The sequence below is a fragment of the Sinocyclocheilus rhinocerous genome, unplaced genomic scaffold, assembly GCF_001515625.1.
Source record: "Sinocyclocheilus rhinocerous isolate Xijiao unplaced genomic scaffold, SAMN03320098_v1.1 scaffold502, whole genome shotgun sequence".
NCBI lineage: Eukaryota > Metazoa > Chordata > Actinopteri > Cypriniformes > Cyprinidae > Sinocyclocheilus > Sinocyclocheilus rhinocerous.
In genome coordinates, this window is record NW_015641028.1 from 128,790 (window position 1) to 186,356 (window position 57,567).

The 57,567-nt window shown below is 38.0% G+C and overlaps 4 protein-coding genes across 5 annotated transcripts in view; 1 reads left to right on the forward strand and 3 right to left on the reverse strand.

The window, feature by feature from the left end:
• bms1 (BMS1 ribosome biogenesis factor) overlaps positions 1–10,224 on the reverse strand; it is a 15,760-nt gene extending 5,536 nt beyond the window's left edge. Inside the window, exons 1-17 of one of the 2 annotated variants that reach the window (XM_016570392.1) lie at positions 10,030–10,224; positions 9,321–9,500; positions 7,519–7,709; positions 7,172–7,251; positions 6,690–6,878; positions 6,470–6,612; positions 6,241–6,362; positions 5,145–5,338; positions 4,773–4,912; positions 3,829–4,364; positions 2,957–3,058; positions 2,380–2,525; positions 2,179–2,260; positions 1,972–2,051; positions 1,660–1,869; positions 1,020–1,208; positions 640–820 (exon numbers count right to left, since the gene is read on the reverse strand). In XM_016570392.1, the coding sequence (XP_016425878.1) occupies positions 640–820; positions 1,020–1,208; positions 1,660–1,869; positions 1,972–2,051; positions 2,179–2,260; positions 2,380–2,525; positions 2,957–3,058; positions 3,829–4,364; positions 4,773–4,912; positions 5,145–5,338; positions 6,241–6,362; positions 6,470–6,612; positions 6,690–6,878; positions 7,172–7,251; positions 7,519–7,709; positions 9,321–9,490 (2,755 nt within the window). In that variant the 5' untranslated portion in view covers positions 9,491–9,500; positions 10,030–10,224. Of the gene's footprint in view, positions 1–639; positions 821–1,019; positions 1,209–1,659; positions 1,870–1,971; positions 2,052–2,178; positions 2,261–2,379; positions 2,532–2,956; positions 3,059–3,828; positions 4,365–4,772; positions 4,913–5,144; positions 5,339–6,240; positions 6,363–6,469; positions 6,613–6,689; positions 6,879–7,171; positions 7,252–7,518; positions 7,710–9,320; positions 9,501–10,029 lie in introns of both variants that reach the window. The other variant, XM_016570391.1, reaches the window with a different exon arrangement.
• A 1,023-nt stretch (positions 10,225–11,247) lies between these two features.
• On the reverse strand, positions 11,248–14,239 carry mxtx2 (mix-type homeobox gene 2). Its single transcript, XM_016570424.1, has 4 exons — positions 14,204–14,239; positions 12,414–12,480; positions 12,052–12,224; positions 11,248–11,946 (listed from the first exon to the last, which is right to left on the reverse strand). The coding sequence occupies exons 1-4, from the start codon at positions 14,237–14,239 to the stop codon at positions 11,248–11,250; spliced, it is 975 nt and encodes a 324-aa protein (XP_016425910.1).
• Positions 14,240–15,618: 1,379 nt separating this feature from the next.
• LOC107754079 (zinc finger protein 518A-like) lies at positions 15,619–26,826 on the forward strand. Its single transcript, XM_016570393.1, has 2 exons — positions 15,619–15,836; positions 20,145–26,826. The coding sequence occupies exon 2, from the start codon at positions 20,163–20,165 to the stop codon at positions 24,645–24,647; it is 4,485 nt and encodes a 1,494-aa protein (XP_016425879.1). The 5' UTR covers positions 15,619–15,836; positions 20,145–20,162; the 3' UTR covers positions 24,648–26,826.
• An 8,060-nt stretch (positions 26,827–34,886) lies between these two features.
• On the reverse strand, positions 34,887–51,234 carry adgra1a (adhesion G protein-coupled receptor A1a). Its single transcript, XM_016570394.1, has 7 exons — positions 50,945–51,234; positions 50,281–50,436; positions 44,108–44,235; positions 42,569–42,692; positions 39,302–39,453; positions 37,438–37,533; positions 34,887–37,231 (listed from the first exon to the last, which is right to left on the reverse strand). The coding sequence occupies exons 2-7, from the start codon at positions 50,281–50,283 to the stop codon at positions 35,761–35,763; spliced, it is 1,974 nt and encodes a 657-aa protein (XP_016425880.1). The 5' UTR covers positions 50,284–50,436; positions 50,945–51,234; the 3' UTR covers positions 34,887–35,760.
• Positions 51,235–57,567: the final 6,333 nt, after the last annotated feature.

The window sequence follows — 57,567 nt, forward strand, 5'->3', positions numbered from 1 at the left end:
GAGTTGGGCAGGTCATTCCACCAGGAGGGAACATTTAATGTAAAAGTCTGTGAAAGTGATTTTGTGCCTCTTTGGGATGGCACAATAAAGCGACGTTCACTTGCAGAACGCAAGCTTCTAGAGGGCACATAAGTCTGAAGTAATTAAGTTAGGTAAAGGGCTGCAGAGCCAGTGGTGGAGCCAGAGCCAGTGGTGGCATGTTCTCCAAGAGTTACCCAAGATGAAAAAATAATTCTTATTACGGATACACCAGTACTGAAATGCTCATAAGTCAATAATTATTTTCATGGCCAATAATCCATATGTGAACAATATTAAAATTCTATACAATTTAGAATTAATTTTAAAATAAATGTATGGCAATAAAAAAAAAATTTAACCACTGATGGAAGATGGAATATTTTGACAATGTCTTTCATACTTTTCTGGGCCTTGGCAGTGTTAATTACTTGGCAGTCAATGAGACAGTCACAAGCCTCCCGGTTTTCATCCAAAATATCTTAAATTGTGTTCCCGAAGACGAACGAAGCTTTTACGGGTTTGGAACGACATGGGGGTAAGTGATTAATGATAACATTTTCATTTTGGGGTGGAGCAACCCTTTAAATACTAGAGAGGTGTGTAAGGTTTGTCTCTCACCCCAGATGGTGGCACCACAGTGCATGTGTTCAGGTGTGTATTTGAGCAGGCGGTGACGTCCGTTATGGTCCTCGATGTAGTAGAGGGGAATGGTCTGAAAGCGCCTCCAGCCCAAAGACAGGATGAGAGGATCACGGGTTTTCAAGATACGACTGTGCCAGCGGTGTTTCTTCAGACGCATCTGTGTGGAGGAGATAAAGAATGGACCTGAATGTTTCTCCCCAGTCCAGCCTTGTAATGACATTTAAGCTTGGAGTTAAAGCAAGTGCCCTTCACTTTATTCACAAGGTTATCAACTACACAAGAAGTTGTAAAATATGCGATTAAGATGTTGTAAAATATGCACTATGAGAAAGTAAAATAATTCCCTTCAGACTTACCTGCAAGTAGCCAACATTGCCCTCACTGGGGCCCAATCCACCAAGAACGATGGGATAGTGGGGGTCAAAGTTGGTGACGAACTCACAAGGTAAAGCAGGGATCTCCACACGAACATACATGCCTGGCCTGAAGCCCTCGTACTGAACACGGACTTCATCATCCACGTCTTCAAACTCTTGCCTGTTCAACTACACAGAAACAAATAAATAAAAATGATAAATATAATTTTTCAATAAAATAAAATGCTCGCTTAAAGGGAGAATTCACCTAAAAATGGAAATTTTGTTATTATATTGTACCCTCATGTCATTCCAAACCTGTATGGCTTGCTGTCTTCTGTTAAATGAGTAAAGGAAGATATTTTGAAAAACATTTCAGCTGTTTTTGACAACAAAAAAAATCATTATATGGACAAAACACTGGGACATTTTGCAAAATATCTTCTTTTGTATTCCAGAGAAACAAAGAAATGCATCCAGGTTTGTAACATTGCTTAAATCTAATAAGACAAATGAAAATAAATAAGTGAATCTAAAATTGAAATGCTTTAGGCTAATTTAGGTTATAAAAGGAACAAAAAACACTTTTCTTGCTCTCCTCTACAAGGAGGCTGATCGTGTCTCAACTTTGACCTCTGACCTCAGCCTGTTTCTGCATCTCATCCTTCAGGTCATCAAAGTATGTGGCGTCGCCATCATCATATTGTGCATCGAACCTCTCCTTCAGTCGCCTCTTCTTCTCCAAACGCTTGTTCTTTTGAACTTCATCATCGTCAAGTTTCACTTGAGGAGCCTCCTCCTCTTCATCATCATCATCACCACCACCATTTATTTCATCATCATTCCCTCCCTGTGTTTAAATAACAAATAAGCAATAAATAAAAAGCTCCACAAGAATTTGTCAGATGCAAATCACATGATAATGCTTTAAAAACTAGTTTGATTTTTAAACCTCAGCTTTGTCTTTATTCCCAGTCTTTGCTTTGTGAACTTCTCCTGTTTCCAAATCTTCAAAATCTCCATAGAGTTCGTCTAATAAAACAAAAGGGAGGAAATACATTATATAATATATTGTCATAGTACCACAATTTCGGTGGTCAATATCCAGCCAGTGAAATTTCATGTGTCTTGATACCGAGTCTGTATTTAGTGTTCTTACCATTTTCCTTAAGCAGTGTTGCAGCATCTTTATCCTCTTCCCATTTTCCAGTCACAAAACAGTCCCTGATAGAGGCTAGCATCTGAAAATACACAGTTCTTAAGAAAATGCAAAGGACATAGACAACAAATGGCGTATTTGCATACATTATGCAAATAAATTTACATGTATATGCAAGTGTGATTTTATACTGCATCTCACCTCCTCCTGATCCCAGTCATGGCTGCTGTCTGGGTGAAAGCGAGAGCAGTCCATTGCATCTGCTCGTACTTTCTTACTTCTCTCTGGTCGACTGACTTTAAATAAACCGCCCAACTCTTCTTCATCATTAGAATCCTCTTCTTCTTCTGCCACTGACAAACATATGTATAGCAGATTCATTATAGCCCAGAGATTTATTTGCTTTATGTAAATTAATGCTGATCCTTATGTTGTGCCTTATCCCCCCCCCAATGAATGAATTTAATATGTCAGTTCTTATATATAGCATCAACCTTTCCTTCCCTGTGTAAATAATAAATAAGTATTAAATAAAAAATTGAGTTAATAAATAAAATATAGCTTCAGCTTCAGAAAAGACTCTATATACAGCACACAGGTCATGTGTATTTAACCCTTTTTTGCAGCTATGAGTATTCATTATATGGATAAGAGTCTTCAAATTTTCTAGTTTTGTTTTCACTAAAGAAATAACAGCATACAGGTTGGAATGACATGAGGGTGAGTACATAATTTCAAGATTTTAATTTGGTAGTGAACTAGAAGTTCAGAAACGTACCTGTGCCGTACACTAGTTTGCGTAGGTTTGGCGCCGCAAGCTGATGTCTTAAATATGCCTCTGATGCTTTCTGGGCTAAATCCTCCTTCCACCGTAGTGCTCCTTCAACATAAACATCCACAAAAAAAAAAAACATATTCAGAAGGGGCTTTCAGAGCAGTAAAATTCACTAATAATAATAATAATAATAATAAAACAGCACAAAGGTTCAGTATGAATAAACATAGCTTAGGGGATCATTTAAGGAAAGGAAACACAAAGAATGATTTACTTTATAATTGCCAAAACTGGATTAAATTAAATTACAAAACATTATTTCAAAACAAATAAAATCTGATAATGTTGGGAGTATTTGGGAGAATATAACAGTTTACAGTTTCTGAGCAATTTACATTCTTCATATTAATATTTTTTTTAATTGGTAATTGATATTTTTTAGTGCTGTCAAACGATTAATCGCGATTAATCACATCCAAAATAAAAGTTTTTGTTTACATGACATGTGTGTGTAGTGTACTGTGTATATTTGTTATGTATATATAAATACACACACATACAGCATATATTTTGAAAATATTTACATGTATATATTTATATTCATAAAAATTATATTATATATAAATATATTTAATATATAAACGTAACATATGTTTCTTAAATATATACATGCATGTGTATTTATATATACTTGATAAATATACACAGTACATACACATATACTATGTAAACAAAACTAATTAATCGTTTGACAGCACTAATATTTTTTTCATTAATTGAAAGTATTAATGAAATTAGACACTAAATTATGTCTGTTTTGAACTTATTGTTATCTGAGCTGAAAATTCAGAAATTGCAAATCAAAGACAAAGTACCTGCAGTTTCATAAGCCATCTCTGCATCCTCTGTGTCTATCTTTTCTTCCTCTGGATGCTTGAAGGACATCTTCGATTTTACAATCCCATCTCCGTCTTCGTCCATATCAGAATCTTCTTCTTCATCCTCATCATCTTCCTCTGAGCAGAGACCAGAGTCTGGACCTGAGCGCCTTTTTGCAGGTTCCCCTTCTTCCATTTCCTCATTTTCTTCATCACCCTCCTCCTCTTCACTTTCCTCTCCTTCACTCTTTTCCAGCTCATCATCACTATCAGCAAATGCAGGCATCTCCATGGGTTCCTCAATCTTCTGTTTCTTCACAGGAGGTGCTGCTGTCTCAACTGCTTTCTCATCTACCTTTTTTGTCAGCCCCTCTTCATCCTCATCTTCTTCGTCCTCTTCTTCCTCCTCCTCCTCTTCATCACTCTCTTCTTCCTCATCATCATCTTTTTCATCTTCATCAGCAAAAACAGCTCTCCTCCTCTCTCTCTGTGCATTCTCATCCCATTCTCGGCTTTCCATAGGGTTCTGTTTCCTGACGATTAATTCAGAGAACGTCAAACAAGTGCATAAGAAAAAAGGTAACACTTTAGTATAGGGACCGATTCTCACTATTAACTAATTGCTTATTAGCATGCCCATTATTAAAATACTGGCTGTTTATTATAAAGCACTTATTCAGCATGACTATATTCTACATCCCTAATCCTACCCAATACCTAAACTTAACAACTAACTATTAATAAGCAGCAAATTAGGAGTTTATTGAGGCAAAAGTCGTAGTTAATAGCGAGAATTGGACCTTAAAATAAAGTGTGACCAGAAAAAAAGCCAACATTTGTTTTCATTATCAATCATTGCCGTCACTTCTGGGTGCTCAGGTACTGGGGCCATCCTTGCATACATTACAAGAATATAATCAGGGTTGTTTAGCAAAACTTACTCATTTTCCTGCACCTCCTCTGGTGTCAGTGCAGCAGTTCCTGTGAACAGTGAGACTTTGCTGGCAGCCATTTTTGCATCCAAAGTGGCTTGTGTGCCAATAAGAGACTGAACGAGTTCAGTGGTGGGCCTCACCTCCTCCTGGAACAGACATTTCTCACACCATTAAAACACTTAACATCCATCAGATCACAAATCGTCTTTAAACCTCAAGGTCGTATTCACTGATGGAACAAAATTGAGTGTAAAAAGTGTTATTAGTTGGTGTAATAAACTGTGACTGCCCTGTAAACTGCAGACATTATTGCGTTTGGTATTAAATCTACTGTAGGTAATGCTGTCATGGCGGGACGTGCTGCGACTGAAATCTGACCTGCTGCCGCCTGGCATGTCCACTGGGCATATCGATGTAGACTGCGTCCTTATCATACACCAATCCCCCTACGCCAGCCAGGGGGGCGTACAATAACCGTTCCTTTACATTCAACGCTCTCTTCTTAATCACCTCCGGAAGAGGGCAGGGGTCCGGGAGGAAGCTAACATCCGCCACAGAGAAGTCACCCACACCTATAAAGGGAATTACATCACAATTATCAGTAGTTCTAGACCATTTAATCATGTACAATTAGCACAGCAAAATAAATACAATAATGTTTAAACGTTTTTGAAGTCTCATGTTCACCAAAGCTGCATTTGGTTGATCAAAAATCAGTAAAATCAGTAATATTCTGAAATATTATTACAATTTAAACCATTTTCTATTTTAATGTATGTTAAAACAATTTATTCATGTGATGGAATAGCTGATTCTTTTAGCAGCCATTACTCCAGTCTTCAGTGTCACATGATTCTTCAGAAACCATTTTAATATGCTGATTTGGTTCTCCAAAAAACATTTGTTATTATTATCAATGTTTAAAACAGTTGTGCTGCTTAATACTTTTGTGGAAATTGTGGTGTACAAAATAACAGAATTTGAAACAGAAATCTTAAAATTGGTCTCCATAGTCAATATTTTGCTGCTGACAACAAAGGCCAAGTATTTAAGTATTTTTACTTAAGTATTTAGTAAAATTAAGTACATAGTATATATAAATATACTAAGTATTTAGTATTTTTGGGTGCATATTCATCTGTCAATACTAGATACCAACATGGACAGGTTATGTGACGTGCCCTAATCCTTAAAAAACATGAAAAAACTAAGCAACGTAAAATAAAAAAATAACAGATTAAATTTAAATTTCGGTTCTCTTGCAGCAATTACTTTTTGCACTTACCATAGTGTGTTTTGTGCAGCAAATTATTAGCTGACAAGATAATTAAAATTGTCCAAATGCAGTTTTGTAAAACTGAAAATATTGGATTGCCACATGTACAATGTAAAATCTGGTTCCTGAAGCAAAATCTGTCAGCAAAAAAGCCCTGAATATCTACAAAGAATCTGGCAGACATAAATTATATTTTACCAGGAATGTGGACCTGGCATTTATTCTTCAAGAATGTCCCACGTAGGTAGCCGTACAGAGAGACGGTTCTGTCACATTTGGGATTTAACCTAATAGCCTCAGGATCAGTAAGATCTTCCATACTGTCCAGGAAAAAGAAAAAAAAGCAATCAAATAATTGTTGGTAATAATAAAAGGCAACATACGCTTAGAAAAATCATAAATAAAAGAAACACTTAAGTTCACTCACCGGTCAGCCACCACATATGGGTGAGAGGTCCGCCAAACAAGAGGTCTGAACTTCATGACTGAGATGAACCGCCCAAGATTCTTAACTTCCTGTGTCTGGTACTCTCCATACACCATTCCAGACAGGTAAAAGAGCTTGGCACCCTGTAAGACTTTTATGTTTAGACACTAGACAGTCCTCTTTAGTGATATGTCAGTTATAGATCAGGTTGTTGACATACCTGGTAAACTTCAGTCCAGAAGCGGTGTTTGAGGCGTTTTTTTGTTTTGCTGAGTGTCTTGTTGTTCTTAAAAGTGTCCAGATGTGTGAGGACCCCCATGACTCGAGGGAAGCCATGAACTTGGCAAATGTTCAGGAACTCAAATGTCTCCATTTCAAAGCCAAAACTTGCATCTATCAGCATCAGAACCTAATAAAGTCAAAATGTCAATACTGCCTTACTGGAAAACATAACATTAAAACATAAGTAATAACACGGCGATGAATCGCCTGCGATTATGAACGCGATATTGCGTAGCTTGTCAGTGAACTACGGCTATGTGTAGTAAATGTTGCTCCATTTGAAAGCAGGTGATGGAGATTTACTACTAATCACAGATGAGATGTGCATAACAATCGCATTCGATTTTTTGCACAGCCCTATGAACTGCTGCATGAGTTTAATCCTGGTCGGGTTTGCAGATGATGCAGGCCTGCACTCACCAAATCAGCAACCTTTGCCAAATCAATCATGCTGTTGATGTCATTGTTGCACTCAATCAAGGTCAGGCGGCGTTTCTTTCCTACAAACATTAACAAGAAAGAAGTCACCTCACAGCATACCGATTCTATATACATCAGTATATAATCAGTTTTAATCTCACCATAAATGTGACATTCGATTTTTGATATGTGACACCTAAGTAATAACAGGTGTAAATGGGAACTATGAGTCATAAATTGAATTAAATTCAAGTTTATTTGTATAGCGCTTTTCACGATACAAATCATTGCAAAGCAACTTTACAGCAAAAATACATAAATCTTGTATTATGTATTACAAAACTAACCAGAAACTATGGTCACAGGTCCACAGATGTCAGAAAGCTTCTGCCTTGTATAGTTTTTGATCAGGCATCGAATGAGGGTGCTTTTGCCCACTTTTGGAGGTCCTATCACCACTACAACAACAGGTGGAGGCTCCAGAGGGGTCCGGTCTACCAGAGGAATGTGATGTTTCTTTGTTTTAATATCCTGAGTCCTACAAAACAATATTAAAAGAGATTAAAAAGCAATGAAATAACACCTAATTCTCCTAGCAAAAGTGCAAAGTGAAAGTGCATGACAACAGAGATAAACACAGGACTTCTTGTGTTAAATTAACATAAGAAAGAACAGTGGATAATGGGTAATGTTAAAGGGGTCATATGATGCTATTTTAAAGATCATTATTTGGTGTATTTGGCGTAACAGAATATGTTGACATGCTTTAATGTTCAAAAAACACATTATTTTTCAAATACTGTACATTATTGTAGGTCCTCTATGCCCCGCCTCTCTCAAACGCTTCGTTTTCAACAAAGCCCCTTCCTTTGACAAGCGCAGTCTGCTCTGATTGGCCAGCTGACCCAGTTGACTCATGCAGCTGTAAGGTTTTTTTTTTCTTTTGTTTTTATTCGCGAACTTTACAACACGCATTACATTACGTATTACATGGCACACTCGTTTAAGCGTATTTGGCGCCACCTAGTGTTGTGGGTGTATTATTGACATGTCAAAGTCTAGACCCTGAATATAAGACTACCGCGTTTTTTCAGATGTATTTCCAAGAAAAAAACATCGTCTTATATTCGGGTCAATACGGTACTACCCTATAAGTTCATTTGTCTGGGCATTGATTCTTAGTGCTAAATGTTATGTTCATAGACATGACTGGTGCCTCACAGTCACGACTCATGCAGCTGTAAGGTTTTCTTATTCTTTTGTTTTTATTCGCGAACTTTACAACACGCATCACATTACGTATTTCATGGCACACTCGTTTTATACGTATTTGGCGCCGCCTAGTGTTGTGGGTGTATTATTGACATGTCAAAGTCTAGACCCTGAATATAAGACGACCGCGTTTTTTCAGATGTATTTCCAAGAAAAAAACATCGTCTTATATTCGGGACAATATGGTAAATTAAATGTATGTTTTTTGTTCGGCAGCCATTTCTGCTAGTCATTTGATTGTGTGTGTGTGTGTGTGCAAGAGTGTGATTATAAACTGTGGAAGTGGGGTATTGAGTAGATGAGTTTTGCTGTTCAGTGTGATATGTTTAATATCCTAAAGAACCTCTGTTGTCCATTTGTTAGCAATTGTTTTTTTCAAGACGAGTAAAACCTTTTTAAAAAAATCAGAATGCTGATATTTTATGCTGTAGAATAAAACGGGACAATAGCTTAAGCTTGTGTTAACCACAGACCTTTTTCAGGTATTTTATCAAAAGCCTATTCAAAAAAACCTATTGACTTCAGGACGATGGAAACGGAAGTGCAAAAAAGCTTTCTTGTTTCTGGGTTTTGACCTACAAAAATCATCATCATCATCATCCCTGTAACGCATGGGTTGCATCAGACTGTCCATGAACTCTTTCATTAGTCCAGCTGTAAATGATTCCTCTCTTTTCCACTTTTCTGCAGGATCCCAGAAGCAAGCACAAGTTCAAGATCCACAGCTACGGCAGTCCCACCTTCTGCGACCACTGCGGATCGCTGCTGTACGGCCTCATCCACCAGGGGATGAAATGCGACAGTGAGTGTGAACCTCTCATCATGCCTTGAAATCGCATCATATGACCCCTTTAAATGAAGCTGCCTGAGCACTGACCTATGGAAGGTTTTTGCCATGCGCACAGCTGACTGGACGCTAAACGCTCGTGGGTTCCTCTTGCGCTCATCCTGCACTTGTTCAGTGCCCTGCTCCTTCTTTCTGTTCTTCTTCTGTGCTTTGGGTCCACTGTGCTTGTGCTGGTGCCGCTTCTGTTCTTTCTTCTCCATCTTTGCTTTTCTGGGTCCAGAGATTAAGACAGATTATCAACAATAATCTTTGACTTCACAGAGTGATGTAGGTGTCTCCTATTCAGTTATCTAACAGACTCAACCCTGCTTAACTTTAGTAGAAAACCAGGCAAGAGCCACAAAGTGACAGCTACTGTTTTTACATTGTATATTCTTTGGAATCAAAGTCTGAAACAATAGCCACTGAACATTCAGGATCAGAATGACATTACTTCTTACGCTTTTCCAATAACACAACAGTGTGAATATTAAACTAACTGAACTGAATAAATCACACGTTTGTATCATGTGTATCTACAGTCAAACTCACTGGTAACCTTTAAACATCTATCAATTATAAGGAAACATGCATGAACAACGAACAAAATACTTACAACGTTCAACTGTTAAACTTAATGGTTATTTAATATAATATCATCCGTTTTGCGTTGGAATAATTCAGTAATAAATACGTCTTTGTCTTTAAATGACCATCAATGCAGTCGCTGTGCATTTTAGGCATGAAAATAGAGGCTCACCTTTTGTGGTTACAGTTTATTTAAATCCGATGCATATATGATCTCAGAATTCAAGATGTTAATTCATGTTATCATTTCACGGGCGTACAACGTGACTCTATCCACTGTTTTACACGTGTGTTACACTTCCGGTTAGGGTCGGAAGTGGTTACGTTCGACAAAGTGTGTCGTGTCAAACAGAACCCTAGAATGAACGATCCGTGTCACACGTTCCGCATACATGAGCCTAATCTGTTTTCAACCCTGGATTGTGATAGCCTACCTTGATATTTGTTTTATCGTGCTAGTAAAACCGAAAGATAAAGCGAGTTGTTTAGCAACAGAAAACCAATCATAAACTCGTTATGCATGCATGCGTTCTTTGAGGTAAAATGGCAATGTCGAATAGTGGCAGGAAATGTTTTAAATGGAGTCAAGAGTTTTGAATAATTTCAATCTTTTCAGTGAATGACCGATTTTTTTAATGAATTGATCTTTTGAGCGAATCAAAGGCTCACTTGTGTAATTTTTTTAACCTACAGAGAGAGAATCAGTGAATAAATCCGACTCACTGAAAATGATTCTCTCTTTTTTTTTTTTGGTGAAGAGAGTCACTGATTTGAATCAAAATCCTCACTATAAACTGTTAAGGGCATAGTAATCACCCTGTATGTTGTCAATGTTATATGTCTGGGCATGTTAGGCAACTGTTAATGTTATTCAACTCTAGAGTTGACTTTCAACTCTCAATGCCTCAGATTCAATTCTTATTTTATGTAATATCTGAAAATAATAAATACATAATTAAAATTAAATGTATAAGCAATTCAGACCACACAAATTCACACATTTTAACATTTTATTTAAAATAAATATGCATTATAATACAAAGTGACAGTATAGGTTGTGTGAGCATAATTTAATGTAGAATAAATATCCCAACTGCACTGTAATACCTTAAAAGAGCATAAAGAATAAATAAGTTCTAAATTACTTTCTGGTGCAACCATAGGCTACTGTTTCCAATCTACTCCTTGGTAGAAAATATAAATAAATAAAGTCCATTAAATAAATAAAAAGTCTGATCATCTAATGGACATCTGATATTGCTCTGTAACCGGCACTTGCACAATACCATGCTTCCTATATAATACAGTCCAAAAGAAAGAATCCTACCACTCAAGTTAAACCCAATGTTAAAACAGTATTTGTCTCCTTAGGTTATGGATGTTTGCAAGATTACTGTAGATCCATCTGGCCATTGAAGTTCCACCAGGCTGGCTCCATTTCCCCAAGGACATCCTCCAGAGAGGACAGATCTGGAAGCGGGGCCACAGGCTGCTCCTCAGCGAGCCTGTCCCATGGGCTTCCACAGTCGGTGTATGGCACAGAGGGAGAGCAGTTCTCCAGTCCCATGTCCCAAAATGCAGAATCAGAAGAGGCAGGAGAGGTGGGAAGTGACTCCAGGCCACTAACACACCCAACTTTGGCACTTCCATGAGGGTAAGGAGGTGGTGGGTAGAGAAAGAAATGGCTCTCATCCTTGTAGGAATTCCCAAAACTCTGTGCTGGTCGATTCCATGTAGACTCAGGAGAGGACTGTGTGCTTCCTCCAGAGCTCCAGCTGTCTGCCACAGCTTGCAGATCAGAGGGAAGGGAGGGTAAACAAGAGCTGGTTCCCATCAGCCTGTTTTGCCGTGGCTTAATGGCAGGTGTGCTGTGGTCAGTTGGAGGAAAGGTAAAGTGCTGTGGAGATGTTTGAGCCATCTGAATGTTGAAGGAAGCCTCTTGAATGCCTCTCTGTTGGCCATTGGACCCAACACTAGCCATGTGAGAGGGTAGAAAAGGGCTGGTCAGAGGAGAGGTACTATCCAGCTGTGGTGAGGTCCAAGTGGCTCTGTTCTTTAGGGTTCTGGCCCTCTTGTTCTGAAACCACACCTGGAAAAACAAAACACAGTTATGTTAGCATGTTGATGGATTAACATTTTTATACTTTTTGAAATGTATGAAAACAGTTTGTTTTCTATATTGATGTTGACATACCTGAATACGTGACTCTGGAAGGCCTGTGGCTTGAGATAGACTTTCCCTGACACTAATACCAGGGTAAGGATCCACGCTGAAAGCCATTTTTAGAAGTTCCAAGTGCTCTTTGGTGAAACTGGTTCTCTTCCTGCGGCCTGCAATCTTACTGGCCTGTGAGTTTCCATCTTGAGCTGTAAGAGTAAAAATATATGTCATTATTAATTGTCTTGACATGTCTGCAAATGCATCAAGTGGATATAAATAATATAAATATTCCAGAAAATAAATTCTTAAAATATCTTGAAAATATCTAAATATTTATTATAATATTTCACAAAAGTTACTTAAAATAAATACTTTTTAAAAAAAGGAATTCTTACCAATGCAGTCAGTCCACATGTCTTTCAAGGATTTTTGATTGTAGAATGTAAGAATTAATAGGTCAAGCTGAATCCTTTGTTACTTGCTCCTTGTGCTCTGACCAACAACTGAAGGTTGCCACTATTTATACCTGCCCACCTAAAGGTCCAGAGAGGGGCTGTCCTAACACTTGTACACCTAAAAGCTTAAGTGGGCTCTGTGATCTCTAATGGGCAAGTCACACCTTCATTCCTGCCACACCTTAATTTACACTTCATTCATCCATCATCTTTTATTGTTCATCACAAAGACTTGATCAATTTGCAAACATGTCAAGACAATTTGTAAGATTGTTTATAGAAATATGGCTTATGATTTAAGTAGCCTATTACGGCTTACTAATTTTGAAAAAGAAATACATTTGCAGGTACATGACCATATCTTTATTAGGATATTACATAGCCTACATTACTTTACATTACATTTATGTATGTATGTATGTATGTATGTATTTATTTATGCATGTATTTATTTATTTTTTAATTTAAATTAATTTAAAGTCTGTAAATACATTTTACATTCAGCTTGCAAAGTTTATGATGAATTTTATTTAATTTAAAATATAAAAAATGTAATTATATTTAAACAATAATAAAATATGTACATAGCAAATATTTTACTCTCTCTACCTATATTATTATGTGTATGTATTATTATCAATAACAATATACATTATAATTATGTATTGTTACAGGATATATATTTAAAGAAAAAATAATATACAAATCCTATGTATTTTTTTATTTTATGTGTATATACTAATTTCAAGTATTGAAGTTTTGTATAACCACAATGTTGTTTTAATAAAAACGTTTTAAAACTGTATTTCAAAAGAGGAATTGTTACAATACTTAATATTAGTATAGATATTTATGATCATGCCACACTGTTTCTCATCACGGCTTGTATTAAACGGTGTGATCCTAAAAGTAGCTAGTTTAGGACTAAAACGTTGTTTTGTGTTGGAACATTCTCTCAACCATAAAAAGGTACATATACTGTATATTCTTAATATCATACAAGAAATAGAAAGATTTAAATTTCTACATTTTGTGATAATCAAAGTAAAAGATTGTTTTTGTTGTAGGTGTGAATAGGTTTGATGAATGTGTTTACACCTCTTTGATTGATATGCCCCAATCAATTTATACAATTGTTCCTTTGGAGCCAACTCATACACTTTCACAGCTGTAAATACTCCTTTATTAATATGAATAGGCCCCAGTCACAGATGCCTATAGGTCTATATGATTTTTACCCTGACAATTATAATAATATTAATGTGATTATATTTCCCCATACCATATTTCCCAAGTTATTAGAACATGAAAACACTTTTTTAAAAAAAAATTTTTTTTTTAAAAAGCAGCACTGGAATGCTCTTATTTAAAGAATTAATACAACAATAAAGCTTAACTCTTCTATTAAATCTTTTAAATTATGGCTAATGTACAGATAAATCTGCTGCTCTAAGGCCAAAGTCAGTATTGTTGGTACAGAATGGGCTAAGCTAACTTAGGGGCAATATTTGTCTTTTGGAATTGATTTTCATTTCTACCTTAATATGGACATATGATTTCTAACAAATAACACATAATGTGTTCCATATACTTGAATTGAGTTAACTGTACTAAACATAACATGCATTTAGTAGTGACAAATGAATATTATGAACAAAATATTATGAAATATATCAAATCCCTAACATTTTCAGTAGGCGTGTCATTTTTGTCACATTTGGTCACCTTACTGCCCCAAGGCCTGGTGAATTTCTGATCTTGGTCATCTTTCCTCATTCTGGATCTTAGCGTAATTATGGCCTACAATGACAAATAATAGTAATATCTCAAATGTGAAATTTGAAGTCAGTGGGCTCTATGATCTCTAATGGGCAAGTCACACATGCCACACCTTAATTTACACTTCATTCATTCATCCTCTTTTGTTGTTCATAACAAACACTTGATCAATTTGCAAACACGTCAAGACAATTTGCAAGACTGTTGACAGTAATATTATTTACTTACTACTTTTACAATAAATATATTTGGAGGTATGTTCCCATATTTTTCAGTATATTACATACATTTTAAATGTCTTTTTTGTAAATAAATCACTCTAATTATACATACCTTACAAAGTTTATGATAACTTTTATTGAATTTAGAATATTAAAAATACAATAATACAGCAACAATACAGTTATAGCAAGCAGGCACTTCACTCTATTTCTGAAATATATCAAAATAGCATTTTAAATATTTAAGGCAGTTTTGCCATTTTGGTGACCTTCTGGGCTGGTGAATTTCTGACTCTGGTCATCATTTATTCTAGATCTGATGTTAATAAATATGCATTTTGGAGTTGTAAGTTGAAATGCAAGGACAATGTTTGTCTGATTTGTGAACTCACATCATTGTGATAGTTATTTAGCTACTTACATTAAAAAATATATATATATATTGCGGAACAAAATATAAAAGTCTTATGAATAGATATATTTGCATTAACATTCATTGTAGTAGCCTATTCATTTATTTATTTCGGAAATAATTACCCTGAGTTGTGAGCATTTGTTACATAAATCTTTTAGATAACTATCATGGAAAAGTATCTAATAAAATGTGATAAAGCCTTAAGTTGCAATAATGAAAATGTTTGTCAGATTTTTACGGTTCTCGTCATTGCAAATTCATGTTTGTTTGTGTAAAATTGTATATTAGTGTGTAAATTAGTCATGTTATGGAATAAAATGTAAAGGCATTTAAATGTAATTGTTTTAACATTTATTGTAATAATATGTAATTTTTAGTCACTTATTTGTTCTGGAAATTAGAGTTGTGTGCATTTGTTACATAAATCTGCTAGAAATATAGAAGAGTATTATTGTCATCATCATCACCATCACAATAGTACAAAAATCCATTCATCTATTTGCAGCAGGTCAGTGCGCCGGTATTTATAACCCAGTAAACATTAGTTTAACTATCCATCGTTAGAGTAATGATATTGTAGGTCAAGATGGCGCGCCATGATCTAGAGTGAGTCATGGCGTCCCTAGAGTCCACAAAACAGCAGTATGCATGGCCACTTTTAAGAATGGGTTTAACTGCTTCTAATACAGAGCGAGAACTGCATGGACTTTAATTTAAACAAGGCGTTCAATTCATGAATTAATCAAAGGAGTATTGTATTCCATTTAAACACTCTGTTTCGAGGTTTAAAGCGAAATATTTGTTGGTAAAGACGACCTAATGAGTCTTTCAGGTAATCCATATTCATCCGCTCTGAGTTCCTGCCTCACGCGCAGTGAAGGGAGCGGAACCCGGATGGAACTGTCATGGCTGCCGTCAACGACCTGCCAGTCTAAAGAGAAAAAAGAGGTAAATTTCTCCAAACTGCGCTTATTTAAAACAACAGTATTAATTAAGACATAATGGCATTTAATTCAACTATAACGGTCACTTTTTTGAGTAGTGTGCTCCTGCGTTGAGTTCTTTGTTTTTTAATCGTTTGATTACATCCAGCGTGGGTGGGGGCGACTTGCTTTATTTTTGTTGATGTGGATAAATAACATGGCTTATGAGTGAATGACATTTGTAGACGTGATCGCTAGCGGGATAGTCGGAGTGCATCCAGAAATGCACGGCCATAATTATCGTGTTGAGTCGATTGACAAGGCACTTCCTTTAGTTGAATGTGCATTGTGTCCGCGTTGCACAAAGTTGGTGAATGTCAACTTCATTTAAATAACCGACTTTAATCATTGGCAGATGGACGACTTAGTTGTTGAGTGTTGCTAGTTTGTTTGATGTTTTTAAAAAGTTTGTTCATCTGTGATTGTGAAGTAATGAATTCCTGGTAAAAAGTTTGGCTAATATAGCAGTTGAGGAAAATGAGTAGAGAGAAATCAACGCTGTCTGTGACAAAAATGTGCTTGAGATTACGGTAATACTGATGAAGTTCACACTTCAACATATAAAATGATGTGCCATGCATCACTTCACATCTTAGTTGTTACATCCACTTTCTAACTGCACTGAAAATCGAAGTGTTTTCCTTCATTCTAAATTATAAAACGGTTTATGGAAATCATTATACAAATATTAATCCATTTAACCCCAGTATTTCCACAGCTCCTTAGAATAGATAGACCAGTTAAATAAATGTATCTTCTAAAGTTTTAAATAAGTTAGTGATACTGGTCACAGTTCATCAAACTTCTTGGTTGGTTAATGAGCCCTAAGAAAAATAACAGAAAATAACGATTTTTTTTTGTTTGTTTAATTTGATGTAAAAGTACTTTTAAATCTAAATTGATACTGTGAATCAATAAGTTGTTATTAATAAATACTGAATGTTATTACAATTTTAAACAGTTTCTGGGCTTCCCCGCTGTCCACAAATTTGACTAATGGCATGTTTATAGGTTTATATGTGCAATCTTAAACTACATTAATAATAGACCCTTTGAATATTTTGTTTCAAAAATTCTCTGTGTATTAGGGCTGCACGATTAATTGAATGCGATTGTCATGCGCATTTTGATAGTAATGCCGGTTCTGTAATCAGCAGTTCAGCGCGAGAGCGCCCTCTGGCCTTTGGATGAAGATTTACTGCTGATCACAGAACCCTGCTTCACTGAAAGATACGCATGACAATCGCAGCTTCTGTCGAATCGCGATCTCGATTCCATTTCGATTTATCGTGCAGCCCTACTGTGTATTATGACATGTTTCACATGCTTGCTTGCAAACTTAAATTAAACTGTTGTAGTAATTAGAATTTACACCAGCCATGTAAAAAAAAAATCACATGAAATCAAGACAATCTGCACTTTCATATACAGTTGACAACTATGTGTAAAGTATATCAACAACTAATTTTTTACCTTTGACTCAAAATAAAATTTTGATCACAACCAGTGGGATTAAATTAGTTAATCGCAAATTGTACTGATTGTTGTGGAATTTTTTGAATCACAACATATTTGTCAAATCTTTAAAAAAAGGATATAGCCTATTTGATAGATATTGACATATTTAGACATTGTTACATTTCAACAGGCTACCAGTGTAAAGACTGAGTTAGAATTTCTCATAGTGAGATACTAGGCATTTTTCCCACAGTAAACATTTAATTTATTAAACAATATTAGAGCTGTTGTTAGGTGACCCAAATACATTTGTGACATGGCATCATTACATCACATCCATTTATCATCTAAAATAAAAAAATGTCCTAACATTTGGCAGTTCAATAATGAGTCCAGACAAGACACAAATATGTTAAAAAATTGCAGTTGGAATTTCTTCTTCTGGTTCATTCTTTACATTGGAGTGCTTTATTCTGCACTGTAAACAGTGTACTGCTCATTTTGGAAAATGTAGGAAATCATCCATGTATTTTATGTATACAGAACATTGGCATAATATACACAGTATACAAGCTATAAACTGCAGCAGTAATATATGGAAGTCTGCAGAATGCTCCACAAATTTTCACAGAATTTGTAGAATATTCAGAAAATTGATGTATAAATCCATATGGACTCATAACAATTGAATTTTTCACAGAAATGCTTTTATGACTAAGAGCTTTTTATACTTATCCTGTAGTATACAACTTAAAGGGGTCATATGATGCGATTTCAAGTTTTCCTTTCTCTTTGGAGTGTTACAAGCTGATTGTGCATAGATAAGATCCCTGAAGTTGCAAAGACTAAAGTCTCAAATCAAAAGAGATATTCTTTATCAAAGTTAAGACTCTGCCACGCCCCCCTAAAACGGCTCATTCTAACACGCCCCCACATATCTACCCCACTATGTGGAAATATTTGCATAATCCCGCCGCAAATGTGCACGCAAAGAAAGAAGGCGCGGTTTCAGTAACCGCAGTTAGTGTTGAAGCAGCATGTCAGGGAGACGCTGTGTGTTTCTAGGCGAAAGCAAAAGCACTTTATTTGGCCTTCCGGAAGTAGATGCATTTAGGAATCTTTAAGATTACTTACAACAGAACAGCAATGCATTTTATGGACGACCGTTTCGTGAACCTAGGAGAGGAGGTAATTCTGACTTTGCTATGACAATCTGGCGCTTCTGAATCAGCTACTGTTTTGTTATTAGTTTAAGTATTTGCTATTGACTGTTCAAATGCGGAGTTTTGCGCATCGTGTGTGTGTGTGTGTGTGTGTGTGGGGAACAGGGTCACATCACAGGAGAGTGAACTGTCTGTCAGAAATCATAGCACGTCAGCTGTCTTAACCGCGGCTTGTGTACTGCATCATTACTGTGTCTGTCACGCGACTCTGTTCCCCTTTCGTGCTCTGTCTTTACATTTATTTTGAAAGATGAAGCTCGCGTTTATGGTAAGGGGCGTTACATTTCCGACGCGTGCTTGTGGTGTTTGGCCAATCACAATGCACTGGGTCAGTTGGCCAATCAGAGCAGACTGCGCTTGTCAAAGGAGGGGGCTTTGTAGAAAACGAAGCGTTTGAGAGAGGCAGGGCATAGAGGACCTACAATAATGTACAGTATTTGAAAAATAATGTGTTTTTTGAACATTAAAGCATGTCAGCATATTCTGTTACACCAAATACACCAAATAATGATCTTTAAAAAAGCATCATATGACCCCTTTAAAGGCTGCTTATAGGCTATAGTTGTTTAGGATGTAAGGAATTGAGGTAAATGGCGTTGAAATATTTCTGTCCTTCTTTCTTGATGGAAATGCCAAGACAACAAGCGTTAAAGGCAAAAAGATGTAGCTTGTCATTTTTAAAGGGGTCATATGATGTTGCTAAAAATAACATTATTTTGTGTATTTGGTGTAATGAAATGTGCGGTTTAAGGTTCAAAAAACACATTATTTTCCATTATTTTTCAAAGCTCATTGGTCTGAAAAAGCGAGGTGAATACCTCAAGTGTGTGATGGAAATGTTACGCCCCTTACCATACTGTGATGCCCTGTCCGGACGAGACAAAAACATTAAAATCCATTATAAACGAGCCATTTGTTGCTTCCAGTGAGGACATAATTAAATATAATGACTTATACTGTCTTTTTACGCGTTGCGTTGCATCACGCCGTGTAAACATAAAACCATGTCTGCATTTGTGATTGGACCTTTAAATATGAAAAACGTACTTACAGTCTGTGAGTCAGAACAGCCGGCATTGTAGTCTACTCTCCCAGGATCAGGAAACAGTTCTCCATAAAATGCGCTGCACACATCTGAATATTTGGGTTGAACTGTTCTGGAACAGTGTTATAAATACAACTTAACCAATGATTTCTAGTTGTGTTCTCTTTTGGAAGGCCAAACAAAGTAGTTTCGCTTTCACAACGAAACACACAGCGTCACTCACACACGGCGGGCTTGAGTGAGCGGAATCGACGAAGGAGTGGCCGGCGGGCTTGCAGCAACCACATGTGATGACCCCGGGCTGGACTCCGCTTCGTCCACGGTGAAAGCCGATCCAGCAAGGAAAAATTGAAATCGCATCATATGACCCCTTTAAACAAATACTAGTATTGCAAAGCTTATACATTCAACATGGTGCATTAAAAGCATAGTAGCTTTTACTAAAGGGGTAATTTTCCTTAAATGCTGTAAACATTAATTGTGCAGTGCAGTGGTATTATTCCTATGTTACAATATAATAATGCTTGTTTGTTTTTTAATATTGCAGGAGCCTTTACTCTAAAGCATGGAGGTTGACCTGACGACATCAGATGATCCCCCTGAAAGCCATGACCTGAGCCAGGATGATGACACCTCACTGGACCACACTTTGCCTCTAGAATTGGCACATCAGCTTCCAGAGACAGCCTCTTGCAATGAACATTGTGACCAAGAAACACCCCCTGAGGAGTCAGCCACTGATAATCTTCACACAGACGGCAAAGCTTCTGGAAAGACTCCATGTAAGATGCAGCAGGGTGCAATCTTCTCTGGAAAAATACTGAGTTTTTGTTGCTCTGAATGCAAAGACAACACCACTTACAGCCCTAATGACTTGCTGAAACATTTTCAAGGAACACACAAGGGGACTCTTCCAACTTATCCTTGTGATCTGTGCTTGTTTGTCACCAATGAATTCTCATCTCTTCAGCGACATCGCATCGGACATCGAAACACTTTGGTCACGTGTGAGATTTGCAACGATGGGGTGCAGTATTCGCTTCTTTTGCTCACCAGGCACTTTACCAACTGCCACAGCTGTAATGGACAGTTTCTCTGTAAAAAGTGTGAGTTCTCCACCCGAGATGCAGGAACCTTTGTTCAACACATCCATCATCACAACGAACGTAATCACAAATGTGTGAAATGTCCACATGGTAGCCCCACACAAGGGGAGCATCAGAGGCATAACATGGTGCATTCTGGGACTTTTCCTTTCTCTTGTCAGATTTGTGGCTATAGTGCAGCTCGCAGAGATTATCTGAACAAACATCTTACTGTGGCACACGGTGAGGAAATGAACAAGTGGAGAACAAATGAGGACAGTTCTGGAGTTAGTTCACCTGGATTAAAACGGTTGCTTAAAAAGTCTCCTCCAGTTGGAGGATCCAGAGAATCGCAGTGGATGTCAAAACGTAACTCAATCCCCGGTGTAGGTCTGCTTGATCATAACGGCAGGTTGTTTAATCCTGAAAAAACCTTGGAGGAGACCCAGCAGTTCCTTGAAAGAGCTGTTGGGGTTAAAAAAGAGAGTGTTAAATGGACAAAGTCTCCCCTAAAAAGTGAGCCGCAAACTTTGCACCTCATTCCATCAATAAAGCCACAACCAAAGTTACAAGAGCATGAGATTAGTCCAGGAAGTCCAGGACTTCTGAATTCAACCAACAGCAATGGACTGACTGTCCTTATGGTGAAAAATCACATTTCTATTCCACCGAACTGCACCACTAAAGTCATGGGCTTTCAGATGGTAGATGGTAAAAAACATTTAGTTCTAAAAGTCATACCGACAAAACAAGAGGACTCCACTGAAAATGAGATTTCTGATTCACACATTGGTGACGATGAAGATAAAATAACCAGCAGCCCCTGCTCTTCATCCTCACCAAGCATAGGATCTCTCCTCAGTTTAGAGTCTGGCGAATCAAATGAGATATCTTCAATAAAAGAAGAGTCACAGGAAGTTGAAAATCACATTGGCAACCATCTCCCCCCGACAGATGAATACAAAGCTAGCTTTGAGAGTGCAAGTAAAGCAGGGCAGGTTAATAATGAGGATACTGAAGTCTCACATAGTGTTAAAGTACTGTCTACGTCATCAAAAGATGCTGCACTTTCCCTGTGTCAGAGCCGTCAATCCAATGGAAGGTCATCGCCTCATCTGCATGAGGTATCTTTCCTCTGTTCAAGTGAGAAATGCTCCACTGATGATATCCAGACAGCCAGCGCACTTCCTGTTTCAACTAAAGAGCTTTCCTCCACTGATTCTGAGACCACACTTTCTGATTTGCAGATGGCTCAAGTAGATTCATCTAAATATGAGGCTAAAGCGTTAGCTTCAGTTATGGATGAACCCTCAGGATCACAGTCATCTGCTGATGAAACCACATGTCCTGATGCAGTTTCTGATTTAGAATCAAACCCTGAAATGTCTGTAGAAGGCAAGTCTACAAACACTGATATCCTGAAATCTAAACTTCCATCAAAAACAACTGTAGATGCAACATTTTCGGTGATGTCGGAAGAATCTCTTATCCAGGAACCATGTGAGAATAGCACTGAACCAGACTCCCCTATTAAAAGTCCTGTCGAAAAGAGCATCCTTGATTTAGTGGCTAAAGAAGAGCAGGATTCTGATTCTGACAAAGTTGAGACCTTATGCAAGATGACTGACATTAAGACCTCTACCGCAGAAGTTGGAGAGTGCTTTCAGTTTTACCCAAATGCTCATTCTGACTCGAGTGAGACTCCAGCCTCAGACAGTATTGTTGTAAAGTCCTCTGAAGTAACTAAAAACAAAACCACAGAGGCAAACGCACAAAATGAAACTAGTAAAAGTGCATCAACTGAAGCCAAAGATAGTAACACAGAAGTTGAAAATAACTTTCTCCATTCCCCAAGTCAAGAGGTCTTTAGTTTCCACAATTATTCTAAAGACACTTCTGGGAGCTCTCCTGATTCATTGCTGCCTGAGGAAGACTCACCGCAGGGCTTGGAGGAAGAAGAGTGTGAGGAGGATTTTGGTGATTGGAGCTTAACTCTGCCAGCATCACCTCCTCTTCCAACTGAAGAAGATAGCAAGGGAGGGGCCAGTGAGAGTGATCTGGTCTCCGAAAGTGGAGAAAAAGCATTAGAGAGAGTGTCAGATAGTGATATTGAGGTCGATGAGTGCATAGCTACTGTCGATGATTCACTCATGCCTGTGCTTCCAGAAAAAGAAGGAGAAGAAGCTTGTTCATCAGCACCAGAGAAGAAACAGGAGGGTATCACCTTTGCGAGCGAGAACACAACAGCAAGTGTGAATAGTGCGGCTGTTTTGGGCAAGATACTTGAAAAGCACTCAGACGCCATAATCAGCCAACAACTTGAGAAAGAAAGAATGAGGTCTTCAGCGACAGTACAAGAAACTGTTAGGCCGACCAAAACCACACTTCGGATCTTGCAGACACCTGAAGGAAAACAGCAGATGTTCCTTCAAACTACAGACACTCCATATGCCGTGCCAGTTCAGCTGAAAAGTGGAGCTGGGTTCAAGCTAATTACTAAGTCCTGTTCTCCCAAAATTAACGTGTCTTATGTGAAACCTGGGATTGAGATGGCCTGCAAGACTACGGGAGTAGCTCTCACTTTAAATGGAGGGAGAATTGGCATGTCTGCACAGAGTTCAAATCTTGAAACAAAAGGTCAACCGTCTGCCCAGATGGCACCAAGTGGCAGTGGAAACCGCTACTTCGTCAATGCTTCTGCTATTCTCTTATCAGGTGCTGTCAAGTCCTCATCCGGAGAACAGGCGACCAACGTGCCACAGACTTGCTATTTGGTTCAGAGACCACTCCCTGTTACCCCGGTTAGTAGTGAGTCAAGTGGTTCAAGTTCTAAGACTGTGCTTGCAACCCGTCCTGTATTGGCCATGCCTGTGAATGCTGCAGATAAAACCAGTCCTTTGCAGGCTGGGAGACAAGCTTACTTGGTTAGATACATTTCTCCTGCCAAGTCAGGTATACTTTTGAAAAATTCAGACGGGAAAACTTTGAACCAGGGCAACCAAGTGAACGAGGCTGGCAAAAACAGGGTTTTCCTTAAGATAGTTCGAGGTCCCAACGGCACCAGATTTCTCTCCACTGCTCCATACACCACAACCAAAAAGTCAGTATACCTTGCCACAAGCTCTCTGCAGTCACCTTGTTTGTTAATGTCCTCAAATAAATCTTTAACCAATGTGTCGGCAGGATTTAAAACCTCTACTAATTCACAAGGTCTCATTCATAAACTCATCCCCGCATCCCAGCTTAAACATATTCTACCCCAGTCCAATGTTCAGATCAAAAGCAGGGCTGATCACGATGTAGCATTACAGAAGTCGCCACTTGTTCCCTGTTCCATCCATGCACGAAGCCAAAGGAAACGGAGGCGAAGGGCTTTGTTTGAGGAAATGCTGGAGAGCTCCTCCAAAATGAGGAGAATCTCCAGCAAGTCGTCGGCCGAGAAAGACGCTACCTCAATTTGGGAGCCTGTTGCGAAAGATGTTGTGAGAACGCTGAGGCTCTGTCCCTTTAGTCCACTTCAAGAAATCAAATGTCCCCGGCGAAACCAGCCTGTGGTTGTGCTGAACCATCCGGATGCAGACATTCCTGAAGTTGCTAGCATCATGAGGTCTGTGAACAAATACAAAGGTGAAGTTCTCAAGGTGGCACTGTCCCAAAATACACTTAAAGCCCTGTCGGAGTCTCCAAGAACACTTTCAAAGCAGAATGCTTCCAATGGCAGTGGGGGTGAAAGATCAAGGCCAGAAGGAGGTGCTGTTCAAGAGAGATTCATACTGAAACTGAAGTTAAAAAAGACTAGCAGAAATAAATATGAGGTGGTGAGGTCCACATCTGCTGGTTCAGAGCAGCAGTCAACATTTTGTTGCTGGTTTTGCGGCCGAGTTTTCAACAACCAAGAGGACTGGATTGGCCATGGTCAACGGCATCTAATGGAGGCAACAAGAGACTGGAATAAGCTGTTCTAATGCAACTACAGAGCCCCTGGATTGGGCCAAATGCCATCCTTCATTGTAAAAAAATGATTTTTTGTAATATTTTCTTTTTTTTTTTAAATAGTACAGTAAGATAACCGTTAACCTGTTGATATTATTTTTCCATAGATTTTTCTTCAGAAGCTTTTAAAGGGTATAGTGTAATAGAGAAGAGTTTGGTACCTGAAACAAGTTTGTATGTAAATAATTTTCACCCTTGTATATTTAAATCTCAACGCTTGAGTATGTATAGAACGGAACTGTGAAAACTGGACACACTGTATGTTTATGGTGCAAGCAGAAAGATCACTGGTATAAGATGGTGCTGTCTCTTATAGACCTCTTTTAATGCAGACAATTGAACTGAATTCTCAGGTAATTCCATAATTTTTGAATGAATGAGTGAATGGTCCAGTTTATAAAAAAAAAGTCATCTGTGTTTGATTGTAGATTCTTATGTACCATTTAAGTACAGTTTAAGTTGGCTACATTATCATACCTACATCACTGAACCAATTTTAATTTCCAATGAACCTCCTTTGGGGCTTAGATATTGTGAAAATGTTCAAAGAAATTGAATTTGATATGCAAATTTTAAAGGGATAGTTAACCCAGAAATAAAAATGGTCATTTTCTCACCCTCGTGTCATTCCAAACCTGCACAACGTTTTCTTATGTGAAACACGAAAAACATTCTGAAGAATGTATCGGCAGTTTTATCCATGCAATTAAAGTCAATGGGGTCTAAAACATCAGACCCCACTGAATTTCATTCTATGGTCATTTTTCAAAATATCTTCATAAAGGTTTGATGTGACATGAGGGTGAGTAAATGATTGTTGAATTTTAAGGGTGAACTATCCATTGAAATATTATTTAGGAATTGTGGCACACATGATATTGCCTAAAACATGCCCAACTGGTTCCTGTGGAAACCATCCTGTTAAAATGTTGTGAGGTGGTTTGCCATTAATACGCAGTATTTGTTCTCATGTTGTTTCTTTGGGTCAGTTTCGTGTTTCGCTGGTGCCATGCATCTCCCTTAATTATGTCAGTTCAGACCCGGTGTCATTTCAGTAGCAATAATGGACTTTATAATACTGTAGTTGGAATTTTTTTCTGTAAAGATATTCTGTACCTACATCTGTCAGTTATGTCTTTGGTGCTTTTTGTTGTCCTTTTCCTTATTTGAAATGAAGTAATGCACCTGTAAATGTACTATTATGCTTTACTAAAAAAAAGATAAAACAGGATGTATTGAGATGCAAGCCAACAAACCTCAAATAGCCAACCAAACACTAACTGTATTTTCGTTTTCTGCGATACTCGAGTGCCTCATTCTGCCTCAAAGTTTTAACAAGAGGGTCTGTTTTTCCATGGTAAAGTCCAGATTTGTAAGATTCTTGTGTGTTTAGCAGAGTTCAAAGATTGAAAGTTGTGACCATTTATCCTTGCTACATTGATTTTTGTTTTCAACTAATTTATAAACCACAAAATTAGGAGTTGAGGCTTTTTTTCAGACTGTATTCTCATTGATAGCCCTAATATCAAGTCTTTTCAATATGGGTTTGTTCCATAGAAACAATTGGTTGACAGTTTAAAACTTAACAAAACACAGCTGAGATGGTCATTTGAATAATAAAATTCAATATATCCTTTGCATTAAAAGTAGAGTTTTCTAGAAATTGGATACAACTATTGTTTTAAACGTCAACACTGTCTAGAGCTGATGGTGTACTCAATGGTGCTTTTAAATCTTTGTGAGTCTGCACATTTTTGAGTGTTTTTAAAAATATATATAATTTCTTGTTAAATATAGATAAACACCCCACAAGTGCTCCGATCTGCCACACTTAAGTCGCCCTGAGTTAGGACAGATGTCTTCATTTGTCTGTGTACATTAATTGGTCTTTGTCCATTGTGCTTGAAAGAAACTTTGATGGCAGAGTGGTAATAATCCATCCTTGATTTAAGTAGCTGGTGTTCAGTGTTTTATAGTTGTCCGAATAAATCAGTGGATTTTCTGAAGCTTTACTTTCCCATGTTCAGTCGGTTAACTTTGTTTCTAACGTGAGAACTGTTGTTGGCCTATAAAGTTTTATTTTCAATATTCACTCAGTATGTTTGTCACCCTCTTTGTGACATGACAATCACTGTTATACATGTGAAGTAGTGGAACTGTTTATGCAAACCATAACAGTCAACTAATCTTCAGCTCAAATGGCCCAGCTTGAAAAAAGTAATGTCACGCCATGAATGAGCAAAAATATAGTCCTCACTCAGACACCTGTCAAACAAATAATGTTCGTCCTCAAGCAAAAACGTCCTTCCTCCTTGTTGTAATGCCCATGTCACACAGGTTTTATTGGGATCTGAGAGACAAGTTTATTTTTTTATGCTAAGTGCCTAAAAAGTGATGCACCAGGTTGACACTATATTGTACTGTATTTACCTCCTTGCAGTTCCTTCTTTAATAAATGTAAATACCTTTGAAGAAGATGGTTATTTTTTATGACTGCAAAAATGCTTGACACTTTCATCGCATATGGGATTTGCACTATATATCTACTGTATACGTCGCTTTAAATGTGATCTGGCAGGCAGATGTTGCAAGGGAGCACTCACCTCTAGATGGCAGTATTGCATTAGGTTGGTAAAATAGCATTGTCTTTATAATGTCATGCAGAGGGTGTTTTACTGGCACATTGGCGTAATATTGACTTCATTGGTATTCAACAGTATGATGCAAACACGGGCATTTTTCCTCTGGCAAGAAATGTATTCTCAACATTTTTGTGGAGTCAGCTACACTTCTAAGGAATTCACAATAGAGCAAATATGTTTATCAATGCCTTTTTTTGCTGTTTGGGCTGAGATTATTAATCCAGTAGTATAAATCATTCACTTCATTTGCAAATAGTGTACAACAGATGAACCCTTTCAGAGATCTTTATGCCAGTCTGTGAGCTACTGTATGGCAATACAATTCATACATCTCTCACAAAATCACTCCCTAAGGATAGCAGATTCTAACTGCAAAGTTTACTTTTATTGCGTCATTTAGTGTTGTAGATTCACTAATCACTTTAACATTCTCATATCTGTTAGCCACAGTTTAGTAACCCTAAACTAAAAAATGTGTATGTCAGTTTGTTGAAAAATATCAAACCATTGTTTTGGCCAACATGTAATAATACTTTTTTATTATTATTAATTTAAAATGTAAAATTTTCCTTCAGTATATAGTTGTCACTTGTCAGGATGTATGCAAGTATAGTGTTTTTTTAATGAACATACACTGAACAAAATTATAAACGCAACACTTTTGTTTTTGCCCCCATTTTTCATGAGCTGAACTCAAAGATCTAAGACTTTTTCTAGGCCTATTTCTCTCAAATATTGTTCACAAATCTGTCTAAATCTGTGTTAGTGAGCACTTCTCCTTTGCCGAGAATACATATAGAATGGCATTGATAAATAGAAATATACAAGTTTTTAAGCAAGGCATGTATATGTAGTTAAATATGTAATGATAGTAGAAAAAAGGGGTATAAGAAGGGGTCTCTTCATCCCTCTTCTAATAAAATGGGGTTTCTTATTATTCCAACAAATTTCTGGGCCTTTTCATTTTCATATATTCCAATAAAACTGGCCTATTTTGTGCAGAGAGTCATGCTAGTGTGGATGCTATGTATCAAATAAAACGTGAATATATATATGTATAGAGTTAAATAGTACATGACACTCAAAATGAATGTATGTATTATCCTATTTTAGATGCTGTCCCATACACGCTCTAATTTACCAGACCTTGGTTCGGCGTTCACCTTCATTCTCGTGAGGGGTCTGTCATGATAATGAGGGCAAAATCTCTACCCAGGCTATGGTTTGCCGTGAGTCATTATCCTTTGTCACTATGAGGATATTTGTGATGCATAAATGGGGCGTTGAAGCAGGGGAGACTTACAGCCTCTTGAGTGGATCGCATGACACCCACTATCAAACAGATCCCAGATCTGTGATTGACTGATTAGTTTGGGATCAACTGATTGATAGAAAATCCGTGGACCCTCACTGAACAGGAATGTGAGAGACATGTCCGCCTGCTTTGACAGGATTTAAATAGGTCAGGCTTGTATCAGAGCTGTCTGCAGACTGCCTCTGACTTCCTGCCATTGAAGTGGTTCAGGCCATGAAGTGGCCTGCGGAAAGGAGGGATGGCAGCCCATTCCATGAGAAATGAAACATTAACACACAAAGATGAGAAAAGGAAGGAAAAAGAAGAGGACAGCACTTTTAGACAGATTAAGCTATTGTTAAACAGTCACCGTTTTATTGCGTTGTTTAATAAAATATGTAATTTTATTATATATATATATATATATATATATATGATGTTTGAAATGTAATTATTATTAAATACCAGTAAAAATACCAGCAACAAGCCACTCTGGGTTTTCTGCCCAAACTTATGGGGGTAAATTTTCAATTTAAAATATATACGTCTTTCTCTCTCTCTACATATATATACCCAACACATATATAGATATATATCTTACCCGACATTTGACATCATATGGCCAAGAATCGCTTAAAAAAAGAACCATCCTTGAATTTTAAGCAAAGGAAGCTATTTAAGACACCTGTCCACATATCCAGCTCACCACGCTGTTCTATTCCTGTCCTGTGCCTTCCCCCGTCTATGGATTTCTTCGGTACCTCGTTTTCACTGCTTCCTCCACCTCCCACTCTCTCTGATAGTATGTCATCTGACTTGAGTTGTTGTGCGTTCTGTCCATTACCACTCAAACCATACCAGAACATCAGGGAGTAAGCGTTCGCCTGCCTCTATATAAGGCACAAAATAAATAGGTCACACCGTCCTGTGAAACTAAATAAGTAATGTCAAAGGGTGAAGTAATTGTAATTTTGTAGTAGTGCTCAAATACTGAGAACTATCTGAATGCTGTGGACTGACTGACATATAACAACTAAGCAATGTTTGGTTGAGTCACCTAAATCGGAAACTGCGACCAACTTTTCTTCCCAATCAAGGAAGAGATGTCATTAAAAGGGGGAGAGGCACTAATATTTTTGCTTAAAGATGAGGTCACGTGAATGTAAGAAAGTAATGATGTGCGCAGATAAATAATTTACAACAAATAGTGCAACACTGCATAAAAATTTTAATTTCATGATGAGTAATATTTTATTAGTAATACTAATTTGCTGATCTTTAGCAAAACAATTTAAATAGTCAACATTTTATATAGCCTAAAATGTCAATTTAACTAAAATTACATCTAATTTATTTGACTAAAGAAACATTTTTTGCTGACGAGAAAGTGCAACAATGAAATAACAGAAGAAAAAAGATTTGAAAGCACAATGACTGATCGCCTAAAACATTAATTAATAAAGCACTTTATAATAGAACTTTAAAAAGTAACTAGAACGTTGCAACCATGTCACACATGAAAATGCATATTTTGGACATTAAACAGAACTTACAGAATGAGGTGGTGGAGCTTGAAGTCATTCAGTGTTTTTGTGGGGGGGGAAAGACTAAACAATACTAAGTCTGAGATTAGAACCCACTAAAAGCTACTTACATGTAAAATGTTTATTTATATTTATTAACATTAACATAAAACAGTCAATCTATTCAAGACTAATATTTTTGGTCACGTTTTCCAACAGGCAGATATTATATATATATATATATATATATATATATGAGTTATTCACACATAACATCAAAAGGAATTGGAACAGTATTAATTTAAAGTGCAGAATCAAATAAAAATAAATATATACAACAATAGGACAATGTGATGAAATTATACAATATGATACAATGGCATAGCAGCTGAGGTGAGGTATTACACATCCGGATGTTGCACATCTCTGGATTACGGTGACCCTATGTACAAGTAGTGCAGTGGAAATGTAAACGAGTAGTGCAATAGTGCAGTTGAAATGTAAACAAACGAGGGACAGTTGAAAATACTATTGCATCTATGCAATGTTCTGTGGTATTGTGGTCAAGAGAGACCAAGAGTCATATTGTTTGGCAGTGTTCAGTTCACGAATGGCTCTGGAGTAGAAACTGTTTTTGAGTCTGTTTGTCCGTGATGTGATAGACCTGAAACGTCTACCAGAGGGCAGCCGGTGTTCTGACAAATAATGCTACCTATTAGATTATGCTACCAACACTGTATTTATCCTACTGTAAGGGTAGGTTTAGGGTTGGGGTAGGTGTAGGTGTACATGTTAATAAAGCCTCACACTTTATTAATATGCTGGAAGCAAAATCTGATAGGTAACACTTTTCGCTATCGAATTATGCTACCATCTGTTTTAATGGGAGGTAGCAAAATCTGACAGGGTAGCACAAACCGGTCAAACTGCTGATGTCCTGGGTGGGATGGGTCTTTCAGTATGTTGGCTGCTCTACTGAGGCAGCAAAAGCCAATGGGATTTGAGTTTGCGCTTTAGTCCCGCCCACTGCTGAGCAAACTCGATTTAAGTTTTCATCAGGTCTTTTGGGTGAGTTAAAGGGTTAGTTCACTCAAAAATGTAAATTACCCCATGATTTACTCACCCTCAAGCCATCCTAGGTGTATATGACTTTCTTCTTTCAGATGAATACAATTGGAGTTTAAAAAAGGCCTGGCTCTTCCAGGCTTTATAAATGGCAGTGAATAGTGGTCAAGATTTTGAAGCAAAATAAAGTGCATATATCTATCATAAAAAAGTGCTCCACATGGCTCTGGGGATTAAAAAAAGGCCTTCTGAAGTGAATCAATGCGTTTGTGTAAGAAAAATATTCCATATTTAAAACTTCATAAACAGTAATCTCTATATCCACCTTTTAAAAATGGGTGCGGCCATTTGTAAATTCTATGGGTCTAGCTTCCGGTCTCATCCGCGTCCAGCTATTTTTATCTGTACAGAACCGCTCCTTTTGCTTGATATTGAAAATGGGTTTGTCTTACCATATTATTTTAATGTATTATCTGAATTATGAACACACTGGGTTGTAGTGCAAACAGTTTTACTGTTTACTGCACGTTGTTATTCTTCTCGTTATTTCCCTATAGCGGCCAATGAACCGGAAGTCTCACCCATAGGCTTACTTCCGCGTTGAAGAAAAAGGTGGATAGCTTCTGCTAACTGTCACGAGAGAGTGGCATCAGCAGATGACGTTGCCCGTAGTCTCACTTCTCCAGTGAGAAGTGACAAACGCAGAAGCACAGTGGAGAGAGCAAAAACACCAGTCATAATTAGAAGTACAAAACAAGGATTTGTAAAGAAAAATGTTGGAGGGTTTCAATATAACCCAAGAGGAGACTGGTTTTCCTTTGCTTGAAACAAAACTTTGTTCTCGAGAGACTCGTATATTCTCACTGGAGCTTATGCTACGTCTACATCCTGCGTCATCAGAAGGCCTTTATTACCCCCCACCCCTTTTTATGATGGATTTATGCACTTTTTGATTTTGCTTCAAAATCTCGACCACTATTCACTGCCATTATAAAGCTTGAAAGAGCCAGGATATTTTTTTATATAACTTTGATTGTATTCGTCTGAAAGAAGAAAGTTATATACACCTAGGATGGCTTGAGGGTAAGTAAATCATGGGGTAATCTTCATTTTTGGGTGAACTATCCCTTTAATTAACAATGCACTTCAGTTTTCAGGTTAACTTCCTTGTTCCACAACAGCATGTATTAATTATCGGCACAATGCACATATTTCATCCTTGTTATCGAAACAAAGTACTTTCGTTAACAAGATTAACCCTTCCAAAGTTTTAGTAATGCAGGCTGATCAAACCCATCAGCTGACGCAAAAACTACCTGATCTGAACCTGTCAAGCCTGTAAACTGAGTGTTGAAATCCACCAGCAGGTGGAAGTGAGGAGTAGCGTCCCTGCAGTTCTGACGCAATTGGAAGCGCAAAGGCGCTCGTCTAGTATCATTTTAACAACACCCGATGGGTTACTCAGTGAACGCGACATTGCTTAAATCCCGTTTAGCTGTGTGAATTCATTGTTTAGCTTGAATGCATTTTGCTGTTTGTCTTCCACTTTAACGAATGACCTACGTTTGCCCCTTAATTCTTCTCCTTTTCTTCTTGGTTTGAATTCATACACGTTTCTAAGTAGACTTAAGGCCTCTTCAATTAAACATAAATGTTTTTTTCTCTCTGTTTCGAGAAGTCTACTAGTCACAACCTCAAGAAACCTTGTGGGCAACTAAGTGTTGCAGCAAATGTTCAGTAGCTATAAAACATTGAAAAGTTTCCAAGCGTGTACCAGTGGTAACCTCTCACAGCTGTTTAGTTGGGAGGCTAAAAACTCCTATACAGGTTGAGTAAGGACATGCTGGCAGTTCTTCATCATCTCTTGGTCTCCTACAGTTCCGAGATGATGTCAGAGTCCTTGACAACAGAATGCGTGAGCAGGGATCAGCTGCAGAACTGGGAGGACTGATGAATAAACAATCGTCCAGGCCCTGAAGCTCTGAAGACTGTCAGCAAGAGCTGAGACGCAGGCACGATAAGCACACGCCCGACTCGAGGCGAAGGCGATGCCTTTTCTTCCTGCCGAATTCAGGGATGATTTTGACAAAGCGCACTGGCCTTCACACAACATTGCGAATGGACGGAATGAGAAATAGATCTAGTTAGGGAAGCACTCAGGCAACTTTGGGCATTATGCATTGCATTTTCGCTCACTACTTTGAAGCATCTAAAAAAAAAAGAGAGCAAGAGAACAGGACCACAGCATCAGGTGATAAAATACATTTATTGAAAATTGTGACAAATGTAAAAAAAATAAAAAAATAAAAATACTGGCTTTGGGTCAGGTCAGAGCACAAATCACATGTACTGACCAAAAAAATGACTGCAGTTCTTGAATTTGCTATAAATGACAGGTGGGTCGTGTGGGTAAAGATAAAGCACAACACATGGTAAATCAGGCTGCTAGACAAATTTCATTTCCTCCATAGATTCAAGAGAGGGCTTAATAGTATCCATGTGCTACACATCTGAAGAAAGCATGGGTTGGCTGGTGAAGGGCAATTGGAGTTAAAAATATATTTTTATACATATATTTTTTTTATTTGATGGTGACACTCTGGGGTCAGTAACCAATATTAATTTCATGCAAATTTATATCTTGTGTAGTTGTAAATGCAACATGATCCCTGAGCTCACAAAGAAACCCAACATAAACAAGGAATCTTCCAAATGTTTCACATTACTCTTCGGTTGGCATTCTGATTAAATAATGGCACATATTATTAAGAACAAAACAAGATAAATACGATCACATGGTACTCAAAAAATTATATTACCCCTTAAAAATTAAAATAGATACATGTAGCAATTGGCAGATTTCATGTGTGATCATGTGTTTATCTCCATTTAAATTAGGAATAAAATAGAATATGCACACCAAATCATATATTGTTTAAAAAAAGACAGTTGCATTGCGCCAATTTATATATTGTAAATCGGGTGTGCTGATTCAAAACAATTAAACGAAGAATAAATAGAATTTAATAAATAAATCACATATTAAGTTCAATGAAAGCAAGAATGTTATGTAAATTTGATCCATTTCTCGAATCAAAATTCTGGTCGTTTGCCCTCATGTTTCATTGAACTTGCTATGTAATTTAGTGTTCAGATTCCATCTTATTCTTGATTTACTTGTTTTGAATCAATGTGCCTGATAATTATTTACAATATGAGTTGGCAGAGACACTTTTTTTTTTCCTTTTTGTCTTCATTTACTCACTGCTTGTTTGACAGACTCCATTATGTTAAATCAGACAATTTTTGTGAGCAAGGTGAGTTAGCACAGTGATATAAACTGTTAATGAGAATCTGCTAATGTCGAAAGTGAAGCCCTCCATTTTTTTTTTTTTTTGCCTCAGAATAAATAACCATGAGTGTTTCCAGTAAGCTAAGACATGTTCCTGTGAATCACATGAATATATGTAGCTATATGTAGCTCGTTAGGCATGTAAATGATTGCTTCCTACATTATGGTGAGCATGCTTTAATGCTTTAGTGCAACATAAGACTTTTGATCAATGCAAAACTGATACGTTCTGTAAGGCCATTGACTTGAACTGATCTGCGCCTCATTGCCAGTAACTAAATACTGTATGTGCATACATCACATGTGCAGTTCAAAATGCATTCTGACTCTCTTCATGATTTGTCACCATGGAAACACAGGGAGCCTATTTGTTTGCTGTTTTTATGTATGTAGATGAAAAAAATGACAGCTTTGTTGTGACAACCACACACCATTATCCACATAATCACAAACTACTTCGTACTTTGTGGTAGATCTCAGTTTTAAGAGTTGTATTTTAATTATTATACCGTTTGGCACATATACTGTAACTCACATATTTGTTCATTGACTAATCTTAATTTCATTAGTGGCAATTCACAGTTTTCCTTCAAAGTAAAAATCTAATTAAGTGCTGGTGTTTTCACACTTGGCGATCCATTTAGCGTTTTTTTTTATTAAAAGGCTAAACACAAATGTGGGAGATTTTGGCTCTTAAAAAACAGAGGACTTTTCTTGCACGAATGGAAATCTTGCTATCTATATACACACAAGCATGTTGTCACATGCAAATAGACACAAACACATGCACTCAGTACTTTCTCACCTACTAAATGCACACACACACTCACACACATCCACAACGACATAATTTCACTTTATGTTACCATACCCAAAAACACATGTACAAAAATCAGTTTGATTATAAAAAATCATCCAAATTAAAATGTATGTCATGTGATCTTTGCTGTCATATCAAAATGGCAAGAGGACAAACCGAATGGAGCTGGGATGAGACATGAGATGAAGTCTGAGAAGAGGTAAGCAGAGGTTCAAACCTCTTTAAAGTGGAAGAGAAGGTATATGGGGTGGGTGAGAGAGGGAAAGTCACAGCAGAGGGACTACACAGTAGCTTAGCTCAAAGAAGAGAGGGCCTTTGGGTAACAGCCCTGGGACTACACAGTAGTTTAGCTCAGGCGAGAGAAACAGGTTAGCACGTCATTCACAGGCCTACACGGTTGTCTCGTTTTTCCAAGGTCCAGTCCTAATGTTACCTGTGGAATCAGAGGTAAGTACGTAGTCCTCATGCTGACTACTGTTCCGACTCAGTGTCCCTCTCCGGCTGAGGGTGCCTTTCCTGCTAAGCGTGGCCTGGGAGCACAACAGAGTGGCCTTCGGAGGGGTTATATCCAAATGCAGCATGGTTTCGTCCTCTTTATCGGCCATTTTTGTGCAACTGTACACCAGTGGACCCGTGTCAGGATCCTCCGCCTGGCAAGGGCTGACAAATGGGTCAGCTTTATGGCAGCATATGCTCGAGAATGGGTCTGCTTTGGCACAGCACATGTGTCTGTGGCAGGAGAGCTGACTGTCCAAGTGTGCGCTATGGCAGGAGAGGCTATCGTGAAGGCCGTGTGAAGCCAAACTCTCGAGGTGAGGACTGGGACTGGGGCAGCGCAGCTGGTTGTCTGGGTGGGGGCTGTGACAAGAGAGTTGAGTGTCCAAGTGGGACGTGTGGCAGGTGAGAGGGTTGTCCAGGTGCATGCTGTGGGGGCTGTCCAGGTGGGAGCTGTGCACACTGCTGTCCATGCTGGTGGAGGTCATGTGATAAGAATAGTCCCTGAGGCAGGGCCGAGGTCGGTTGAAAGAACGAGTCTTAGACCTGTCCTTCAGGCAGCTTTGCAGGGGAAGGGTTGGCCGGGGCAGTTCATCAGGGAGGGACTGCGGGCGAGTCGTGCTCCCGATTAAGGAAGAGGGGCTGTGAAGGGTGGCACAGCAGGTGCTCGTGTGGTTCTGGGTGGAGGGCAGAGTACCCAACTTGCAGTGCGGCAAAGGGGAGTGTAGGTGTGGGGAAAGCAAAGGTTTACCCGGGCAGGACGAGTCGACCTGGCAGTGGATTTGGTTCTGCCCGTGGGATGGTGTATGGCTGTGACTTTGAGTAGGGGGAGCGGTGCTCCCCGCCGACTCTCCGTTGACCTCCACCTTTGGTTTGTTGGGGCAACAGGCCCACCACCGGTGCCACACGTCGTCACGTTTCGCACAGTGCTGAATCAGCAGAAAAAGCCCCAATGTGACTGAAAATGCTCCATATAGGCAGCTGAAGATCATGTCTAGAAAATGGCCCTGTGATACAGCCAGTGCTCCGAAAACCCAGGTGGCCAGGAAGAGGAAGAGAGTAAAGGCGGTGGCCCTCAGCTGAGCTTTGAAAGAGTGTTCGTTGGCCAGCATGGAGGCTGTGATGGCTGTGCAGCCTGTGTGATCGCCATGCTCACCTGGTTCTCCGCTGACAGCGTGGCAATGGCCGATTTCAGCTACGGCTAGACGCTGTTGTTCTTCGGTCATGGCCTTGAGCTCATACTTGCGCTCCGGGTGCCGCTTTAGCTGCACAAATGTCCATAGAAAGTAGATGCACATTACCAAGACCAAGAAGGCAGTGAGACCGTAAAAGCCCCCAAGACTGGGCTCCCAGGCCATCCAACAGCTGCAACACAGAGAGAGACAATGATTAAACTGACAGTGTCGATACCACTCTAGATCTAATTACAGACCTAATGGTTACTATAGCATTAATTAAGATACATCTCCCGGAATCAGTGACATCTGTGATTTTTACTGGATTACTGAAAACTAAGTAAACATATTACAGCTGACATCTAATTGGGCACTAGCAGTAAATATGATACTTACTAAGGGGCGTCATCTCTGCTACCATAGTTATCCAAGCTAATAGCAGCCGTAACGCCCACTATAATTAGAGGGATCCCACCACTGACCAGATAAAACCTGACAAGATAAGGGTAAAACAAATTTTATTTTGTCTAGAGATGTGAGATCTTTTCCCAAACAGCAAATACATTGCATACCAATTAAAAGAAAAAAAATTACACTACTGTGAAAAGTTTGGGGTCAATAAAAAAAAAAAAAAGTATATTCTTATTTAGGAATGAAATCAAAAGTGACAGTAAAGACATTTATAATGTTACAAAAGATTTCTATTTCAAATAAATGTTCTTCTTCTGAATTTTCTATTCAAATAATCCTGAAAAAAATGTATTACGGTTTCCACAAAAATATTAAGCAGCACTGCTTAATTGTGCAGAACTGTGTTCAGTATTGATAATGATGACAATGATAAATAATTTCTGAGCAACAAATGAGCATATTGGAATTATTTCTGAAGGATCATGTGACACTGAAGGCTAGAGTAACGGCTGCTGAAAATTAAGCATTGCCATCACAGAAATTTTTTTAATATTTTTCAATCATGACAACTCTCAGAAGATTTTAGCATGGTGATGGATATGACAATGTTAATGTATTTGGTCTTGGCGGAATAGATCTGCCACGCTGCTGCTGAATTGCTGCTGCTGTTGGTTATTGCTGTATTTGTTGTTTATTGCTGCTGCTGCAAGCAAGTACAGGAACTTGCTACTGCCAATGCATATGGCGATATGGTGCAGTGCGTATATAAGACATACTGCTGCTGCACAAATAGCATATAAAATAACCCATAGCAGATTCTATACAGGTGGAGCTGGGGAAGGTGATCATCAGTTACGTTAACAACCCGTCAGCCTGCGCCATCTAGAGTTTCATGACTGAACTATACATTAAAATAGAAAACACTTATTTTTAATTGTTATAACATTTCACAATGTTCCTGTTTTACTGTACTTTTGATTAATAAATACAGCCTTGGTGAGCATAAAAGACTTTGAATAACAAAGAAAAAAATCTTACTGACCCCAAACCTTTGAATGGTAGTGTATATATTGTATCTACTAACTTAAAGGTAGGGTATGTAATTTTTCAAAAACACTTTAGAAAACTGATTCGGGCCGAATAGCAAAACAAACTTGTAGCTAATCAGCAGTAAGGGGCGTGTCTACTCGTGATGTGGAGGAGAGAGCTTTCAGTGCATGGGACGGACATTAGCCGAGCAGAGCGACAGAAAGATAGGGATGGTGGATAAAAAACAAAAGAGGAAAACGTCTGCGGAAGGATAAGGCAAGAAGTAGGACCCGTGTAAATATCGGATCAGCTTTCCAGCGCTGGAGAGAACTCAAGGAGCGGAGGCCTGCGATCGGACGCCGAGGTTGCTTTGTTTCTTCTCAATAGGTGAGTAACACCGTGTCTACAACAGCTAAAGTCTGCCTACACTGGACGCGATCAAACGACCGTTGAAAACCATTTGAAATTTGTGTCAGCACGTCATAAATAGAACCCGGCAGCAGTTTTCTGTCGGGGATTTGTTGCACTGCTCACGTCCGATGTAAACACGGTGTAACATTGGTTTTGCTTTGTTTCACAGAACTAATCGTTGCCTGGGTTGTGTACGTATATGTGGGGCGGAGCTATCAAAATAGGGGCAAGACCCTTTTGGGGTAGGGGCGTGTTTGTTTTGGTGATTTCAAATATCAACATTGGCTACCAGAAATCGCTTACCCTGCCTTTAACTCTTTAATAAAAAATAAACTCTGTATTGAATAAGAACCACTATTGAATCAGAATTCTCAACCTTTAGTAAATTCATAGTCTTCATGCTGTGTACCTGAAGATGGTGGCTTTAGGCCGTGGTTGGTTGGGAGTGTCCCTGTCCTGAGGTATGGGTGGAGCCTTGGACACCTCCTTGCAAATATTCCTGGCAGTGAAGAGCAGCCATAGCATGCTAGAGAGGGAGGAGTAGTGCAAGATAATGCCAACCTGTCAACGAACAAGACGAAACATTAAACACTGAAAGCTCACTCATAGAAAGCAGACTGGCACAGAAAACTAAAGCAGCAGTGTGTGTGTGTCTGTTTGAGGAAGGATGCACTGAGGGGGAGTTTGAGGTAATCCTCCTCAGACAGCGAGGTCATGCTGTTGTCCTCTTTGTTCCAATGCGCATACTGCATCCAATCAACCGACCCATCCATTCATTCATATAGGATATATATGATGTTTATATGGGCACTGAATGTAAATTATGTGCTGTGAATGTCTGTCATGCTTTTTCAAAAACTGTACATGTATAAAAAGTGAACATGATTTTTTTGTTTGTTTATATCTAGGAAAATGTAAATACTCTATAAATAAATGTTAGGACGAACTGTCACATAAAAATAATGAGAAACCATATAATCAGAAACCAGACAGGTGTTCATAATATAAAGTATACTTTTCCCAAACTCATACACAGTTGTCTTTTCCAGCTTGACACTGCAGTTAGGGCCAAATACTTTGTACAGGTCTAAAAATCAACTTAATCTTTTCTAACAGCAAACGTTCACATTCATCAAAACACACTGACCCTAAAAACACTAAAACCTAGTAGCAGTACAAGACTATTACAGATTGCTACTACCACACAAAAGTTAAGAGCTGAATGCATCCTTGTTGAATAAAAGTATTGATTTCTTTGAAAATAAAAATCCTACTGACCCCAAACCTTTCAACAGTAGTGTATCTTGTATTTCAGGGGTTTTTTTTCTTTACACAGAAAGTAGCACTGGAATGCATATGGTATATACCAAAAAAATTCTCAAAACTCACAAAGAACAAAGTGTGCTTTCATTACAGTTGCAAATGTTTCTTTTAACATTAATCATTATACATATTTTGTGACATAATGAGAACATTTGATCACAAAAGTTCAACAAAATTTTCAGATTCAGATCTAATTTAGCTTCTGCATCTGTCATGGTATGACTCGTGTTTCCCTCCCTCTGATGCCCACCACTTGGGCATGGGCCCATGCCTGCTTGTTTTTTTTGAGAGGGCACTGTACAGCACAACAAAATAAAGCATCTACATTTATCCATAGAATACATTCATTGCCACACACACACACACAATTAGCACAGCTATGGAGACAATTCTTGTCAAATCGGCATAATTTGGCCACAAGCGCTCCTCTGCATCACATTGTTTGTCCATCTCTGGCTACACACCTGGGGAACAAATGCATGGCAGTGGTAAAATACCACATTGTCCCATTCAGTTGGCCAAATGCTGGCATATTTCTCAGCATTTGCTCTCTGTCTTCACCTGGCACATGCCTTCATTTGACATCATCCAGCAATGAAACACTACATTTTGTATTGTGCGACTTAATTGCAGTTTCCTGCAATCAAACTTCCTCTGTCAGTCATTTTTACATACAGCTACAGTACTGAACCTGACCTATTTTCCAGAATGTTATTGACAATTCCTTTTTAAACACCAATTAAATTCCTTAATTTAATTTAAGCAATTTGTAGCAAACAGGACACAGATTTGCCATTTGTATTTTTAGGAAAGTAGAATTAAAATGAACTGAAATTCGAAGAAATACTTATCCATATTTTTCCTATGCCCCTTGATGCTTTGCATGAATTATGGGAGTAACTTCCGTTACACTGTAAACAATCAGCATAAGGTTCGCTCTATGAACGCAATAAGCATTTTTAAAAACTGGGTGCAATGAGGTGACATTATTCTACACACCCTTTAACCATCGATCATTAAAAGAAAATTTAAAAGTGTACAAAGCATTAACAAATTACTTTCAACATATCATGAATAACCCCAAAAGCTTGATTATTCCAGTCAACAATATCATACACATTTTAAATATCACTATAGTTATACATGTCTATTATATGTCAAATGTGTGGCCTTAATCAAAATGGCTCATTAATAATGATAGAATATGAGTGAGAATATTTCAAAGAAATTTCTGTTAATTTAATAGATAACAAATATTGTATTTACCTGCTTTAGAAACATTCCGATAAACACAACTGATAGGGATTAGAAGTGAAAAGAGGAGACAATTACATTTTAAAGAATCAGTGTGAAAACAAACCTGAAAAGAGACATGAAGATTTCACGAATTAAGAAAATAATGCAGCGGACTGAAAAGAGCTCTTCACAGAGATATTCTTGTTATACCATTGTAATACACCATAGTAATTCTTGTAATACACATTAAAATACCAATAGTTATGTTATTCTCTTGACATCTGAAAACAAAATGTACAGGTCGTTCAGTCAAACTGACGGATTATTTGCAGTGCAACCTTATGATTATAAATGATATGTTTCAGTCTTTTTGAGTGGAACATCCCCAAACTGAAAGTGCCTCCTATAATTTAAAATGCAATAGTCTCACTATAAAAAGGTGGATAAATGTAATTTTAACTACAAAAGCAAAGTTTGTCACAAATGAACAAACAAACAAGATAGATTGATAGGCTGATATTTCGATCGATTGATATTCACAATTCTAATATTTTTATGTTATAATTTGATATATTTTAACAAACGTCATTTTTCTTTTAATTTTTGATTAGTGTGAATGTGGACGAATAGGAGTCATTTATATCATGCAGTATTTTACCTTCACCGCCCCGGTGTATATATACTGTGTTTAGGCCACGTCTCAAATGTATGCTCATTATGCCTCCAATCATAAATCTGATGCTTTTAATTCTAAAGCTTCACTGACAGTGAATCAACTGCTGTCATTAACTAAAATATGTTTAATAAGCGTGCAGCTATAAACATAATCAAATTAATCTAACTCACTGGTCCAGGCTGGAAATTGTCTGTGACGAAAGAGTAAGTAGCTACACTTTGAAAGGCCATGGCAATCATAGAACCCCAGTGCATTAGTCTCTCAACACTGGGCAGCCGTGCCAAACAAAGCCCTCTGTGCCTTAGTAATTGGCGACCATGCCAATTCGGGAGTCAAAGAGGCCATATGCTAGTGACTCTGAGCTGAGAGCCACAGACACAGGGCATGAATAATGTGGTTCACTCAGGCCAAAGAAACAGGGTAGAGAACTGGGAGACTTACCACTTGACAGATCACAGGGTACTTGATCTGGTTGATGCCTCCTGCAAACACCCCAAACGTCATGGCAGTGTGGAAGAGGAAGTTGAGGAGCATGTGCCATCCTTTCCTGCTGATTCGGATTATGCTGCAGAGACACACACACTCATATCAGATGAAGAGACAGTTGCGCCATGAGTAATACATCAACAGCTTACTACTGAAGGGAACAAGTAACTGCCTTTGAAGCGCAATGCTATGACTAAAGAATCTTTTTCACCCGTCTGCAAAGTGTCTCGAAGTAGAGCGGCTTACTAAATTTGCCACCATCCCTCTAAGGTTAGAAGTGGCCCCTTCTCCACAGAGCAAGCATTACTCACTGGAAATATCTGTGACAGTCAGGGGTGATGATACTATAAATATTGGCGGTCTGACTCAGGATCACAGCACTATGGTGGCAGTCTGTCCCAAAAACATTCCCTACTGTGACCTTCCAGTGTTAGTATTGGTGCTACAAATGGCATGTTTCGAATAGAGGAAAACTGTAAACTATTTTTGACTGAAGCAAGCGGTTTAACAATGCAAAAAGGCAGAATGGAAAATACAACATTTCACTAGATTTAATTACACATTAACACTAAATTTAATTGCTGATATTCGGCTGCAGAAATACACTGGACCAAAACAAATATATTATATTATGCAAATATCTATAATGCCTATAGATATTTATCTACTGATGTTTATTCATTTCAAACTCATTTCAGCTTAAAATTAGGTTTCTTAATTTATCCATTTATACCAAAGCAATGATTTTCATACTGTGTCCTATATGAAGCTTTTGAGTTTATACACACATTCCACACAAAAACACTATTGTCTGGTAACCAAATAATTTTTTTAAGGACAGTCTAATAAGCATCCCCAAAATCATTCAAATAGATAAAAAGAATATGTATCCATCTGTCATACTACACTAATGTTTGGGGTTAGTAAGATTTAAAAATAAATAAATAACCTATTTAAAATAAATGCTGTTCTGTGGATTCATTAAAGAATCATGAAATAAAAATGTATTGCAGTTTCCACAGAAATATTAAGCTGCATAACTTCTTTTGTCATTTATAATAAATCTTTCTTGAGCACTAAATTAGCATAGTAGAATGATTTCTGAAAGATAATGTGACACTGAAGACTGGAGTAGCTGCTGAAAATTCAGCTTTGCCATCACAGGAATAAATTCAATATTTAAAATATATTCAACAAACAGCAGTGATTTAAAATTGTAACATTATTTCAAAATCGACTGTTTTTACTGTATTTTTTATTAAACAAAAACAGCCTTGTTGAGCATAAACGACTAACGACTTCTTTCAAAAAAAGTCTTACTGACCCCAAACCTTTGAATAGTGCTATAATATGATATAACATCGGCCAGAATTTCAATATCAGTGCATCCCTAACTCTAATAAACTAATCACTAACAACACAGCTTATTTTTCAGATCTATACTGTATTTAATAATTTATGCCACTGGTGCAGCTTAATTGCAATAAAACATACCTGTGGTGTACAATGTATGTCATGATAGAAATCAGCAGGCAGAGCAGCATCACTGCAGTGCAGGCATACACCACTGGGTGCAAATAATCCCCTGGATATGGAGGAAAGGACAGCACCCTCTTTAAATCCTGTCAATAAAATCAGAATAAAAACATGAGAAATAAAAGAACATGTCAAATGATAAAAACACACCCGTCTTTATATTGCATGCATTTGCCTAATAGCATCAGTCTGCTAATTTCCTTCTTTATGATTTTATTAATGCATATACTGCTAGTGTCTATCTCAGCTTCTAACATTTGCAGTCTCTTATTGGTAAATTATGTGTGGCAGTACGGATGCACAACATGAATAAAGCTGTTGGATTTAAGAAACTGACCATTAAGACAGTTTTATCTGTCTAAATAAAAGAAAAAGGGGCAAGTTGGAGGAGGAAATGGGAAGAAAGAGAAACAATACAAGGAAGCAAGCACTGTCCCTGTGAGCCAAAGACTACGCATCAATCTCTTTCAGCATGTCTATTTTATCACCCAGCCCGAAGAGCCCCTTTGTTGTGTGCCTGAAGGGCTCCATCCCCTCTGGAAAGCAGCACCACAGATGTACATGCATGTCTTTACACTCCAACAGACTGAATACGCGCTACGCTCATTACAACAGCCAATTTCCCTTAGTCTCCATCTTTAAATGTGTGACAAATGTGCAGACCTTATTTAACACTTCTTTTTAATATCTGGGAGTGCAGCGAGGCTTAAAAAAAGTCAGCACAATGCTATTATGCACAAGATTGTCCATTTGAAAATTAAACGACAGCTTACATATAAACGAAAAAGCAACATACATGTTGAAATTATCATACAACGAAAAGTAAACATAACCCTAAAATCCTGGTTATATTATGATTTAGCCTCGCAGTGTTTTTTGCACTTGGGCCCATTATGCCCTGTCTCCCAGAGTGCGTGTCTGCTTCAATCCAAGGTGAGATCAGCACAATTGCTGCCCATTAATCAGTTTCCCATAAAGCATCACTCAGCGTCACATTATTGATCCTTTGACCTTAGTTCTTCAGCAAAGATACCGTACCTTTAATGCCCTAAGACATCGAACCACTGTTGCACTGAAAGTTAATGCTGATTAATATCAACTCCTTTAGTGCTCCAAAGCAGAGGAAGTCATTTCAAACAGTGTGCCCATAAAAAAGGCTTTGGGGTATACTATAGTCAGAATTTGTACTAAATAAAGATCTAATCAGTGTCGCCTCACTACAGCAGTTATCTGAAATTCACTCTTTAGTGTATATAGGCCTATGTAAAAGCAGTGTTTGTCACTCTTTTAGGATTTTAATTTGATATCAGCAGAGCCCGCCAAAGCTCTTGTAGGTAAACCAATGATTCACTTGTAAGAAATCCCAAAATATCAGGCCAAAATACAATCTTCCATTAGAGTTGGGAAAACTTTTACTCCAGATGTACATGCACTCTATTGCTCATCCACCCATCCATAGCAGTTTGATGAGATTGTGCCAGCTCTTCAAGCTCTGTGACCAACCACCCCTTTCACTGACAGTAAACTGTGTTTTTTTCCCCAGACAAAAGTTTCCAAACTATATATATTATCATTCAAAAGTTTGGGGTCAGTAAGATTTTTTGAAGCTTCTTATGCTTACAAGCATAAGAATTGCATTTATTTGATCAAAACACAGTAAAACACAGGAATATTGTGAAATATTATAACAATTTAACACACCTGTTTTTTGTTTTAAAAATGTAAATGTCATTACTCAGTACCAACCAGTACCAGTCTTCAGTACCAACTGATTCTTCAGAAATCATTCATCCTGCTGATTTAGTGCTCAAGCAACAATTCTTATTATTATCAGTGTTAAAAACAGTTACATTGCTTATTTATTTTTCCAGAATTCTTTGATGCATGGAAAGATGAATAAATTTAATGCATCCTAGCTGAATGAAAGTATTAATTTATTAAAACATGTTTGAACTGTAGTGTACAGTATACGTATCTATCTACAGGTATGTATAACATAATTTAATTGAATAACATGACAGGGGCTGCTAAACTCACTTCACATTTTCAGCTTGGTCTTATCCAATCAATATATGTATCAATCAATCGATCTATCTGCCTAACACCTACCTAATCATATTCAGGACATAAGCATTGGACCATCCATATATTTACTGATTCATTTAATTGAATCACATGAATGGACCTGCTAACCTCAGGTCTTAGCCAATCAGCAAGCAAGTAGAAAAAAGGTCAGTGAATAAAAAGTCAGCTCTAAAGAGATGCCATTTCAGGTCTCATCCAACGAGCATGCAGAGAGGAAGAGGATCATCGCTGGCTCAGTAGGACCTGCTATCATTCTTTCTTCAAGTAGTAACATTCCATGCCAGAAGTGTAAATGCAATCACAATATCACAGACTTGCAAAAAGAAAGCTAAATATACTACACAAATGCAAAGAACTGATAAAACATGACTTCTAAAATAATTTTTAAAATGTGTGCCACTGAGAGACAAATTGTAGGGAGTTTTAAGATGGTGATCATATAAAAACTGACAGATCCAATTCTGAAGCAAATGGAGGCAGTGAAACAATAGGAAAGGACTGGCTGCTGTCACTAAGACACCATGCTTTCTCACTCAGACAGGCTGTGCTTGGATTCAATACGATTAGCGAAATAGCATAGGACTATGGCCCTTAAATTGATTAGGGTACATCGTACATTCATGAGCCAATGTGATTGACACTTTTCTCGCAGTCGTATGAGGAAAGTGACATTTAATGAGGCATTGAAATTGGCTGCGTTTACACTTGGCATTAACATGCGACCTGTATCCGGATGTTGTCCACATACACATTGAAAAGACAAGTGTAAACGCGCTTCTGATCGGAACGTTATCCGATCAGCGTGTCCTGCTCCAGAGGTAGTCGAGGACGCATTGTGATAGGATCTCAGTGTAATGTAAACGCAATCCAGCCATCGTGTCTGCATTCGCAGGTCGACATCACGCAAAACCCCGCCCCTCTCTCCCAAACTGTCAGAAGAAAGACGGAGAACACTCGTGTGGAGAGCTAGTGAGACTCCTACACTTATCTTTGATTTGTAAAATGTCCCGCGACTGAAAATGTTTTTCAAAAGAAAACCCACCACTTCAGGTCAACTTTGCACTGGGCCAATTCTCTGCAGACTTATTTAAATATTGTGCGGGAAAGACAGATCTGATTGGTTATCCAGATAGAGAAGTCAGCTGATGCTGCCAATTGTAAACGCACTGTGTTCTGATTGACTGACGATCCGATCTGCTTGATCGGATCGCGGTGATCGCATGTTAATGCCAAGTGTAAACGCAGCCATTGATTGATCAATACAGTGCCTTTAAAGTGTTCTACAAAGCTAAAACCGTTCAATCTCATAAAACCTAATTAATATTATGTTATAAAAATTGGTGTGACCTCCATATTTAGGTCTTTGATGCATCTTGAGCATTAAGAGTGTTCTTGGCTTCTCCTTCTGTGTGCCTCAGTGAGCATGCTTATCTTGGAGACAAAACTTGGTCAGTCAGTCTGCTCCAGTGCACAGACTCATCTCTCCAACAGAATATGACTGCTTGGGTTTGTTGCAGGCGTATCTTCATAAACATATAGCAACTATGCACACTCGCATACATACACACAAATGTTGCAAACATACCTTATGCAATATATAAAAGTCACGTGCATGTGCATCCAGAAGGCCTACAGGCTTGTATGCACACATGCTCTCTTTTTACACTCTTACACACAGCACAAAACAAAAAGCAGTAAAACGCTCATTATATAACAACCATCTTTGTATTCTTTCTACAAGTCAAATACTGTTTAATATTCAAGATTTCACTTCCGTATAAACAACTAAAATGAATTACCATATGATCTATAATTAAACTGACTTCAGTATGCAATTCAGTTTTTCTCTGCAATGTTGGTGGTAGGGAGCTATGATCTTCACTGCACTACATAGACACAAAGAAGACCTCGAATATATAGAAGAAACAACTTGTTGCTGACTACATTTAAAAGCCTTTTGAGATCTATAGATATATCTTTAGATGGTAGAGGTGGTAGGAAAATGTCCCCAGCAACCAAATCGGAAGTGTCCCGACCAATATTTGGTCCCAAACTACTGATGGTTTCAATACATATTTGAAGTCTCATTGGCGTCGCTGTAGAAACTTTTTAACTCCCCTAAAGCCACATCTGTTCATGAGCTGGTTAAGCTAAATATGTCTTGCCTTAAGTACCAAAAGTTTCAAATCTAGCTTGAATGAACTTTTTTTTATTTTTTATTAAAGGGACCCTGTTATGCTTATTTAGGTTCATAATTTTGATCAGGGGGGCTACTAGAATTGGTTTACATGATTAAATGTTCAAAAAACTTCTTTCTTTTTTAATTTACATTGCTGCAATACCTGTTTTCATCCACTTTCTGAACAGTCTGTTTTAGTTTTGTTTTCTTTAAAGCTCGCCTTCCAAAAAGCCCAGTCTGCTCAGATTGGACAACCGGCCCCAGTCTGTTGTGACTGGTCTATTGGAAAACCATAATCAGCGAGTACAAAGTATAAAGTAGTCAGTAGATGGACATAATGATGTAGCTATGTTACGGAAATAATGTGAGAACTACAAATGAGGCATTTAAGATGTGTTTTCTATTGAAAAATTAACTCCCTTTGGCACAGACTTTGTGCTTTGTTTACATGTATGTTTCACATAACATAAAAAGCAAATAGGTCCTCTTTAAAAAATACATTAATTAATTAAATAACATCCGTTGATCAGTACATTGTGTGCCCAACATGACCACCCTATGATCAGCTTTCCCACTGACCAGAGAGAAGAATAATACTTAATGTAGTGAACTTAAAAGTGTGGTTCAAAAAAAAAAAAAACTCAGAATGCAGCTGTCATATATGTTATTGAGGTGCTGAAAAAAGTATACAGTATACAATGAGTCTTGTGATAAGAAGGAATAAATGTTATTTTCTCTATATCACCAGAGGTACATCCACGCAATGGCATTTCTCAGCATCAACACTGATCAAGGTCCTGTGATTCACTGTTTTAATAGCTTGTTTGTTTACAAAGATTTGTAAACTTAATCTTACTTAATCTTTTCCTCTGTCTCCTTGCAATATGTCCCTGTTTTCAAAGCAAAACTACGCCCTTGCTAAGATCTATGTTCTTAAATTATTAGATCAAGGCAATTCCTAACACTGTCACTGACTGTAGGCCTTGTTGGTTCGGGTCTCTGTCCTTGGTGCTTAAAACAGATAAAGCGCTAAAGGCACTCTCCATGGTGCTGCTGTGATATTACGTGTCTTTTCTGTACGGTGGAAAGGGGAAAAAAGCTTTTTTTCCTGGTTGGCTGATACCAGTGACCTGATTGGCTGGATATCTGAAAAGAGGAAGCGGCGACAGCCGACGTCATACAGCCAATGTAGACGTCATAACGCACACAATTAAAATCTCTATCCACGTCATACAGCCGCGAGTATACTTTGGTGCTGTCATAAAAACAGTGTAATCGGAAAACAAAGTAAAATCGCCTTTGCCTCAGGGATAACCAAGGCCACGGACACGCCACAGCCCCTTGTGATGATTAGCTGACAATGACAATTGATATTCATTGCACGCGCTCTCCAGCTTCCAGAGCCACCAGTGCGGTTACCCTCTGACTAAATCCCTTCTACACAACCTCTACCGTTTTCAGAGATTCAAAGACAGTGAGTGCATCGACTATACGTAATTGAATACAGTTAATTTAACAGTGCAGCGATATTGAGCAAGCGTCTGGCACTGCAACAAATGGACCCTCTTTCTCTGCCGCTGAGAAAATGCAATGATAATCTATGGTGCGATGCCATTGTGAGGCATCGCTTTAATTTCGTATATCACATCGGAGATCAATGCGAATGCCCACCGTAAACGCCCGTTTGTTTGGGAGAAACTCTCAATTGACTGGCATTGGTACTACACAGAAAAGCAGCTGATTTATATCGTCACCGAAAGTTTTTGTGTGTGGATTACATAGGAAGAGAGACCAAAGTTTTATCTTGTAACATTAACTGTCCTAAATTGTAATTAAAAATATAAATGAGGTACTTTAAATCACTCACCATCAGATCCGCAAAGTTAGGGTCCAGCTTTAGCGCAATAGTATCAAGTATCACAGTCGGTTATGATGTGGCCATCTGGCGCTTGGCCCTTGTGCACGCGGAGAGAAACGGCATTCCGACAGGCGCTGAGGGGGGGTCATTCTCCAGCAGGAGAGGCTGCAGAACATCCGAGAGAAAAAGCAAAAAAACAAAGCGAACATCACCATGAACCCTTTCCTCGTTAAAAGTCAGCTCAGAATTTATGGACTTCAGTCATTTGCGGCGATTTCCGTCGGGCACGTGCGCATTTGCCGTGACGTAAGTCTTTAGAAATATCACTCGTGAAATGTTAAAGCACAGGCATTCGAGAAAAACAATATTGCGACCTCTTCACAACGTAGGCAGTGTAAATATGGGTTTAAAACAGTCTTACTGTCATTTGAGAGCCCTAAGAACGGTTTAACACCCTCGTGTCTCCAAAATCGTAATCCTATGACGAGCAAACAAGGCCAACACCCCTTACCTTATACCAAAATGGCACAATCAAGACTTCATCAGAAAATGTTTTTAAAAGAACGCAGGAGCATGAATTCATGAGCTACCCTATTTCGTGAATATCACTTACCGTATCAGAATTAGATATAGGCTACTATCTGAACGTAACATTTACTTAATATATCCTTACCTATTTTTAAGAGAGCAACTGGTGTCGTACCCCATCTTTACGTCCCATTATCTGATAGACTTGACGAGCGTGAGCGCATGTAATAGGCTATAGGCTACTCCATCTCTAAGGAAGACAAATATCAGCTCTTGGGATTTGAACCGAGGACCGAGGAACCGGTTCCATTTTTCAAAGAAAATAGCGTAACCAAATGATTTACATGACGTTCGGTTCCGTTAACGGCTCTCGAATCTTCATTGTTCCGCCGATGCAAACGGAACACCGTGGTGAAATACTCTGACTGTGTTTCCCGTACTACCATGCACCGCAATACCGCCAATGAATCTTACAGCGTGAGACACACAGCGTGACCAGTGTTTAACGAATGAATCTTATGAGCCGATTATTTTAGTGAATCAAAAACATACAGAACAAGAAGCTTTGTCCGATTCTCGAGCAAATGACTCTCATGAGTCGGTCCTTTATTGTGAATCAAAACACTTTTGAACAATTGAGCTGTTACTGAATTTATATGACTCACTTTCTGACCACCAAGTTATTACTTTCGTGATGTCCGACTCGAAATAAACTGTTAGTGTTATTGGATTTAAGGCTTGTGATAGGCTACTGGCATCTTGTTCATATTATTAAATTTGTAAAAACAAATAAATAAATCAAATGTTATCACATTTAGTATTTATTTGTTACCCCCCAAAAGTATGTGAAAATTAATGAATAATTGTAAACTGACCTTTTGCATTAATTTTATGAAATGTAGCCTACGCTAATTTTGATAGCCCATGTTTCTGTTGATATCATTGGCAACATATTGATAGCCAGTTTCAATCCATTTCTTTTTCCCCCTAATATTTATTCCTCAAAAGTACTAAAATAATTAGTTTGCCTAATTGAACCGTTAAGGAACCAGAATCTGATGATGGATGGCTCCTATAAAGACAATGCCATATGAGGGGGGCAGAAAAGTAAAACAGATTCTCAGAAATATCGTGGGTTGGATTTTTGGAAAAATTCTTCTTCCCCCTAATAAGGCGTCTGACAAGTTTTCACTTTAGCGTGGGATCTCTGTAGAAGAGAACGTGTGTGAAAGCTGAATGTCATGTCTCGCGTGAGAGGCGCTGTTGAGCGCGCGCGGTTGAAGTTACCCACTGCAGACTGGTGGAAATGGTTGTAACCGTCTGAGCTCGCGGGCGCATCACTGCTGCAGCTCTGATTTAAAGAGGCAACCTACCAGGTTTTACCCTTCGCAAGCAGCGCGTTTTGGAGAATCACATCGGGAGGTTTTACCCCACACCGTTATTGCTTAAAAGCCGCACTTAAAATAGTGCGCGTTTCTTACTCATCTTAAGATTTCCATTTGCGTTTGTCTGCGTATTTGCATGAATGAAAGAGAGGTTTTATGCTCATTTTAGTCTAATTTTATGTTAAAGGTGTATTTAGTAATGTTCTGCTAATTTAAAAAGTTTATACTTGACCGACACTTTATGATATTTCTCAAAAAGCGGGTTGCTCCGTCATGGCTGCTGCTACACTGACATCACCAGTCGTGCAATTGAGTAAATACACCTATACTGCGTGCGAAATCGCATAGCCTACTGTCTAGAGAAGGTACTACATTTGGTTTGAAACTTGGGCTACTTCACAGTAGTTAAAAGTTTGCTGTAGGCTATATATGACTAAAATTTAAATGTCTACATCCAAGTGTCCATTGAATGCCCACAGTCTTGGCGGAAATAGTAAGTCACACGGGTACTTTTCAACTGCTGTTTTTTGAATACTGTGGACATACTAGCTACTCTTTTGGAATATATTCTACAGACCTTGTCAGACATACTGCATCTCAAATGACGCACTATACACTATGCACTCATACACTATGTACTTATGCACTATGTACTCAACCATGTAGTGTATGAATTTTAAGGTTAGTTTGTCATTAATAATCGGAGTCTAGCCCCTTCCCCTTCGCGACGTAATTTAAGCTGCGACAGTTGAGTGCATGAAGTCAACATTCCACACTTCATTTTTTCGGTTATTATGTGCTTCATCCGGGTATTTAAAGTGCACTTTTTCGTTTTGGAATTTTCAGTGTGAACACACTACTCGCACTATTTACACTACAAAATGTTATAGGCTGCGTCTGAAAGCCTAGGCAGCTGACTTGCTGCCTCGCTGCCTCGCTGCCTTATGAGGCAATGACTTTGTGATCAGTCATGAAACTGATTTCGGACAGGCTTTTGAGGCAGCATAACGGTTTAATGATCTACAACAAAATAGAACGAGTTTTGATGATAACTAAACGAATATTTAATTACTATAATACTAATTTCTCGCTAGAAATAACATCAAAAGTGCAAAACGTTCGTCAGAAATATACATTTACACACAAACTGACCACCAAACGCAACTTTCAGATGCCATCTTTATTTTTTAGCTCAACCGTCACGGAATGGAACGCACAGGATTGTGGGATATCAAAGGCAGCCGAAGGATACATCTACAGTATGTATCCTTATGTATGCTGCCTCGAAATTCGATCAGAAGAAGGTACCGCCGGAGACAGGAAGTAAAGCAGAATTTGGATTCGGACGTGCCACCTTCCTGCCTTGGAATGCTGCCCCCGAAAGGAAGCATTTTAGAGCTTTGGGACGCAGCTATAGAATACTGCATAGTGCGATTTGGGACGCACCTATTGTCAGAGAAACAAGTGTGCAGCCATCTTTAGAATGTTGTCTTTGAACTTCTGTTTTCGCAGTAGCTCTGTTTATTTCTATAGCATCACTGCTTAAGAGTAATTAACTGGTGAAGTGGGTTTACTTATTGTAGAGTTAACGAATGTTATCATGTGCATTGTAGGCTAATGTTCGAAGTAGATAATAAATGTAAGAAGAGCAGCAAGATTTCATACTTGAAAAAAATTCATACTACCTTACCTTCACGCTGTGGAAATACAAACCACAAGACAGAAGACAAGTAAGTGCAGGGTTGAGCGGCGGAGATACATACGGTCTATATGGTAGCAGACATATTTGTATGTAGTGATAGTAAAAAACAAAATAACGAGCAATATCCCACAATAACCCACACTTCCCATGTCACCAATTTCATGCAAAAACACAATATTAAATATATAAAGTACTTTAAACTAACACTTAAAAGGCCATAGAAAATCAGTAATAAAATAAGTTTACATGCTTGGTGGGGAAAAAAATCTAATTATTCACATGCAAATTTGTAGCCTTTTCTAATTCACAGTTAGACTCAAGTGAGTAAAAGCATCTTCCAATTATCAATAAGCTTCTCAGCTGCTCAGAAAAATAAGATAAATTGAACAGACGTCAGAAGATATCTGTGATGGCACTTTTATTTCTGGATTAAGGTTAGAAGCAGAATACAGACAAAGATAGACATATCTATATATACACCAAAGATGTGTTTTTTCCCCCTGAGGTGGAACAACTGTCACTCTTTTCAAATTCCTCTTAAAACTATGACCACCCACTTGTTTTCTACCATGTTAGGTCTCAGTATTGCAATGCCGTGGGGCGCGTTTTTACCCTGTCACCCACAATGCTAAATGAAAACAGTCCACAACTAAAGACCTACCTGTTTTATCAGCAGTGGAACAGCTGCTAGCTTTCATGCAATGCTCTCATGTTTTTTTCACAAGTGTGCCTGTTTTTTTTGTTGTTGTTGTGGTTATTGTTTTCTCTGAGACTCATTATATGCAGTTACACTACAATGCTATTCAATATGGTTATATTAGCATGCTAATTGAAATGTATAAAGCAATTGCCCTAGAGAATGCTGAAAGGTCCCTGTTCCAGTCGTTGTTGTGTTAAAAGCCTAACTAGCCAAGCGTAATTAAACCCTGTGACTTGGTTTCCATGCCAACAAGTCTACTCTTGACTGTTTTCAATTTAAGACAAGATTAAATAATTCCTCCTAGGAAAATTCGGTGTATTGGATTGTGCAAATAGATATTAAATAAAATGATCTATCAGACACCTCAAAACAAAACTTTTCGCCTTGGGTCAGGAATTGTCTTGATGCGTGAACGCCAGTAAAACTAAAATAGCAATGTCAAAGTGAAAGTTTAGTAACTTTGGTAGACGCACAAATTCAGGTTGGTTAGATGGTTAAATTTGTAGAATTTCTCTTATACCTATGAGATTATTCCATGTCTACACCACTCCTTCCAATCCAATCGAAATGTCATTCGGATGAGCACAATTGGATCGAATGATGCATTTACATGAAGGCTTTTCAGTCCTACTGAGCCATCAATCTGATTACAAATGGATTATTTGGTTGCATGTAAACATAGCTATTGATGCATACCTAGCACATTGTAAAAATCAGTTGTTGACTTTGTTAATGAATGTTTCATTGGAACTAATTGCCTTGGCTTAACTTGGCTCATACTGATGGTTTTGACTGTATAATAAATGTGGAAAAAACAGAACAAACTGTGAAATACACAAAGATTCCTTTTAACATAATGGCTCAAAAGATTGCTATTTTGCTAGATCACTAATTTAGAAGACTGATTGATACTCAAAATTTTATCTCTCTATGAGATTCAAGATTAAAGGCTTATGCATGGATGGATGGATAAATGGATGATAAATGCATATAAATTCCATCCTAACTTCCTGCTTCAATAAGAAATGATGTCACACAAGGGAGAAAACTACAAAAATATTTCACGTGGTCTTGTAATGACATCACAAGTGGCACATGGACATGTTCTTCTTTACTACAGAGTATTTAATCTTAAATAATATGCAAGAGTCAACAAGATGAGGGGCAGATGTCTTTCCACCGAGTGTTCACATTTAATCCACAGGAGTCAAAGTAAAAGTTAACAGTAAGAGGGGAAAATACTGGTTATAACAATGTGATATTCAATGGTCTGGCTCCTCCCCATGAGGCTGCAACTTAGTGACAGCATTGTCTCGGACAGAAAGTGCCAGTCAACTGTCACATGTGATTTAAAGGCAGGTTAAATATTTGTCAGCATTCATCTGGAAAGGCTGCCTCAACCAATCACTGTTCTCTAGAAACATGCATTGTGCTACTGTTAATATACAATAGGCTGGTGACTGCTGTGATGACAGGCTGGATGGCACATCAACCATCAGCCACTCTCTGTGAGAGAATCTCCCAGTGGATACAAATCACTGTGCTTCGACGAGGAGGGGTGCAAGCTAAATGTTGGTATAAATGCACCAACAAAACCCAAATGCACACTTAATGATATGAAACTACTTTAATTATGTTTCAGTTGCACCATAACAATAGGTTCATGGTATTACACAAAGGCTGACTGGCCTAAATGTCTAAATGTCATTATATGTTAAGCATGAGAGATACTTGATGTTTTGCTCATTATCAGCAGCATAAAAGTATTGTGGATGCATTGTTATTTTAGGCTTTTGGCTGGAGAAAGTGCTAAATGTTGGGCAGTGAGCCAAAGTGATGAATGTACAATAACTAGCTGGTGGCAGCACTGTGAGTGTATGGGAGAGGAGAGGAGCGATTTTCAGAGTGCTTGTTTACCAAACAGAATCTGTCAGATTTGGGACCAGCATTTTTTAAAGAAATCTATACTTTTATTTAGCAAGGATGCATTACATAATTGAAATTGACAGTACAGACATTTATAATGTCTTTCTAAATAAATTTATATTTAAAATAAATGCTGTTCTTTTGAACTTACTATTCATTACAGAATCCTGAAAAAATGTATCATGCTTTCCATAAAAATATTATAGAAGCACAACTATTTTCAACATTGATAATAATAAGAAATGTTTCTTTGATGTTTTGCTCATTATCAGCAGCATAAAAGTATTGTGGATGCATTGTTATTTTAGGCTTTTGGCTGGAGAAAGTGCTAAATGTTGGGCAGTGAGCCAAAGTGATGAATGTACAATAACTAGCTGGTGGCAGCACTGTGAGAGTATAGGAGAGGAGAGGAGCGATTTTCAGAGTGCTTGTTTACCAAACAGAATCTGTCAGATTTGGGACCAGCATTTTTTAAAGAAATCTATACTTTTATTTAGCAAGGATGCATTACATAATTGAAATTGACAGTACAGACATTTATAATGTCTTTCTAAATAAATTTATATTTAAAATAAATGCTGTTCTTTTGAACTTACTATTCATTACAGAATCCTGAAAAAATGTATCATGCTTTCCATAAAAATATTATAGAAGCACAACTATTTTCAACATTGATAATAATAAGAAATGTTTCTTAAGCAACAAATCAGCTTAGAATAATTTCTGTAACACTGAAGACTGAAGTAATGGGTGCTGAAAATTCAGCTTTGCTATTACAGAATTTTAAAAAATATATATTACAATAGAAAGTTATTTTAAATAGTATTATTACAAGGCTCTGTGGAATACTCGATTCTGATTGGTCAGTCACCACATTCCGAGGTATGTTATTCCTTGATAACAACCAGTAAAAACGTCTCAGGTTACTTATGTAACCATGCCTAGCTGAGTGAGCAACACACCCAGCTCTCAGTCGAGAGGGGGCTCGACCTATAACATGTTCGTTAGAAATCAGAAGGGTAAGCGTACTGCAAGCTTAGCCAAAAACTCAGCGC

Excerpts from the sequence above, each read along its gene's own strand:
- mxtx2 (XM_016570424.1), bottom strand. The coding sequence starts at position 14,239 with ATGACCAAGATCAGAAATTCACCAGGCCTTGGGGCA. Across the intron at positions 12,225-12,413 it reads CATGTGGACTGACTGCATTG|CTCAAGATGGAAACTCACAG; the intron begins GTAAGAATTCCT and ends TTACTCTTACAG. Across the intron at positions 11,947-12,051 it reads TTCCAGAGTCACGTATTCAG|GTGTGGTTTCAGAACAAGAG; the intron begins GTATGTCAACAT and ends TTGTTTTTCCAG.
- LOC107754079 (XM_016570393.1), top strand. The coding sequence starts at position 20,163 with ATGGAGGTTGACCTGACGACATCAGATGATCCCCCTGAAAGCCATGAC.
- adgra1a (XM_016570394.1), bottom strand. Across the intron at positions 39,454-42,568 it reads ACCCTGTGATCTGTCAAGTG|GTTGGCATTATCTTGCACTA; the intron begins GTAAGTCTCCCA and ends GTTCGTTGACAG. Across the intron at positions 37,534-39,301 it reads CCTAAAGCCACCATCTTCAG|GTTTTATCTGGTCAGTGGTG; the intron begins GTACACAGCATG and ends TTATCTTGTCAG.